Here is a 72,089-nt window from a genome sequence, read left to right on the forward strand (position 1 = left end):
CCTCTAAAACTTGTCCAAGAAACCTTGGGCATCCTCTGGCTCTGTACCACTGAAAGATGGAGGCTGGAATGTAACGACTCGGCCAGTCGTTTTGAGTGTATTAGCCCCGATATCCTATTTTTTGTTTCCCCTATACCTTTTTCTCTTTATATGACTTGCCAGGAGGTCTTGTTTTTGGTTTCGGAGTGTTTTGGGACACTTAGTCCCTAAAACGGAAGCTTAAGTCTTAAATTTTTTTACCATAGTCGAAAATATGTGAAGATGACTCCGGAATGGAGTTTTGTCAGTTCCATTAGCTCCATTGGGTGATTTTGGACTTAAGAGCGTGTCTGAATTGTGTTTTGGAACTTCGTAGCTTATTTAGGCTTGAAATGGCGAAAGTTAAATTTTTAGAGATTTGGACCAGTAGTGGAAATTTTGATATCTGGGTCGGATTTCGATTCTAAAATTGGAGTAGGTCCATAATGTTAATTATGACTTGTGTGCAAAATTGGAGGTCAATCGGACGTGATTTGATAGGTTTCGGTGTTGTTTGTAGAATTTGAAAATTTCAAAGTTCTTTAGGCTTGAAACCAGGTATAATCGGTGTTTTGATGATATTTGAGGTAGTTTGAGGATTCGAATAAGTTCGTATCGGGGTGATTTCGAGTGGTTAGCGGCTTGATTGGAGTTAGGAATTTGCAGCTGAGGTGCTGCTGCTTCTGGTGTAACCGCACCTGCAGAGTGGGAACCGCAGGTGCGAGCCCGCAGAAGCGAAGGATGAGCCGAAGATGCGGCCAAGAAGAAGTTGGGCAGGAACTGCAGGTGCGAAGACTTTTCCGCACATGCGAGAGTCATAGATGCGGGCAACTGGGCGCAGGTGCGAGGGGGAGCTGCAGGTGCGATGCATTTCTGCACCTGCGATAGTCGCAGATGCGGTCGCATAGCCGCAGGAGCGGAGCCTGGGATTCTAAGCGGAATCAGCACCTGCAATGGTATTTTCACAGGTGCGGCATCGCAGGTGTGGTATCGCAGATGCGACAGAGAGTCTGCAGGTGCGAGATTTCTGGACTCGAGGTAAGTGGCTTGCCTAACCTTGTGTGGGGTAACTCCCATTAGGATTTGGTACTGCTTTTGATATACGAGCGTCGTGTACGTGAGGTGACGAGTGCGTACATAGGCTATTGTTGCAAAAACTCCATTTTCATTAAGTAAAATACTTGTCTTCCTTTAACTGAGCTACACTAGCATATGAATTTAGCATGTTTAGTCTAGAACAACATGTTTACATGTCTTAATTGATTATGTGAACTATGTGCAGCATGCTTAGTGAATTTCCTGCTTCTTCCTTGACTAATACTTAGTCTAAATCGTAAGATTTCATGATGTAGTTATATTTCTATTGTTTGTGCTGCATATTTACTTTGGGACTACAGAACGGTATTCTGGTAGATTCCCCTGCTCTGCATATTTACTTTGGGACTACGGAACGGTATTCCGATAGGTCCCCTGTTGTTATTTCTGTGTACTGAGCTGTTGACTTGCTATGATTTCATTCTTGTTAAATTTCAGTACTTATTTTTACTGCAATATTTCATTTTGTCTTAGTTTATTATATATATATATACCAGTAGGGCCTTGACCTGATCTCGTCATTACTCGACCGAGGTTAGGTTTGGCACTTACTGGGTACCGATTGTGGTGTACTCATGCTACTCTTCTGCACATATTTTTCGTGTGCAAATTCAGGTTCTCCTTATCAGACGCACTATCAGTGAGCCGGGATATCTTTGGAGACTTTAAGGTAGATCTTTCATGTCCGCAGACCTCGAAGTCCCCTTCTACTCTTCCCCATGTCCATTATCTTCTGTATTTTCTTTTGATAGACTCTGATGTATAGAGACACTAGATTTTCCTTCTGTGGTTTGTGACTTACGATATTCCAAGTATTGGGAGAGTTATGTACATTTCGAGAGTGATTGTGGTATATGCCGAGCGGCATCTTAATTTCTTATTTAGAATTTACCTGTAAATTGCTAGTTTTAATGTTTTCATTCCATTTCCGCAAAAATGTTAGGCTTACTTAGTCGTAGAGACTAGGTGTTGTCACGACGGTTCAAGGAGGGAGAACTTGGGTCATGACAAGTTGGTATCATAGCTCTAGGTTCATAGGAGTCGTGAGTCACAAGCCGGTTTATTAGAGTCTCACGGATCGGTACAGAGACGTCTATACTTATCTTCGGGAGGCTATGAAATTGTTAGGAAAGTTAAGTTTCTTTTATTCCTATCGTGTGAGCTTATTGATCTCGGAGTTTGAACTTTTATCATTCCATTCTCTCGCAGATGGTGAGGATATGAACTGTAGTTATCGATGACGCTGCTCCCGAAGCAGGTGTCGCTAAAGGCAGAGACAGAGGCATGGACCGACGAGTAGCGCGCATCGTAGCTAGAGCACCTGCCAGAGCAGCAGTTGAGGGGCCGCCAGTAGCTCCAGTTGAGGGGCAGGTACCAGAGGCGCCTGTTGTTACCTCCGGACTTCAGGAGACCTCAGCTCAGTTCCTGAGCATGTTTGGTATATTGGTTCGGGCGGGATTGATTCAGGTTGTATCAGCTACTTCACATATCGGGAGGGACCCAGACTCTCGCCGCCCACACTCTAGAGCATCGAGTTCACGTTGGTCAGGTTCCAGGTATCATGGCGACACAGCCTGTGGTCCTATTTCAGCAGGTGTAGGGATCGCTTGCCGGGTAGAGAACAGGTGGGTCCAGGTGAGAGAGGACAGACGAGGTCAGGAGAGAGAGTACAGGGAGGCGAGGAGACCTCGTAGACTGGAAAGATCCATTGGTCCTTATTTTGGAGACAGGGTACGGCATGGTAGAAGTTTTGTGGGTCGGTCAGTTAAGTTTGCGTTTCAAGCTTCGCATGGTGTTTCATATGTTTTTGGGTCTCGGGGTACCCGTACCGCACAGTTCCCATAGCTACGTAATCAGCTAGGTTGTTTTGAGAGTGGCGACACTCGCCATGTGGTGAGGATTTGCCCCAGACTTAGGAGGGGTGCACCTCCACAGACTTCTCATCCACAGCGTGCTCCTCCACCTGGTCCTCAGGCTATGATTACAGCACCAGATGCCATCCTACCTGCCCAGCCAGCTCGAGGTGGAGGTCGGGGAGGTAGAGGACGCCCTAGAGGGGGAGGCCAGGCCAGATATTATGCCATTCTTGCTCGTACAGAGGCAGTTACTTCTAATTCTATCATTTCAGGTATTTTTCCGGTCTGTCATAGAGATGCGTCGGTATTATTTGACCCAGGCTCTACATATTCTTATGTGTCCTCTTATTTTGCCCCATATTTGGGCATATCTCGGGATTCTTTGAGTTCCCCTATTTATGTGTCTACTCCTGTGGGAGATTCTCTTATTGTGGACCACGTGTAACGATCGTGTTTGATTGCTCTTAGTGGTTTTGAGACCAGAGCCGATATATTATTGCTCAGCATGGTGGACTTTGATATTATTTTGGGCATGGGATGGTTGTCGCCCCATTATGCTATTCCTGATTGTCATGGTAAGACCGTGACACTGGCTATGACAGGATTTCCGCTATTAGAGTGGATAGGTACCTTAGAGTATACTCCCAGTAGAGTTAATTCATTTCTTAACGAATAGTTGAGAGGGCTGTGACGCGTATCTAGCTTATGTGAGAGATGTCAGTATTGATACCCCTACAGTTGAGTCAGTTCCAGTAGTGAGGGACTTTCAAGATGTGTTTCCAGTTGATCTTCTGGGCACGCCGCCCGACAGATTTGATAGGTTTCGGCGTCGTTTGTAGAATTTAAAAATTTCAAAGTTCTTTAGGCTTGAAACCGGGTGTAATCGATGTTTTTGATGATATTTGAGGTAGTTTGAGGATTCGAATAAGTTCGTATCGGGGTGATTTCGAGTGGTTAGCGGCTTGATTGGAGTTAGGAATTTGCAGCTGAGGTGCTACTGCTTCTGGTGTAACTGCACCTGTGGAGTGGGAACCGCAGGTGCGAGCCTGCAGAAGCGAAGAAGGAGCCGTAGATGCGGCCAAGAAGGAGCTGGGCAGGAACCGCAGGTGCGAAGACTTTTCCGCACCTGCGAGAGTCACAGATGCGGGCAGCTGGGCGCAGGTGCGAGGAGGAGTCACAGGTGCTTTGAATTTTTGCACCAGCGATAGTGGGATTCTAAGAGGAATCCGCACCTGCGATGGTATTTTCGCAGGTGCAGCATCGCAGGTGCAGCATCGCAGATGCGATAGAGAGTCCGCAGGTGCGAGATTTCTAGACAGAACACTTAAATGCAAAGGTTCACGATTTTTACTCATTTTTAACATTTTGAGCTCGGGTTTGGCCATTTTTTTAGAGCATTTTTGAGGGGTTTCTTGAGGTAAGTCCCTTGTGCTTATTTTTTATCAATAATATTGCTTCCCCATTTAATTTTTCAACTAGTTAGTGTGTATTTAAGGTGGAATTTGGGTGTTTGAGATTAGGGGTTTGGAAAGTTTGATTTGTGGATTTGAAGGACCATTTGGTGTCGGATTTTAGTAAATTTGATATGGTTAGACTCATGAGTGAATGGGTGTTCTATACCAGGAGAAGTCTAATGCAATATCTAAGGAATAAGAACTGAAATGCGATAAAGATAATGAAGGAGAGCCAAGGCCTGCGAACGCCATGCAGCTACCTTGATAGTCTCCGGGATCAGCTGCTCAAATATCAACACCCTCTATGATCGGGAACACCCGGATCTGCACACGAAGTGCAGGGTGTAGCGTGAGTACAACCAACTCAGTAAGTAACAATAATAAATAAGGAACTGAAAGATAGTGACGAGCTATGCATTTATAGTTCATTTTCAGTAATCTCAACAAGAAAGTAGACATGCTTCCAAATCCGGCAATTTAAGTCAAATCAGTTTATACATTACCAAGTACAAGTAAAACCAGATTCAATATCTTCCAAGAGTTTCAAATAGTGACATATAGCAGCTAAGAGCAACAACAAATGAAAGAAAGTACAGCCTCTTAGGGGAACAATCACTCAACCTTTCTCAACAGCTCAATCACTCGGCTCTCATCTCTCAACACTCACACCCAATAGGTACCTGCGCTCACTGGGGGTGTACAGACTCCGGAGGGGCTCCTTCAGCCCAAGCGCTATGTCGCTTCGGCGTGCAGCCTGATCCTATATAAATAGCCATAAGGCTCGTTACGGCGTGCAACCCGATCCATATGCATATATAGCCCTGAGGCTCGTTGTGGTGTGCAACCCGATCCATATATACAGCCCTAAGGCTCGTTGCGGCGTGCAACCCGATTTATATACACAACCCTAAGGCTCGTTGCGGCGTACAACCCGATCCATGTACATACATATAGCTCACAGCTCGGCACTCAGGCCCTTACTCAGTCACAAACCTCTCCAGTCTCTCGGGCTCTCAGAAATCATAAAAAAATCATCCCAAACAAAGATAATATAATATATCAGCAAGAAACAAAAAGAGACTGAGATATGATACACAAGAAAATCGTGACTGAGTACAAAACAGCAATTTAGCTATTAATTCAACGAGTACACGACCTCTGCAGGCCCCAACAGTGTAATCACATAGCCTAAGCATGACTCCTAACATGATTTGTAGTCAAATTTCTATAACATAGGGAGAGCATATAGCTAACAACAAGTTATTCAACTTTAAAGTTCCACGAAATGGACCAAGTCACAATTCTTACGGTGCACACCCACACGCCCGTCACCTAGCATGTTCGTCACCACCCAACAATCATATAACAACAAAATCTGGGGTTTCATACCCTCATGACCATATTTAAAATTGTTACTTACCTCAATCCGAGCCAAAACTCTACTCCAAAATGCCCTTGCCTCGTGAATCGGCTTCCAAACATCGCGAATCTAGCCACAAGCAATACAATACAATCAATACGGCTAAAGGAATTAATTCAATAAGAAAATACGAATTATAAGCCAAAAATCCAAAATTGACTAAAACCCGCCCCCGGGCCCACATCTCGAAATCTGACGAAAATCACAAAACCCGAAAGCCCATTCACTCACGAGTCTAACCATACCAAACTTACTCAAATCCGATCACAAAATGCCATTAAAAACCTCAAAAGCCCAAGAACTCTTCCTTATTTTCCCCAATTTTCCACCCCAAATCACAAATTTAATCGTAAAATTAAAGGTATAATCATGGAAATTAACCAAAACTAGATGGAAATCACTTACCCCAAACACCCACGTAAAACTCCCTCAAACAATCGCCTTTTACCGAGCTCCCAAATCAATTTTGTGATATGAACTCGAAACCCTTGATTTTGAATCTTTTATTCTACCCAGGTACGCCTCCTTCGCGAACGCGGAAGCACCCTCGCGTTTGCGAAGCACAAGTTGCCTCTGACCAAAAATCCCTTCTACGCGAACTCGATCAACCACTTATGAATGCGAACCTTCACTGACCCCTCTCATCGCAAACGCGGCCTCACCTTCGCGAACGCGTAGACCAAAAGCACGGGGTCCCCAACTGCCTCTTTTCTTCTTCGCGAATGCGTACCCAATCTCGCGTTCGCGTTTGCGTTGCACTCTCAGTCCAAACCTTCGCGAACGTGTCCTCTTATTCACGAACGCGAAGGATAAATCTTCCTCAGCTACCAGATGCCCTTCGCGAACGTGAGACCACTCTCGCGAACGCATAAGAGGAAACTAGAACAATTACACCAGCAGCCTTCAGCCATCAAGATAAGTCCAAAAATGATCTGCCAACCATCCAAAACTCACCCGAGGCCCCCGGGACCTCACCCCAAACATACCATCAAGTCTCAAAACACCATACGAACTTAGTCGAACCCTCAAATCACCTCAAACAACATCAAAAACATGAATTGCACATGGATTCAAGCCTAATGAACTTTGAAATTTTTAAATTCTACAAACGACGTCAAAACCTATCAAATCTACTCCGATTGACCTCAAATTTTGCATACCAGTCACAAATGACACCGCGAACCTACTCCAAACTTTCCAAAATTTCAACTTTCATCATTTCAAGCCTAATTCTACTACGGACCTCCAAATCACAATCTGGACGCGCCCCTAATTCCAAAATCACCTAACAGAGCTAACGGAACCATCAAAATTCAAATCCGAGGTCGTTTACACATAAGTCAACATCCGGCAACTTTTCCAACTTAAGCTTTCCATTTTGAGACTAAGTGTCTCAATTCATTCCGAAATCTCTCCGGACCCGAATCAACTACTCGATAAGTCATATAACAGCTATAAAGCACAAATGGAGCAGTAAATGAGGGAACGTGGCTTCAACTCTCGAAATGACCGGTCGGGTCGTTACAATATCATATTGTCGTGTTGGACAATGTGAACGATCTCGTCTTCCTGGTGGTTCCTTTATTAAGTAGTCGAATGTTTTTTATAAACAACAGTTATTTGGGATATAAAGTCATCAAATTCTGATTGAATGTATACTCTTACAGCACTTTGAAACATGTTTATTACAGTGTTTCTCACTTTTCTTTGCTTTAGATTTTTTTCTAAATGATATATGCAAATACCATGGTAGCACTCAGGGAAAACTTTTGGAACTGCCTTGTGTCGATCTTATAAAAATATTAAATCTTTACGAATGCCAATTGCTTTTCTTAATTCTCTGATGTACCATTCGTATGACTCGTTATTCTCTGAATCCGTTACCCCAAATGCTATAGGGAAAATCTCGTTACTTGCATCCTTTGTAACTGCCACTAATAGAACACCTCTATATTTATTTTTTAGAAATGTTCCATCAATAGCAATAAATGGTCCATAATACTTCCACCCAGAAATTGATGCCTCATACATAAAAAACATGTAAAGAAACATGTTACATTGAAAAGTAAATAGAATTTAGTTTTGTGGTATGACAAGCTGAATACTAAAGGATATTAGCATATGTGTGTTTATACTACGAATTAAACATAGTAGCAGAATAATAGGCTTGAGATTTTGTGATGACCCGATAGGTCATCTTAGATTTCAGAACCTAATTCTATGTTTCGAGGCCTCAAAAACCTCATTTTAGCCTTTCTCGATTTATGTGCACAGTTCAGGTGTTCTTCCGGAAGGCTTATATGTTAAAAACTGATAAAAATAATAATTTTGCCTTAAAAAACTTATTTGAGTTGACTTCGATCAACGTTTTGAGCAAACGGACCCGAATCCATATTTTGACGGTCTCGGTAGGTCCGTATCGTAATTTGGGACCTGGGCGTATGCCCCGAATCAAATTCGTAGGTCCCTAGCTCGAGTTATTGATTTTTGTTGAAAATTAAAAGTTTGAAAGTTTTATATTTTTTAAGAATTGACTGATATTTGGTCTTGTTGATACCGAGTCCGTATTTTGGTTCTGGAGCCCGGTACATGTCCACTATTATATTTATGACTTGTCTGTCAAAAGAAAGTACCGTAAAACTAACGCAGCTCGGGGAAATATAAACACATAGGTTATTGCGGCGCGCAACCCGATCTCACCGTACATCACATAATCCTCCCTTATTTTCTCGTAACAACATTAACAACAATGAGTATATATATATATATATATATATATATATATATATATATATATATATATATATATATATATGTGTGTGTGTGTGTGTGTGTGTGTGTGTGTGTGTGTGTGTGTGTGTGTGTGTGTGTGTGTGTGTGTGTGTGTGTGTGTGTGTGTGTGATAATCCACCCTTATTCCACCAAAACAATCTACCCTTATTATACTTGTTGCAGCGTGCAACCCGATCCCACCGTACAGTATATATTCACCCTTATTCCACCACATCAATCCACCCTTATTACACATGTTGCGGCATGTAACCCGATCTAACTATATCAATACCAAGTACTCAAGGTGCACAATAAAATTTACAATTCAAATCACGGAAAGACTTTACAATCCATAAATACCAAACTAAACCAAATAGGAAACCTGGTACAACATGAGGATCTACATAAGTAATACTACACATCGAGACTAGGCTAGAAGTTTACAACTAGGAAGTGCAAATAAACCAACTTGAGCAAATAGCAGGAGATTATGAAACTATGAAAAGATCTAATATCATAAACAAGAGAAGACATTGATTAACAGGTAGCAATTAGGCATGGAAATACATTTAGAGCATATAACAATTAAGGCAGGGAAAGAGATAATTAAAGAAAAGCGGGGAAAACAGGGAAACAGTTAATTCGGCGGCGCATAAGCACTCGTCATCTCGCATATACACCGCTCACATGAAATTCATATAATACATAATCTGAGGGTTCCTAATTCCCTCAAGTCAAGGTTAGACACAATACTTACCTCGCTCCAAAGGCCACTCAATGCTCAATAACAAATTTTCCTCTGGAATTCGCCTCCAGCACACTCGTATCTAACCACAATTGACACAATAATATCAAATATTTCTAAAGAAATCAATTAAAATGCATAAATTTGGATTTCCCAAACTTTCTCCCAAAAGTAAAAAAAATTGACCCCGGGCCTGCTTGGTAAAAAATCGAGGTTCGGACCAAAATCTATTTACCCATTCACCCCCGAGCCCGATTATGTAACTAGTTTCAAAATCCGACCCCAAATTAATGTCTAAATCCTCAATTTGCAACCCTCCCCCCCAATTTTTCCTAAATCCCTAGTTTTCTACCATGAAAGAACAAAGATTAGGGCTAGGAATTAATGGGTGATGTTAGAAATGGAAGAAAATGAGTTAAAGAGTACAAACCTATGAATTGATGTTGAGTTTTCTCTGCAAAATCGCTCCTAGGCCGAGTTCTAATGGAAGGTTTATGAAATTTTGGGAAAATCCTGTTACTGTTCCGTTTAAGTCACAGGCGTTAGGCCTTCTTCGCGTTCGCGAAGTGCCTGCCACGTTCGCGATGAGCAGCAGCCCGAGTGGCTTTCGCATTCACGAGTCCTCCGTCACGTTCGCAAAGGCTGCCCTCCTGGCCTTCGTGTTCGCGAGCCAATGCTCGCGCTCGCGTAGAAGAATAACTGACCCCTCCCCTAGGTCCCTAAAGCTTCGCGTTCGTGAAGGGTAAGTCACCCATTGCTTCGCGTTCGCGACCCAGCTACCGCGTTCATGATTAAGAAAATCACCCTGCCCCAGTTCACTCTTTGCGTTCGCGAGAGTACCTTCACGAACGCGAAGAAGAAGACACTAGATAACATCTGAAGCACAAAAAACCAGATTTTTAAGTTTCAAACCACCCGTTGCCTATCTGAAACTCACCCAAGCCCTCGGTGCTCTAAGACAATTATGCACACAAGTCAAAAAATCTCATACGAACTCGCTTAGGCGAACATGAACAAAACACCAAAATAATGCCTAGAACAACAAATCAGACACCAAATCAAATGAAATTATCAAAAAAACTTTAAAACTTCTATTTTCACAACTGAACGTCCAAATCATGCCAAACCTACTCCGTTTCTTACCCTATCACATTGAGAGAGGAGTATCATCGTCAGTTCGAGCATCTCCAATAGGGCAATATGATTGTTACTCAGTATGAGACCCGTTTTATGGATTTGGCCCGTCATGCTCTTCTTCTACTTCCTAGCGAGAGAGAGAGGGTGAGGAGGTTAATTGAGGGACTTGCTCAGCCTATCAGGTTGCAGATGGCTAAGGAGACTGGGGGTGAGATTTCTTTTCAGGCGGCTGCCAATGTCGCCAGGCAAGTCGAGATGGTTCTTGCACAGGGAGGTCAGGGGTCTAATAAGAGACCTCGTCATTCCGATGGGTTCCATGGTGCCTCATCTAGAGGCAGGGGTACTTTTGGTAAAGGCCATCCTCCTAGGCCGTTTCATTCAGCACTTCAGGCATCCCACAGTGTTTCAGGGAGTCGTGGTCCTTATGTGCCTCATTCCGGATAACCAGCCTACAGTGCACTACCATCTCCTATCAGTACACCTCCTATTTAGAGTTATTACCTTGGTTATCCGGCCCATTCGGGTCAATCTCAGTTTTCGCAGCCACAACACCAGGATGGATGTTTCGAGTGTGGTGGTTATGGGCATATCAGGAGGACCTGTCCGAGATTATTGGGCGTCATGCCACAGCATCAGGGTTCTCGTGCCATGGTCCCGGCACCAGTTGTTGCACTGTCTGCTCAGCCAGCCAGAGGCAGGGGTCAGGCAATCAGAGGTAGAGGAAAGACTGTTAAAGGTGAAGGTCAGGCCATTAGAAGTGGAGGCCAGCCAGCTAGAGGCCGTCCCAGGGACGTGGTTCAGAGTGGTGGGGCTCAGCCCCGATGTTATGCTTTTCCAGCCAGGCCTGAGGCTGAGTCATATGACGATATTATCACATGTACTATTTCAGTTTGCAGTAGATATGCTTCAGTTCTATTTGAACCGGGTTCTATTTATTCATACATGTCATCCTATTTTGCTTTATATTTGGTTGTAGCTTATGATGCTTTGAGTGCTCCTATTTATGTGTCCACACCTGTGGAAGATGCTATTCTGTACATATACAATCAAATACATTGTATTTTTGTAGAAGTAAATTATTTTTTTGCATGTATTTATGTATTCTGAAGGTCTGTATTTTTTTAATACAACCGAAAATCATTGTGTTTTGTGATTTTTTGTTGTTTGAATACAACCGAATTGAATATGGTGAATTGAATACAATGTATAATAGTGAATAATGAATATATGTGAATTGAATTCAATGTATACAGTCGAATTGAATAGAACGGTATATACCCTATTTCTTGATTACCTCACTGTATTTTATAAATACAGTCGCGCGAATACATGGAATACAACACAATAGCAGCGAATTTTTACGTTAAATTAATTTTGTTGAGTTAAATTAGGAGTGATACACGCTAATTGATCCTCTTTCTGTTATTAAACAGTCGGATTCTCCTATTTTTAAGCGAATTCTGCTACTGTATTCATGAATACAGTAGTGCGAATACAACGAATATAGTTGCACAACTGGACTCTCCTATTCTTTAGACGAATTCTGCTACTGTATTCATGAATACAATAGCGCGAATACAACGAATAGAGTCGCGTAACAACTAAATAGTAGCTATAAGAAGTAATTATGTATATGGTAGCTATAAGAAGTTAATAGCCACTAAACAATAGTAGTTTCTGAAAATTTCTCTATTTAAAATGAACTGAAAAATCTCGTGGATGTTATATACCAACAATATTTACAATTGGTAGGCAATATTTATTTTTATACACTGACTGTGAATAATATATACTTTTTTCGGATATTTTTTGAACGGGTGACTAAATTAATTTCTCAAAAATACCATAGTCTAACCGCACTCAACTAACCGACTGGGTTGGGTCGGGTCTGGCATCAAGTAAGAAAATCGAAAAAATGAACTGTATAGCCACGCTCAAAATAATAGTCGAAAATAATTTTTTTTGTATATATATATATTTTTTGTATATATATTTTCCGAATGTTATTACAAAAAATATACAAAAGTTCTTATATTTTTGTAATTACCGAATGTAAATAGTTTCGGGGAGCTAAAAGTAATTTTTGCCCAAAAAGGAAAACTTAGTGTTTTAGTAGTGGGCTTGGGCCAAGTCAATGGTATACACGATAATAAAGAGGCGGCGAACAATGGATGGGCCTAAGCCCGCGAAACCGTTTCAGAGTCTGAAACAATGCGGTGAAAGTTTAGAAATAGAAGCGAGAAAGTTTCTCCAGTATATATCCATTCCACAATCTCAAACCCTAGTCCTCTCTTTCGACCGGAAACCTAAAATCCTAGTCGCGTATTCTCCGATTTCCTCCCGGTCCCTGCAATTGTTTCATCGGAGACTCGAAAACTCGTTCTGGATTTTAGATATTCTGGATGGGAACAGAGCGGAAGAGGAAAGTAAGCTTGTTTGATGTGGTGGATGACATGCCAGCGAAGAAAGTGAATGTTGGAAGCTTAAACGGTAGCATGACGCCTTCGATTAATAAGTGGAACGGGAAGCCTTACTCACAGAGATTCTATGAGATATTGGAGAAAAGGAAGACTCTTCCGGTTTGGCATCAAAAGGAGGAGTTTTTACAGGCTTTAAAATCTAATCAAACCCTAATTTTGGTTGGTGAAACCGGTAGTGGTAAAACCACTCAGGTTAGTAATTCTAGTGTCCTAACCTCGTTTTTTATTTGCTAATAGTTCTTTGCACTTTGATTGATAACTAGTTGGAATTGAGGCATACTTACACTCTGTTTGGATCATTGTTATCCATTGTATTTGTATCGTATTGTTTTATGAATATAACGTTTGGATAGATTGTATTGTTTGCGGTTGTTAAATAACATTTTGCTGTTTGGTTTGACTGGATCGTACTGTACTTAATTGATAAGTTTACTAAAATATCCCTAATTATTTTAAATATCAAATTTATCAAGAATTACGCATAAAAATAATTTAAGAAAATCATTTTCTACTAAAGTCAAAAGATTTACTATCATTAGAACAAAAAATAATAAAGGACGATGATAGAGAAACAAGCTAACACCGTGCAGTTGGCATAGCAAAGGAACAAAAATAAATAACTAACATTTTGCACACTTGAAAATAACCAATAGTATACAACTAATTAGAGATTAAAGTAATTAGAATTGGAGTTAAAATCAAAGTAGGAGAAAAACGAAACAAAAAGAAGGCAAAACCTATTCTTACTACCTTTGACATTGGAGTTGGGAACAGTAAGCGGCGGAAGAAAAAAAAGAACGAAGACAAAGTAGGTTAAATGTTGTAGATTTGGAGTGTAAAAAAAGGTAAAGGGTAAAATATAATTCTAAAGTAATAAGTGAGGGCATAATTGGAAAGAAAAATAGGAAACAATCCCACCACACCAAATCGGTTGTTTCAAAAAATGGGACTTTTCATTGTTCCGAAACAATGGATTTAACAATACAATACAACCAATTTTAACTAAACAATCAAAACAAACATTGTTTTAGAATAATAATACAATACAATACAATGGGTAACAACCATCCAATCAAGGTGTTAACATTTAGGTGTGTTTGGTATGAAGCGAAAGAAGTAAGTTATTCTCTAGCAACCTAACACCAAAAAATATGTTCTTTGAATTATATTTTCCATTAAAAGGGGAAAAGTGACTTTTTTTGCTTATGTGGTTCTGCTAAAGTCCATTTGAGATAGTTTCTAAAGTTTTGAGATGGTAGGTAGTGAGATAAAGTTTCTTCTGAAAAGTATATTCATTCAAAACAAACACACCTGTATTTTGCTTTAGAACATAAATTATTTACAAGGAGTTATATGGTCTCAAATGTTTAGAAGATTCATATTCCCGGGCTAAACTAATTTGGGATTCTGGCTGAGTTGATTGCTTGGCTATTCTGGACCTGAAAATTAGACGTGACAGTTCATTTTTCTAGTAATATGTTACACGGAGTTCGATACTGTTTGGATTTACTCAGTGTGATAGAATGATATATTCTAGCAATGTTGCTCTGTATTCGATTCCCTGACTCTTTATAGAGTTTCTTTCGTTGTTTTTTGGTGGTACAAGAAATATAGGAATGAAATGGGTGCAAATAGAGTATTATGAATATAGAGTATGTACATAGCCAACCCTAACTAGTTCAGGATTGAGGTGTAGCTGATTGATTTATTGAGTGGTTGAGTGCGTGATGCAAGAAGCTTATTATGATATAGGTTTGTGCAAAACTTGGTATTAGGTCTAACTATCCAATTAACATAAAACAATCTACGTCCCTAAGAAAGTTGGTTCTGCTATAGTCAATCTTTATAGGATTTGATAATTGACTTTTTTGCCTAGCTGTCAACCTGGCTATAATTTTCCATCCCCGCATAACTAGGTTCTCTTGACAACAAAGATGAAAAAAAAGTAATAAAAGCTGGCAACTTTTTAATAAGAAATTAGCTCTGTCTCATTCTCCAGTAATCTGTTACCAGGATTAGATACTATTTGGGTTCTATTGGGGTTTTTCTTTATAACTCAGGCATCCATCGTTTCCAACTTTGAAACCCAGTGGATTATTGTGAGTTTAGTTGCCTTGCTCTTTTTGAGTCCTTGAAGCAAGAAACTTGTGATGCTGTGTGTTTTTGCAAAATTAACCCCTTATTAGTCCGTGTGTTCTTCTATACTCAGTGTGCTTCATCAATTGCTTGTTCATGTTTATGTTCTCACTTCTCAGTTACCCATGATAAAGCCCCCTCTTTGGCAAGAGAGTAAGTTGTTTTTTCTCGAGCTGCTTCTAAAGTATTTGCTTTTGTATATACAGATTCCGCAGTTTGTTTTAGATGCTGTTGAAGTTGAGACGGCTGATAAGCGCCGGAAGTATATGATTGGTTGCACTCAACCTCGGAGGGTGGCTGCAATGTCCGTGTCTCGTCGAGTTGCTGAAGAGATGGATGTTGCAATTGGGGAAGAAGTTGGATATAGCATCCGTTTTGAAGACTGCAGTAGTGCTAGAACTGTTTTAAAGTAAGTAGGTTAACATGATAAACCTTTTTTGAGATACTTTAATAATGTAGCTTGTAAATATTTATCCGTTTGCATATATCATCTAGCCGTATCAAAAAATGTTTTCTTGCCTTCTCAAGTTGCTGAGTGATTAGTAATTTATTTCTCTGTGTGTGGCAGATACTTAACAGATGGTATGCTTTTAAGAGAAGCAATGGCAGATCCTCTATTGGAACGCTACAAAGTAATCATTCTGGATGAAGCCCATGAAAGAACTTTGGCAACAGATGTCCTGTTTGGGCTTCTTAAAGAGGTGTTGAAAAATAGACCAGACCTAAAGCTTGTTGTTATGAGTGCCACACTTGAGGCAGAGAAGTTTCAGGGTTACTTCTTTGGTGCGCCTCTCATGAAAGTGCCTGGAAGGCTTCATCCTGTGGAAATTTTCTACACTCAGGAGCCTGAGAGAGATTATCTCGAGGCTGCCATTCGGACTGTGGTGCAGATACACACGTGTGAACCTCCTGGTGACATACTTGTTTTCCTTACCGGAGAGGAGGAGATTGAAGATGCTTGTCGCAAAATCAATAAGGAGGTTAGTAATTTGGGTGATCAAGTGGGCCCGGTTAAAGCGGTGCCTCTTTATTCTACACTTCCCCCAGCTATGCAGCAAAAGATATTTGAATCAGCCCCACCCCCGGTGGTGGAGGGTGGTCCTGCTGGCAGGAAGATCGTTGTGTCAACCAACATTGCAGAGACATCTTTGACAATTGATGGCATTGTTTATGTCATAGATCCGGGATTTGCTAAACAAAAAGTTTATAACCCAAGGGTGCGTGTTGAATCTTTGTTGGTGTCTCCTATTTCGAAGGCCAGCGCCCACCAGAGATCAGGACGTGCTGGAAGAACGCAGCCAGGGAAATGCTTTAGACTTTACACAGAGAAAAGTTTCCATAACGACCTTCAACCACAGACCTATCCAGAAATACTTCGGTCAAATTTGGCCAATACAGTTCTAACTTTGAAGAAGTTAGGTATTGATGACCTGGTTCATTTTGATTTTATGGATCCTCCTGCCCCAGAGACATTGATGAGAGCACTGGAGGTTTTGAATTACTTGGGAGCATTGGATGATGAGGGGAACTTGACTAGGTTGGGTGAGATTATGAGTGAATTTCCTCTTGATCCTCAGATGGCAAAAATGCTTGTTGTCAGCTCAGAATTCAACTGCTCCAATGAAATCCTCTCAATATCTGCCATGCTATCAGGTACGGTTTCTTTCCAGTTTACTTCCTTTTTGGTGGTCGTCGTGTCTTGTCTTTGTTCTATGTCAGAGTTTGGTCAGGCATGGGAATGTCGGTCCGCTTCACCATGCCTTGTTCATGTGCATAAACATTTGTCTATGCATATGATATCATGTGTGTAACTGCAAAACATGTGCACACAGGTGCATGTGTGTGGGGGTTACTTACATGTGTCTTCTTAGGTTGTCATCAGCAACTGTCTTGTCTGGGTTCTATGCCCCCGGTTGGCATGTGCCATAGATTTCTAAGTAAGTGCTGATGGAGGTAGTTGCAGTTTCTCAGTATTCTCTCATGAAGAAAATGGTGTCGTCTCGCCTCTATGCATCTGCTGACCTACAGTGGGCCTCCGCTGTGATAACCAATTTTTTCTCTAGTACCCAATTGCTTTGTCCGGCCTAGGGAGGCTCAGAAAGCTGCAGATGAAGCAAAGAATCGGTTCGGTCACATAGATGGGGATCATTTGACGTTGCTGAATGTGTATCATGCCTACAAGCAGAACAGTAAGTATCTGTATTCAGTCTCTGTAGACATTATATGTCCTTAACAAACAAATTCAGATTTAGAATACCCTTATAACCCTGATAATGACTTTGATGGTAATGGTACAGCGGAAGATCCTCAATGGTGCTACGAGAATTTCATCAATCAGAGGGCTCTCAAATCAGCTGACAATGTGAGGCAACAGCTTTCTCGCATAATGGCCAGGTTCAACCTCAAGTTATGCAGCACAGACTTCAACAGTCGCGACTACTACATAAACATAAGAAAGGCTATGTTAGCTGGATATTTCATGCAGGTTGCTCACCTAGAGCGTACTGGGCACTATCTGACTGTTAAAGACAATCAAGTAAGTATCTACACTAGTTCTGGAAGCAACTCATATTAAGAGCTTCAATGGGCCATAATGCTATTGATTTCTCACTATTATGTCATTTTTATCTGTGTTGTTACAGGTGGTTCACTTGCATCCGTCAAATTGTCTGGATCATAAGCCAGAATGGGTTATCTATAATGAATATGTCTTGACAAGCAGGAATTTCATCCGTACTGTGACTGATATTCGTGGTGAATGGTAATTATCATTTGTTTTATCTTTTGATTCTTGATGCTTTAGTAAGTACTTGCCCTCTCTTTCCTTTTATATTAGGACTGAGAACATCTCTCCTGCCCGTTGACCGTCCTGTAAAGAAAAAAGATAATTATTTTTGTCTAAGTAGTGGTGCCTACTAGTCTGAGGATACTTCAAGCACTCCAGCAGAAATCAACCTTTTATGCCCTGAACCTTTTTTGAGTCGCAACTTTCTAGAACTTCTTACCTTTGTTTGGAAATTGAATTTTTGTCAGCAAGACGTTCTCGAATTAATCATGATAGTAATGAATCTACTTGAGTACTGTTAATTGGCTGAAACTAGCACATTCTTTCCAACAGACCTTTTGTTCAAATGGACAAATGTATTGTTTGAACTAATGGTTTGATCATATAGCCTACGGTTGACTAATTTTGCCTTGTTAATCTCTTATTTCTTTTTTGATATTTTCTTCAGGTTGGTTGATATTGCACCACATTACTATGACCTTGCTAACTTTCCGCAATGTGAGGCAAAACGAGTTCTTGAGCGGTTATACAAGAAGCGAGAGCGAGAAAAAGATGAAAGCAAGAGCAAAAGATGAATGCATTCTTCATAATTTCAGTTCCCCTCAGCATGCACGCTTCAGGGGAGTTCTGGGGTCAAAATTAGTCAGATAGGCTAAAGACTGATGTACTATCTACTATGTACTGTAATTGTTTGTACGGTTCTCGTCTGAACGATTTAGTACCTGTTTCTTGTTGCTGGAGTAATCTGTTTCTTGTTCCTTGCCTCCAATGTCCTGATATATCAGACCAATTCTTTTAGCTCTTTCCTCCTCTATTGAAGCAAATGTACGTAGTCTTCCACTGCATAAACTGAGCTAAGAGCAACCCATTTTATACAGGATGCTCCTGCATAACACACCTCGAAGGATTTCCTCTAGGGTTGGTCAAGCTCTTCAACAATTCTTTTTCCAAAGCAAGTTCTTGAGTGATAGACTGCGTTGAAAATTTGATATTTGGCATTGATTTCTTGAAAGTGAATATCCACGACAATAAAAAACCTCCCACATGTGAAAAACTAGAATTGATTCATGAAAAGCTTGCATGCTCGTCAGGAAATGAGCCAAATCCTCGCTTGTGCTATTTGTTGAAACGATAAGGTTCCTTTATTGCTTAGCATCTCTTAGATGATTCATGATCTTCTCATTCTCTGTCCTCTTTTCGGTTGAATGAAGTGCAAAACGAGGGAGCAGTTAAATTGTACGGTCAAACAATTTAGTGTCGGTTCCATAAATCAAAATTCGTGGTAGTTGCTTGCTGCAAAGATGATGTCGAAAAATCTATCGAAATTTCTTTTTGAACTTCTGCACAGAGATTTACCATGTAACATATGGGTTCACGCAAACCCAGTAGCTTTTGCTCAGTCGGTGTATATTTATTGTTAGGATCGGGAACCCGGGTAGTGCGGAATTTAGCCAAACAACGGTATAATGACAATAACAAAGACAATGGAAGTTGATAATAACGGCAATTAAAGAATATAAAGAAGACACAAATTTAACGTGGTTCGGTCAAGGTGACCTACGTCCACAAGCGGAGAGGAGCAATTTCACTGTACAAACAAGAGTACAAAAGAGAGTACAAAATTAGAGTAAATACTCTAATTAGTCCCAAATACCCCAAGAGAATAACCTTACAAGATCACTCCAAAGAAAGGGTTCACACAAGTGTTTCCCAACGCTTACTCTCTTACAAAATACTCTATAATGAAATAAAGGAGAGAAAGAAAGACAAGAGTGAAAAGCTCTTGAATTGGTGTGTTTGCAAATGAGGAGAAGCTCCTTTATTTATAGCAAGAAATTCTTGGCCTAATAATGGATATTATGTCATGACAAATGTCATGATCCACAAATTTTGTTATAATGGATATTATGTCATGACAAATGTCATGAAAATTTGGCCATATTACAAATCTCCACCTTGGCCTAATTTCGGCTTATATATAATAAATTTGCTCCACCTTCTTCGCAAAAACCCCAATGGGCAAAATCATTCTTCGTAAATGCCAATCAGGTTCAGACAAAGCTTGAACTTGGATACTGGAAGAGGTTTTGTGAACATATCTGCGGGATTGTCTCTAGTGTTGATCTTCTGAACATAGACTTTTTCTTCAGTAATGATTTCTCAGATGAAATGATACTTTATATCAATGTGCTTCGTCCTCTCATGATACATTTGATCTTTAGTCAAGTGAATGGCACTTTGACTATCACAGAAAATGTTAATACCACCTTGGTGTAAACTGAGTTCCGCAAATAGACCCTTCAACCATAAAGCTTCTTTGATCGCCTCGGTCACTGCCATATATTCTGCTTCGGTAGTAGATAAAGCTACTACATGTTGTAATATAGCTTTCCAACTAATAGCGCAACCACCGATGCAAAATACATAGCCCGTCAATGATTTTCTTTTGTCAAGATCACCTGCATAATCTGAGTCTACAAAACCAACCAAAGTGTTAGTATTTCTCCCAAACTCCAAACATGTGTTTGAAGTACCTCGCAAGTATCTGAGAATCCATTTCACAGCATGCCAATGTGCTTTACCAGGGCAAGCCATATACCGGCTTACCACGCTCACTGTTTGTGAAATGTCTGGACGTGTACAAACCATTGCATACATAATACTGCCGACTGCACTGGAATAAGGAACTTGTGCCATATACCTCTCTTCTTCCTCTGACTGCGGGGACTGAGCAGTTGATAACTTAAAATGAGCAGCAAGAGGGGTACTAACTGGTTTAGCATCTTTTATGCCAAACCTCTCCAATACTTTCTCCAAGTACTTCTTCTGGGTCAGAAATAGCCTGTTAGCTTTTCGATCTCTTTTGGTCTCCATGCCAAGGATTTTCTTAGCTGCTCCCAAATCTTTCATCTCAAATTCACTTTTCAACTGACTTTTCAAGTTGTGAATTTCTGTTAAATCCTTAGCAGCAATGAGCATGTTATCAACATATAATAATAGGTACACAAATGAACCATCATTTAACTTTCAGAAATAAACACAACTATCATATATGCTCCTCGAATAACCATGACCCAACATAAAGGAATCAAACCTTTTATACCATTGTCTTGGAAACTGTTTTAATCCGTACAAGGATTTCTTCAACAAGCAAACATGATCTTCTTTTCCTTCAATTTCAAATCCTTCGGGTTGATGCATGTATATTTGTTCCTCAAGTTCGCCATGTAAGAAAGTTGTCTTAACATCAAGTTGTTTTAATTCCAAATCATACATAGCAACGAAGGCAAGCAAGACACGAATAGAGCTATGTTTAATAACATGTGAGAAAATATCATTAAAATCAACTCCTTGTACCTGACTATAGCCCTTTGCAACTAATCGTGCCTTATACCTCGCATCTTCAACCCTTGGAATGCCATCTTTTTTTCTTGAAGACCCATTTGCAACCAACAATTCTTTTTCCTGATGACGGCTTCACAAGAGACCAAGTACCATTCTTGTGGAGAGACTCAATTTCTTCATTCATTTCAATCAGTCACTTGGCTGAGTCAGCACCAGAAACTGCTTTTGAATATTTTGATGGTTCTCCAATTTCTTCAGTTTCCTGTGCAACTGAAAAAATAAATGCAACATAATCTCCAAACCTTAATGGTTGTTTACCTTCTCTTCTTGGTCTATGTTTGGCTATAGAATACTCCTCTTCTTTTGGTTCAACTTCAGGAGTCTCAACTTCAGGAATTTCAGCTTTTGTCTCAACTTTAGGAGTTTCAACTGAATTTTGCTCCAAAGTTGATGAGCTTGGCTCAGAAGGAATGCCAATCTCAATCTTCACCTGGTTCTGTGTACTCTTTCCTTTATCTGTATTACAAGAACTAGAAGACTCTTTTCTAGAATGTAACATAGAGGATTTATCAAAGGTTATATTTCTGCTAATTAAAAATTTTGGTGTCGTAGGATCAGGATACCATAGTCGGTATCCTTTCACCCCAGATGCATACCCAAGGAAAATGTATTTTTTAGCCTTTTGGCTCTAATTTTTCATCATTTACATGCATGCATGCAGGGCAACCAAATATCTTTAAATCAGAATAATTAGCAGGAGTACCTGACCACATTTTCTCTGGAGTCTTAAAGTTCAAAGGTGCAGAAGGAGCTCGGTTGACAATATAACAAGATGTAGAGATAGCTTCTGCCCAAAAGGCGTTTGTCAACCCAGCATTTGAAATCATGCAACGAGCCCTTTACAAAAGAGTTCTATTCATCCTTTCTGCCACACCATTTTGCCGAGGTGTCATTCTCACAGTACGATGTCGAACAATTCCTTCATTCTTGCAAAATTTGTTGAATTCATCATTACAAAATTCCAAGCCATTATCTGTTCTAAGCCGCTTAACCTGTTTTCTTGTTTGTTTCTCAATCAAAACTTTCTATTGTTTGAAATTTAAGAAAACATCACTTTTATTTTTCAGAAAATAAACCCAAACTTTCCTTGAATAATCATCAACAAAAATTAACATATACTTGGCACCACCTTTTGATGGGGTACGTGAAGGACCCCAAAGATCTGAATGAATGTAATCTAAAGTACCTTTTGTTCTATGAATTGCTGGAGATTTGAAGCTGACTCTTTTCTGCTTCCCGAACACACAATATTCACAGAACTCTATATTTTCGGTACTTTGGCCACATAAGAGACCTCTTTTGCTGAGGATGGAAGATCTTTTTCACTCAAATGCCCCAATCGCATATGCCACAATTTGGTGATGTCAGAACCTGATTTATCTGATATTGAAACTGCAGCAGCACCTGTAATAGTAGATCCCAAAAGAGTATACAACGTACCAGATCTGCGTACTTTCATGATCACAAGAGCACCATGAGAAATTTTCAGAACGCTACCTTCACCTGTGTACTTGCATCCAAGAGATTCTAGAGTGCCCAAAGAGATGAGATTTTTCTTCAAGTCAGGAACATGCTAATATCGGTGAGAGTTCTCACCACACCATCGTGCATTTTGATTCGGACTGTACCTTTTCCAATAACTTTGCAGGCAGCATTGTTGGCCATTAAGACAACTCCACCTCCAATAGATTCATATGTGGTAAATTAATCCCGACTGGGACACATATGATAAGAATAACCCGAATCTAAAATCTACTCATTGTTAGATTTGAAACTATTATTAGTTGCTAAAAAATAGTTCTCTCAGTCTCATCAGCAGCTACACTTGCTTCGGCAGTGTCAGTATTTTTGTGCTCATTTTTCTTTTCTGTATGCTTTTCTTTGTTTTTCAATTTAAAGCATTCAGAAATAATGTGACCTTTCTTATGACAATATTTGCACATGACATTTCTGTATCTGGATTTTGACCTTGATTTAGGTTTCTCACTACTTGAATCTTTCTTATTGGATCTACCTCTTATGAATAAGCCTTCCCCTTGGTTCCCACTAGTTTCCCCAGTAATATCTCTATCTATTTGTTCTTTTGATTTCAAAATAGATTTGATATCTTTATAAGAGATATTATCCTTTCCATAAAGTATAATATTTCTTATATGTTTAAACGACTGGGTAAGGAAACAAGCAATAACATAGCTTGATCTTCATCTTTGATTTCAGCATCTATGTTACTTAGATCCATAAGAAGAGAATCAAAAGTATCAAGATGTGTAAGTATAGAGGTACCTTCAGCCATACGAAAAGTGCAGAGTTTTTGCTTTAGGTAAAGCATGTTTTCTAGTGTTCTTTTCATATATAGGGTTTTAGATTTTCTCATATACCTTTGGTTGAGCTTTCTGCTGCAACTTCACGCAAAACCTCATTTGAAAGATTTAAAAAAATACCCGTTTTTGCCTTTTTGTCTATGATGGAAAACTTCTCGTCCGTCATTTTATCCGGCATCTTTTCCCTTCCTTGCAGTGCCAAATCTAAGCCATCCTGAATTAGGATAGCTTCCATCTTTAATTGCCACATTCTGAAGTTTACACTTCGGTCAAATTTCTCAACATAAGACTTTGTTAAAGTCATTTTGGCTATTTAAACTAACTCGGTTAGATCTGGCTCTGATACCAATTTGTTAGGATCGGGAACCTGGGTAGTGCGGAATTTAGCCAAACAACGGTATAATAAAAATAACAAAGACAATGAAAGTTGATAATAACAGCAATTAAATAATATAAAGAAGACATAAATTTAACGTGGTTAGGCTAAGGTGACCTATGTCCACAAATGGAGAGGAGCAATTTCACTATACCAACAAGAGTACAAAATTAGAGTAGATACTCTAATTAGTCCCAAATACCCCAAGAGAATAACCTTATAAGATCACTCCAAAGAAAGGGTTCACACAAGTGTTTCCCAACACTCACTCTCTTACAAAATACTCTATAATAAAATAAAGGAGGAGAAAGAAAGACAAGAGTGAAAAGCTCTTGAATTTGTGTGTTTGCAAATGAGGAGAAGCTCCTCTATTTATAGCAATAAATCATTGGCCTAATAATGGATATTATGTCATGGCAAATGTCATGATCCACAAATTTTGTTATAATGGCTATTATGTCATGGCAAATGTCATGAAAATTTGGCCATATTACACGACGGGTCCATCATCCATGATGAACTGATAAACTCCTTATTTTTGCTTTTTCTGCCAGTGGCAGCGCTAAACAACTTGAAATTGATGTAGAGTAAGAACTGCCTGATGTAGAACCAGAAGTTGGAACTAATTCTGAGGAGTCCACATTAAAGTGATAATTTTATTATTTACCAGAGTTAAACAGTCATAATTTTGATCTGAATGAAGTAGGGGATGATTAAGATATGCACAAACTAACCTTCACGAGGTGAATCTATTCGCACTCAGTGTTTTTTTTTCTTCTGAAAAACAAAACAAAACAAAAGAAACTAAGAGGTATTTCTGAATGTGGAACAAGGTGGGTCTTACTTCTTTCTCCTACCATAGTAGCATTAGTGCACATAGAAAGGTCAGAGGTCTTCCTTTCTTCCATTCAAATGCAAAGAAAAGACTTACACTTTATGTTTGGTTGGAGAATAGAGAAACTTGGGCACTAGAAGGGTTTTGGTAAGTAAATGGCCTTTCACTTTTTAGCCCCTACGCACACTAAAATCCTGAATTCTCATTGTCTCATATGTAAAATGCTTACCACCAGGGGGTGTTGAAACCAAACCGGAAAATCACACCAAATCGAAAAGTCAAACCAAACCGATTAAAAAACCCGACTAGATTTGATATTGAGTAAAAAAATCCGAATCAAACTGACATATAAATATATAATTTTTATATATACATTTGAGACTTTATATTGAATTTTCTTTAAAAAATAAAGAAATATTTGGGATCCTCTCATGTGATATAATATTTAATAGAAGTACAAAGTAGTGAATTCACTTTTATTTACTTTAAATAATGGGTTATATTATTTTCTTATCAAGTGTTATTGAAATACGTCAATCATCTCTTTGTTCTTCCACATTCATGTATCAAGATTTCTTATATCTTTTTCGAATTTCAAATGGTATTTTGATAATTTAAATTTAAATAGAACATATCATTATTTAGGTATCATGTTGATTTTTATCTTTAATTATTAAATTCGGTTAACCTTGAAAGAGTACATTCATGAAAAATTATTGTTAGACGGCTAAGAAAATAACTATCATGTGATCACGTGTTACTAAAAAATTCTCTCATTAGAATATTTTAATAGATCATATGTTTGTCAATTTTTTCAACTTTTACTAAACATATATTCGCTTATCAAAATTTTATCTATAACTTAAACAAAGTAAGAGTGAAATAATATTCACGTAACAAAAAAAACCCGAAAAAATCAAAAAACCAGATAAAACCAAACCAATCCAAACCGATATAGTTGGTTTAGTTTGATTTTCATAAAAACTGAACCAACCCGGTCCATGTATACTCCCTACTTACCACCCTTCACATATTCAACTCCCTAATATATCAACATCATTAACCTCCTTATGTTTTGTGTTACGAGTAGGTTTCTTATACTTCATTGTTAGAAACTAAGAGTCCACTAAACTATATAGAGAATCGGGTTCTTTATCAGTTCCCACAGTCAGCAACAAACTATAAAACCAAACAGTATATGGAACCAGGTTCTCTATCTGTTCCCATATTAAATTGGCAGTAAATAAAGAACATACGATATTTACATGGAAAACTCCTTGCTCAAGGGATTAAAAACTACGACCTACCCTAGTAGGATTTCAACTCCACTAAACCGAGCAAATTTCAGATTACAACCTATTGCAATCTAGGAATTAAACTCTTAATCTCTCACCCCTTACAATAACTCTATTGTAAGCCTTTTGCAATAACTCTATTACAAAGTAACAAAACTTGACTAACTCTAGTCAAGAAACTAAACCAAACAATGATTTAAATCTGCCCTACAAAGACACTTCTTGAAAGTAGTGCAGGATTAAAATTGAAGAACAAAATAATAAAGACTCAACAAACCTAAGGACTTAAGATATCTTCAATCTTTGGATCTGGTCCTTGAGGTTGCAACAGCTTTGTTCTTAAGAGAGGAGGTGGCTAACACTTGAGAGAATATGATTTTTGGATTTTCAAGTGTTAGACAAATGAAATCTCTTGCCTCATGTTGATAATATGTGTGCGTGAGGTCATCAAGGATGATGCAATAAAGTGTCCTTTAGGATTGGCCTTAGCAAGCTACAACTATGTTGCTATACTGCTGCCAGACAGTACAGTGCAGCAGTCTGCCAGACGGTACAGTGCAATAGCTTTTATAGTTGTAGAGTTGAGTGCACGACAACCAGGAAAACTGATCCCTAACTGTTCCCTTATCTGATTTCATTAAGAATTGAACCAGCTATCTGACTAGTTACTCTGAATGCAAGGGAACTAATTGTATCAAGTTCCTTATCTGGATCTCTTATGAAGTTTGTCAAATCATCAAAACAAAAAATGCATAACTTATCAATTTTCCCCTTTTTGATGATGACAAGCTTAGAATTGATATTCCCCCTGAGAACTAGATCTCCACATTGTTCCCCCTACGAATTAGCCATATTCTCCATGAGAACCAGACCAAAGGAACTGATCACAACTGGTTCCTCGAGACTATTTGGCAAATCATCAAAACACAAAATAGCATAACTTATCAATTTCTCCCCTTTTGATGATGACAAACTCATAATTGATATTCCCACTGAGAATCAGATTCCTTACAAGTACTGATCACATCTGGTCCCTACCTGGTTCCTCGAGAATCGTTTGGCAAATCATCAAAACTTGAAATAACGTAACTTAGAGTAATTTTCCCCTTTTTGATGATGACAAACCCAAAATTGATGTTCCCCCTAAGAACTAGATTCCTCATATGTTCCCCTGCGAATCAGACCTATAATAACCATGTTATCAGCAATGTTCCCCCTGCGAAGCAGAGCTATCTTTCATGCACAATACAACATATCAATTTGATTTTGTTCCTCCCCCATGTTGACACCTATGTAACTTTCCCCTTTTGGCATCATTGAAAAGAATAACAGAAGAAGCACAACCAAAAAGAAGTTCAGCAACAGTAACTCATACCACTTGGGCAACACAACATAAACAATAACAAGAACAACAAGTGAATGTCATTGCACAAAATAAAGTGATTTTCCATAGTAGAGTAATTATAACAAAAGTACAATAGTTTCAACAATACAGAATATGATAATTTAAACAACTAAAGTACCAATGTCATCAAACATAGGGATCAAAAGAAGATAGGAATTCAAGGGAATTTGGAAGGCGTGAAAGACATAAATCACTGGGCTGGAATAAAAGTAAGGGTCTAAGGCCTTGATGAGCATGTCCATTCATTCATTCACAATCCTTTGATCAATGATAATTTGCTCTAAGATCCTCCACTTGTTTCCTCAATCATTTATTCTCACCCTTCAATTGAGCATTCTATTCTGCCAAGGGTCCACAGGGACCTAGTTCTCTACCCATCTGAGTAGGCTAAATCATCAATCAGATCATCAAGAATCTCCCCAAGCTTTCTCCTTATCAAGAACAAACTCAGTCCCAATTTTTACTCCTTCTTCATAAACGTTGGGACTTGGAGGAACAATGAGGTGATTCTATTTTTGGAACTCAACAATGTCAAGAAGTTTCTTCATTTTTCAGCAATATCATAGTCAACACTCTGCCTAATAGCACTTTTTGAGACTTCAGAGTCTTCTACCTCTCCAAACCGGATAACTCGATCTTTTGCTTCTGTAAGGAACCAAGTTCCTCACTCACACTACCCTTTCTTTTTCCTGAGCGACCATGTCTCCCTCTTCTTCCTCTCAATATGTTCACCCTTATCATCTGTTGCATCCTTCTCAACCGACTTTCTTTTCTCCATTTTGATCCTTTTTGAATTCTTTCTCACACGTGAAGATTTTTCGGCTTCATTATCTCTTCTAAATTCACCACATCACGCCACTTCATCATCAATCAACCTACTTTTCATCAATCCTTTTTACTGGATCAGAAGTTCGTTTAAACACAGAACTCAAAAAGAAAAAGATCATCATTAGAATTAACATCCTGAGAAGGACTTAAGGGATCATGTCCCTCATTTAGTTTCCCCTTTTTCAGCACATTCACCAATTCCTCCATCCTTCAAGACTTCTACAAACCCAGCAACAATTTCAGCCTCACGCTCTAGAATATTAGATCTACCCCATTCCCTTTCAGTTAAACTCCCATCAAAATCTACCAAAGACTTCTTGGGGTTTTGATTCATATGGAGTTAGGATTTTTGAAGGTGATAGAGTTGGGCTCACTTCTGGTATATTTGGAGAGAAGGATTCTTTTTGATAAAAGGTTGATTTTGGTTTTGAAGAAAAGAATCGATTTTAGTTGGGTGTAAGAGAAGGAAGTGGTTTTTTGGGGCAATACGTCAGTTCAGAAAAGGTTTAACATTTTGGACTTCAAAAATTAGGAGAGAGGCGGGAATAGATTAATGACATGACACTTTAGCAATTTAAAAAGACATATAAGTATTGGAGAGACTACTAACCTGAGTCGTAGGAACCAGGTTCCTTGACGGTTTTTGAAAATCTGAGCAAAGACTTCTAGAAGTACAATGTCACTCTTACTTGTTTTGTCCTAAAATTGCCATGTGTGTATACCTGTAACAATATAGATTTGAGTTAGATGTCACCGAAAAACACTTTTTAGCATTGTACCTTTCCTTCTAAACATAGCCAATTATCGAGGGACCAGGTCCTTAGTTGAGCTTAATCAACCCCAACTCCATACGGTTTCTTTAAAAATGTTCCCTGCTCAGCACCTTGGTGAAGATGTATTCTAACCGGTTCTCCGTCTTCCTAAACTTCATACAAATAAGACCCTTTTCAACATTATCCCTCAAAAAGTGATATCGCACATCAATGCGCTTTGTCCTCTTGGGTTGTACCGGGTTCAAGTCAGCTTTACCAGTAGAAAGAGCCTCAAAGTTTGTTTCTTTGTACCCCATGAGATCAAGCATGACCCCAAAAAATATTTCATTCCAGATGTGCTATTTCTATCCACCAGATATTCAACACAATCAGCATCAGCATATCCAACCAAGTCAAAATTATCTCCTAAAATAGACAAGGACCAAGTCCTGCGTTCCCTTAGGATACTTCAAAATTCCTTTGGCAGCCTTCAAGTGAGATTCTTTTGGGCCAGGTTCTAATCAGTGTTCTATCTGAAATCCTAGGGATCAAGTGCCACACTTTATTCTTCTCAAACTGATGGAGTTCTTCTTGCATATCAGCTATCCAGTTAGCATTTTTCTATGTTTCTTTGATGTTTTTAGGCTCGATTTAAGACAAGAAGGCTGAGAGGGCAAACATGTTCCTTGACTTAAATCTAGGTTAAATACATAGTCTATGGGTGTGATTACAGTTTGAAGGGATGTGAACTCTTTTGCTTCCAGTTGGATACTTTAACTTCAGAATTTGAAGGACCGGGTTCCTCCATATTTTAAACATCATTGGCATCAACAAAATTATAACTTTCACTCCTTTGTTCTGTATCAAGAGTACCTAATGCAGCATCAGCAACCCTATGTTCAGCTTCAGTCGAGGTAATAGAGGGACCAACTGTGCCTTTTGGAGATTCTGCTGCATCTCCTTCATCGCTCTGCTTGACTTGACTCATCAAAACAGTCTTTCTATTTGCAATATCTATAGGTTCACCATGAGCATTTGTAAATTCTCCATCTTCATCTTCTTTGTTATGTGACCCTTTGCCACTATTATTGAGAACAAAACATTTTGCATCCAAAGTCTCTTGGGTAAGTCAGCTTGGGTTTTCTCCCATTGAGCAGTTCATAGAGAGACTTCTCGAGAAGGAACCTGATCATGCACTTGTTAATCAAGTAGCAGGTAGTGTTGACTGCTTCAGCCCATGAACCAGGTCCGTTATAACCAACTTGTTCAGCAAATAAAAACTCGCATGCCCTAGTCGTTTGCGCCATAACTCAGCATCATCATTAATGGCACTTAGGCATGTTAGATCACCATTATTCAGTGAATCAAAGTCTACAACATAGATGTTCTTGAACCTTTTGGCTATCAACACCACTTTACCAGTTTTGAGATTGGTGACAGTGCAAAACAGGAACTTCACTTCATTTTCCCTTATCAAATATTTGAGACACACTCAACAAGCTATATTTCAAACCATTCACATGGTACACATTTTCAATTGCATGGGAGAGTGTTTTGCCAATTTTGCCAACACCAATAATATAGCCCTTATTGCCATTTTCAAAGGACACACTCCCGCCTTGGAAGGCCTAGAGTGAAGAAATCATCCATTCTTCCAGTCATATGCTTAGAGCAACCGCTATCCATGTACCATTTTTTGACTGCTACCTCTCACTCCAGCCTGCACATGAAATCACTGATTAGACTTAGGAACCCAAGCCAGCTTGGGTCCCTTATAAAGTAGAACGGGCGGATCAAACTTCTTTTCGCCCATGCAGGCAACATATATTTTCCTCTTAGAGGACCAGGTTCCTCAACAGTATGCTTCTTTTCAACAAAAACTTTATTTTTCTATAGAGACTGGATTTTAACTTTACAAGAGTCCTTGTAATGGCCAGTTTGACCGCAGTGAGTACACAACCAATTATCATCCACAGTTACATACTTGCTATGAGGATTATAAGAGGTTTTAGCCTTTTGGAACCCGATTCCTTGCCTGTTTCCACCATTACTCTTGTACATAGACGTTATTACATCAGAGGACCGAGTCCATTTAAGTGACTTATCAAGATCATTTTAAACCTTTTTCAGTTCCTCCTGAAGTTGTCTATTCTTTTCAAGCTCAACAACAAGACTTGTTTTAACTTTCTTAAGCTCACTCTCAAGTTCAAGTTGAGCCTCACTAGCCACTTCTTTACCCTTAGGGATGTCCATCCATTTTTTCGTTTGGTTTTTCAACAAGGTATTTTCTCTAGTTACTTCTTCCACTTGTTCCTTTAAATCTACAATGAAAACTACCATATCATCCCTCTCTTGTTCTATGTTACCAACTTCTTCAATTAAAGCATTTTTCTCATTAATGAGGCTATGATAGGCATCAATCAATACATTTTTTAAGGACATTAATTTTTTCTTAGAGTAAGTTTTCAAATTTCTTTGAACATCAAGAAAACTTACCTCATCTTCCTCCTTGTCCTCCTCCTCATCAGATTTGGCCATAAGTGCAAAGATTGACTCATATTCTGAAGATTCATTGTCAACAACCATCATAGATGTATCTCCTTGATCATCTTCACCTTCAGATTCACCGGAGGAATCTCTATGGTCAGCCAGGGGTTGCTTCACCATGTTGTCAGCAACATCTCTTCTTTTCAACTTTCTGTCATGGACCTGGTTCATCTTAGCAACCTTTTCAGTGTGGTTTTGTAATGATCCTGCTTATAAAGAGGGCAGTCTTTAATGAAGTGTCACGACTTTCCACACTTATGACAACAATCATTTCCTTTGAAAGTCCTGCTGGAACTTCCTTTATTTGGGATTCCACCATTTTACGAATCATCTTTTGAAATTTTCGAGTGAGATACGTCGTGTCAGATTCATCACTACTAAAGTCGATGTGGGCAGCTTTGAGAACCAAGTTCTTCTCCTTCTTGGGCTCTCTTCTTTCAAGATCTTTCTTTCTCTTCATCTCATAGGTCTTGAGATTTCCAATGAGTTTATCAATGGTTAGCTTTTGCAGATCCTTGGCTTCGGTGATAGCATTCACTTTACTTTACCAGGAACCTGATAAAACACTGAGTATTTTTCGGACCAACTTGTTTCTTGGGATGACTTCTCCAAGGGAGTGAATCTCATTGATAATGGAGGTGAAACGTGTGTGCATATCTTGAATAGACTCATCCTTCTTCATCTTGAAAAGCTCATACTTAGTAGTAAGCATATCAATTTTGGACTGCTTAACCTGAGTAGTTCCCTCATAGGCAGTTTGAAGAGCTTCCCAGATCTCCTTAGCAGACTAATAAGCTGAGATACTGTTGTATTCATCTGGTCTGATGCCACAAACAAGAATCTTCTTTACCCTAAAATTTTTCTCAATAGCCTTTTTATCAGCATCGTTGTACTCCTTTCTTATTTTTGGGACTGTAATTGTTCCCTCACCAACAGTTATCATGGAAACAAAAGGGCCATCACAAATTAGATCCCACAACTCTGAGTCCTCAGCCATGATGAAGTCATGCATTCTTGTTTTCCACCAACCATAGTATTGGCCGTTGAATCGTGGTGATCTGTACGTTGATTGTCCTTCCTCAAAATTTGGTAGAGCAGCCATGTAGATCCTTTCTAGGTGTTAACCCTTTAGAAAGAACCTGCTCTGATACCAATTGTTAGAAACTACGAGTCCACTAAATTATATAGAGAACCAGGTTCTCTATCAGTTCCCAAGTAAGCAATAGACTGTAAAACCAAATAGTATAGGGAACCAGATTTTCTATCTGTTCCCACAGTAAATAAAGAATACGCGATATTTACTTTGAAAAACTCCTTGCTCAATGGATTAAAAACCACAACCTACCCTAGTAGGATTTCAGCTCCACTAAACCGAGCAAACTTCTGATTACAACCTATTGCAATCTAAGAATTAAACTCTTAATCCCTCACCCCTTACAATAACTCTATTGTAAGCCCTTTGTAATAACTCTATTACAAATCAACAAAACTTGACTAACTCTAGTCAAGAAACTAAACCAAACGGTGGTTTAAATCTGTCCTGCAAAGACACTTCTTGAAAGTAGTGTAAGATTATAAATGAAGAACAAAATAACAAAAACTCAACAAACCTAAGGACTTAAGATATATTCAATCTTTGGATCTGGTCCTTGAGGTTGCAACAGCTTTGTTCTTAAGAGATGAGGTGGCTAGCACTATAATATGAGTTTTGGATTTGCAAGTGTTACACAAATGAAATCCCTTGTCTCATGTTGATAATATGTGTGTGTGAAGTCATCAAGGATGATGCAATAAAGTGTCCTTTAGGTTGGACTTAGCAAGCTACAGTTGTGTTGTTGTACTGCTGACAGACGGTACAATGCAACAACTTTTACAATTATAGAGTTGACTACATGACAACCAGGGGAACTGGTCCCTATATGTTCCCTCTTTTGTTCTCTTATCTGATTTTATTGAGAATTGAACCAGACATCTGACTAGTTACTCTGAACGCAAGGGAACTAATTGTATCAGGTTTCTTATCTGGTTCTCTTATGAAGTTTGTCAAATCATCAAAACAAAAGACGCATAACTTATCAATTTTCCCATTTTTTTATGATGACAGACTTAGAACTGATATTCTCCCTGAGAACCAGATCTCCACATTGTCCCCCCTACAAATTAGCCATATTCCCCATGAGAACCAAACCAAAGGAACTGATCACAACTGGTTCCTCGAGAATCGTTTGACAAATCATCAAAACATGAAATAACGTAACTTAGAGCAATTTACCTCATAATTGAAGAACAACAAATTCCCGAAGTGGTTGTACATAGGTATTGAGAAATTTTTGTTATGGATTTTAAAAAAAATATGCAAGCAGCAAGAAGGTTGAAAATAAGATTGAAAAACTATCTCTAAAATTTTATTAATTACAGGGCTTTAAATAGACAAATAAATAAAGTAGTAGACTCTTCCTACAACTAAATTACTAAACTCTTACTATAATTAAAATTCTGAATTTTCTAGCAGACTCCTCCTAAAACTAAACAACTAATTATTCTAGAAAACAGTAGCAGTAACAGATGCAAAATCCAACACACCTCCTTGCTTCTGTCTAAAGAAGGACATCCTCAATTCCTTCTTCTGCTATTAGTGCTTGTGCATGAGCATCTTTGAACTTGCACACTTTTGTAACATGACTTTTTTGTTTGTAATTTCCACATAATGCATCAGGTCTCCACCAATAAAAATTTTCTAAGTGTGTTTTCTTTTTGCAATATTTGCAATAAGGATAATCGACTTTTTCTTTTTGGTGTTTCGCATAAAAAATACCCTCAGTAACTTTGTCTTGTCTGAAGGCCCTTCTTTGCTCTTGTGCTTGAAGAGCACTTATTAATTCTGCAACAGAGATGGTAGAGAGATCTTTAGACTCTTCCAGAGAGGAAATTTTGGATTCAAATCTCTCGAAAATTGTCACAAGAATTTTTTCAACTATCCTGTCATCTTTGAAATCCTCGCCAAGTAACCTGATTTTATTGACAATTAAAGAAATTCGATCAGAATACTTAGCGATGGTCTCATCATCTTGCATTCTAAGAGATTCAAAATCTCTTTTCAAATTTAAAATCTGATTTTGTCTGCCTCGTTCACTTCCTTGATACTCCTGTTTGAGTGTTTCCCAAGCCTCTTTTGCTGTCTCACATGCAATAATTTTAGAGAAGATTGAATCTGCAACTGAATTTTGAATTATAGTTTTGGCTTTGTATTTTTTGGTTTTCTCATCTGAATGAGCTTTGATTTGGGCAAGGGTAGGATTTGCAGGAAGTGGTTGTATAAGTTTGTCTTCCATTACAACTTCCCATAGATCATAAGCTTCAAGATAAGATTTCATCTTCACTGACAAAATCTGATAGTTTTCACGAGTGAAAGTTTGTGAGGTATTCAAAGAGAGACCGCTGCTTGCCATTGTTAAAAATTTGGTTAAAAATCGGTATGGATAAAAATGCGTATGGTTTAAAAGTGGTTGAAATTGGTTGTTTTTCAGCGAATTCAGAGATCCGTCAAGATCAATGGAGGCTCTGATACCACTGTTATGGATTTTAGAAAAATATGCAAGTAGCAAGAAGGTTGAAAATATGATTGAAAAATTATCTCTAAAATTTTATTAATCATAGGGTTTTAAATAGCCAAATAAATAAAGTAGTAGACTCCTCCTACAACTAAATTACTAAACTCTTACTATAATTAAAATTCTGAATCTTCTAGCAGACTCCTCCTAAAACTAAACAACTAATTATTCTAGAAAACAGTAGCAGTAACAGATGCAAAATCCAACAATTTTCTTATGACAAATCCGTCAAGTGCTATAATTCAGTGTTATGCATATGAACCAAATTATGTGGCATAAATATAATCGAGTCTGGCTAGTCTTATGCAAAAAGATTTCATAGAGGTGCTTAATTCAGAAATTATGACTGCAGTAATACAGATCATTCGTACAAAAACACTGTTATATCAAACATTAACTCAATATATGTATAAGATCAAATTTTTACAGCACAAAACTCCACAGATTTCTCAGTAGATCGAGAGTTGCACTGCCTCAGCAATCGAAAATGTTATTAGCGTTTAGGTACTGCATTAAGCCTTTGGTAGAGATTATCAATTTCCACCTGCAAAAGAGTATGAAATTTGGTTATTGTCCAATTATTTCTCATTCTAAAGAACTGAATAAATGGACCAACTGGTTAAGAAGAGTGTGCCGAAAACTCATCACCTTGTAATGCTTAAGCAATCTCTCCCTTCTTTTTTTCATTGTTGCTGTTACCAAGTCCTGGTTAAACTCAAAGGGTTGAGGTTCTAGAATCACGCCTTTGATGTACTCGAAACCTCTTAGCTGTTTTTTATAGAAGTTAGATAAATCAAACCGCTATTACAGTACTACTCCAACAAGACTTAAAGATTGTATATTCCTCACCTTGTTCCTTTCTGCAGCAGTTTTCAGCTCAAGGAAGATATATTGATTTAGCTCTTGGAGAGAACAAAGTTCAGGAATTGAACCCTTGTGTCCATTTTGATCGGCCCATTTTTTGGCGTTTCCTTCGTGTGGCACCACAACTGCCACCAACATGGACTTGAAGCTGTCCCCATATACCCATATCTGTAAGTACACAAATTAAATTTACATGCATTGCTCTCAAGAACATAATAATTCAAATTTGATAAGCTTTTCATGAACTCGAATATGATATGGTTCTCACATCTTCAATGATGGGCGCAATACCATAAACCTTTTCCAGATATTCCATTGCAACATATTCTCCTTGAGATAGCTTTATAACATTTTTCTTTCTATCAATGATTTTTACAACTCCATTAGGCAACATTTCTCCGATGTCACCTGGATACGCTCAAAGGATAAAGTAAATAACGTAAAGATCTGTTTCATATATAGTGAAACAACATTCTTAGCATATATCAAATATAAACTGATCAACCTGTATGAAACCACCCGTCTTTGATGACCTCTCTTGTCAATTCTGGATTCTTGTAGTATCCAGTAAAAGCGGTCCTCCCTCTCACGCATATCTCTCCCCGAGAAGGATCTCCTAGGGGATCATAGCCCATTTCTGGAACTTCCTCCAAACGCACTTCTGTGAAGACAAATGGTGGACCAACCGTTCCAAGCATGGACATTTCATCTGGATGCCCAATGGTGGCCAAACCACAAGTCTCCGTCAAACCTATACATAGAACATACTTTGGATTATAAAAAGAGTGTTTAAAGTTCAAAGTGGAAATGACAACTCACATAAGTTAATGAAGCAAACCACTTATAGTGTTTCAATTGGTAGAAAACTTAAAGTGTTAATTTTTCATTTCCAGAAAAATAAGCTAGATTTACCATAGCCTTGGAGGACGAAGCCACAGGAGGTAACACGCAAGAATTCTTCCACCTCAGTGCCTAAGGGAGCACCACCAGAGACTATTAGGCGAATCCGGCCACCTAACCTATTCTTTACCTACACAAAAAGACCAAATAAATGTGTCAGGAGACATGTATCTGTTCTTTCCTTGTCCATAATTGAATATACTTTCTCAAAATTGTAAGATCAATGCAGAAAATGGGAATACATTTTTTTTTCCGGGTAGTTGAAGTTCCTATGATTAAAGCAGGCAGCCCCGTGAAACATATGAATATGCTACTGCTACTTAAGAAGTTCTAAAGAATGCTTATATGCTGGTGTCCACATTAAGAGTAGAAAGATGGTAGCTGCAACTTAAAAGTGAAGTTTCACTCAGGGCACAAAATAAGCATACATTATTTCATGAAATGTTACAAGAAAGTGAGAACATAATTAGGAAAAGAATACAACCTTCCTAAAAGCTAGCAGATCAGCCAATGGTGAAGCATACTTCTGTTTGTACCCAAGCTTCATCCATTTGAGTTTGCTGATTTTTTTTAGATAGAATTAGAAAGGATTAGCAAACAACAGAATATAAAAATTTGAATAGAACAAACAAAATCAGAATATTACTAGTTATATAGAATGTGGAACATGCTCCTCCTAAAGGGATTGAGTTCTCCAAGTGCTTTCAAAACACCTGATAATCATAATTTGAGACTTGATTACCATCATTCGAATTGTTAATAGGTAGCATCTATATAATTCAGGAAAAACTAAGATTTCATGCCTTCGTGAATCTTTTCATAAACCCGAGGTACTCCAGCCAAAAAAGTTGGCTTCAACTCCATCAGGTCTTCTTGTATCTCATTGATATTCTTCAACACAACAACGACAAGAAGAATCAGTCTCGCTAATCATTAAATTAAAAATTTGTTCGACACATTTAGTTCAAACACCTTACCCCATGGTAGTAGCCAACAGAAGCACCCCTATGAAAGAAGAATTCTTCAATCATCCGATCAAGTATATGAGCAAGTGGTAGGAAAGATATGTACACATCATCCGGCGTCATCTATTCAGAGATCAAAGATTAGTTGGAGAACAATAAAATTTTGCCACTTCTGATATGAGGATTTGTCTAAATAAAAAACAAAAGAATCATAAGGCCTAAGAGATTGCCAGCACAAATTATAAAGAGCGATGAAAGTCAATTACGAAGAGAACTTAGAAATGGAAATCATGATAAGTTACATGTTTATATACTAAGAAAGAGATGGCCTGAAATTTTAGGAAAAGGATCAGTTCTTACCTTGTCTTCAAATTCTTCCATAAAATGATCAACTCCTGTTACAGATGCTGTCATATTTTCATGAGTCAATATTACACCTTTAGGTTCTCCGCTTGTTCCACTAGTATACATGATTGTACATATGTTTAATGGCTGCGGCGGTGAAGGCTCCAATGGATTCTCTTTGCCCTGGGAAAAACAAAGGATATGGAAAATATTCTTTAAGATGAACAGACACCTGAAAAAATAAGTACACTAAGGGCTTTATCAATAGTGTTTAGGCCATCGGTGCAATACTGCTAATGGCTTTTAGTAAATTACCATATTGAGGAATTCATTCCAAGAGTATGGCTTAATACCCATAGAAACTGCCTTATCCTTCTCTTCCTGCTGCAGTGAAGTGAAACACACAAGCACTGCAACCAAAAACAAACTCGATAAAATGATATGCAAGCATACTGGGCCCAAATGTTCATATTACCTGTCAAAGTAGTTAAAATGATAAGAGGCATACTGCAGAAGTTATGTGTGATCAGGAGGTAATGTAATCACAAAGAAGGCTTTGTTGGCTTTGGGACAGAGTATGTCTACCTAAAGCAGCTGGAGGCTACAACATCACCAATATACAAGTGTGGAATAAAGCAGCAATAGCAAAGACATTTTGGGATGTGGCACATAAGGCAGATAAAATGTGGATAAGATGGATTCATCTATATTACATCAAAAGGCAAAACATCTTTGAAATGAACATACCAAACCAGGCAAGCTGGATGGTGAAGAAGATATTGGGGACAAGGGATGCTGTCAAGCAGCTGCAAAGAGCTACTGTACAGAAGAAAACTATCATCAGATGCATCTACAATCAGCTACTGGGGAATCATCCTAAAGTTGAATGGAGGAAGTTGATTTACCATAATAGAGCCAGACCTAAAGCTGTATTTACTCTATGGTTGCACTGTCATGGGAAGCTAGCTACCACAGACAGACTTCTCAAATGGGGTATCAATGTACAATCACTATGTTTACTGTGCCAGGTATCAGATGAAAGCAGGGATCGCCTCTTTGGGGAATGCAGTTTTTCAAGGGGATTGTGGAGCAGATTATTACAGTGGCTGCAAATGCAAATTCAAATAGGACAGACATGGACTCTACTCTTCAGGTGGATAATGCACAAAGCTAAAGGGAGAACAACCGCAGCAAAGACTATTAAAATGACATTATGCAGAATTCATACATGCAATATGGAAGCAAAGAAACAACAGAATTTTCAAAGGAGAAGCTATAGATCAAGAAAGTATAGCCAGGGAGATAGCATGTGTATGTAACATTAGAGGCACGAGCGACATGAGGACCCAGCTACAGAAGTTGATCTTTTAAATTTGCAATCCATAACCCAGCTTTACATGTATAGGCTTAGACTGCTGGATAGTAGAACACAATAGGAGGTTGATTGTCTTTTGTTTACTCAGAGTAGCTAGCTGAGCAGAGCTATGCTTGTTTTGTAATGTTTCTACTGGTGATTAATATAATATTTTAATTACCAAAAAAAAAACTCGATAAAAAAATGCCAATCTGGCAGCTGCAACCAATATAATAGAGAGGCAGACTTACATTTCAGGCGTTTAGCATGTGTGCACTCTGAATTTAAAAGCTGCAAAGATAACATTTAAAAGAGATCATCATATAGCTCAGATATCCAAATCAAGTAAAGGTCAATAGCAACAAAACACAAGAAACATTTAAACTGTGCTTTAGATGATACTCACTTCTTTCACTTTCTTATCTTGAACAAAAACGATATCAATCTCGGCATGTTCAATAATAAAATCTACAGCGCCCGGTCCTACATCAGCACAAAGGAATGGAAGTTAGAGAGAAACAAAATTCTCAGGTAACAAATGACAAAACTTAAATGTATAATTTTGATATTAACAGCATAATTTAGTTGCTTTTTTAATATGTGGAAAGATTATTTACCAAGTGTATCATAGAGAGGGACACATATTAAGCTGTGTGCACTGCAAGCCTGCAAACAAATTAAATAGTCTTATCAAATTATGCGAATGAGCAACTCTTTTGGCAAAATTAAACGCATTATGTTTACACATGACCGAGAACTTAGGCAAACCTGCATTGCTACTATCCACTGAGGACAATTGGATCCATAAATTCCAATTCGAGCACCCTGTTACACATGCAAATATTACGTATTGTATTTGACTTATGTGACATTCTTAAGAAGCTAAAATTGATAACAAATGCTAAGTTGAGCAACTATTCCTTACAGGTTCAATACCGTGAGCCCGTAATGCAGAACCAGTCTGCAAAATCTCTACATAAGCTTCTTTGTATGTTTTCCAGAGATAAGGACCCCACTATTTTTAAAAAGTTAAAAAGAAAGAAGATGGTGAGTAAATTCAGAAAAATAGTACTATAATAAAGGATGACAGAAAACCAGATAACGTTGGACTCCACCTTTCCATCCTTAAAATCACGCCATCCCAGCATCTTATTCCCTGGATATTTTTCAACAGCTGCTCTGTTGATCAAAAGAATATATTTTTCTTTCAATTCACGTAAATAAAGTAAGTTACAGCAAACTATTTCTTTTTTAGTCCGTTCCAAAAAGAATGAACATTTCTAAATTTGGAAACAATTTAGCTTAAACTTCCAATTATATGAGAAGCTTTTATAGCCACACAAATACTCTGCAGCCACACAAATACTCTTGACCTCTTTTTGACTTGTTTAGGACCACAAATTCCAAAAGTCTTATTTTTTCTTAAAATCCGAACCCAGTCAAACAGGTTCACATAAACTGGAACCGAGGGAGCAGTAAAGATCTATGCTTCACTTTGACACTATACTAACTTTGGATACAGAAATAATGGAGAAAGGGCAGCCCGGTGCACGAAGCAACCCGCGTTTACGCAGGGTCCGGGAAGGGCCGCACCCCAAGTCAGAGGCGAACCTATGCTATACTGAGAGGGATCACCGGCACCTGTACAGTTCAGTAAAAATTCCACGTATTCATGTATGTCTTTGGAAAATAGTGATATATTAGTACCGCTATATGCAAATCAAATTTTGGTGGAATCCAGAAATGCACCGCGGACCTTTAAATCCTAGGTCTGCCTCAGTCTACCCTTATGCAAGCACCAGTGGCTTGATTACACGGCTCGAACCCATGAACTACAGGTAACGCGGAGACAACTTTACGGATGATCTAAAGCTCCCCTTCAAATAATGGAGAAAGTAACCAAGAAAATCTAAAATGGACTTGGTTTCTCCTGCTCCTGCTTTCTTGTTTTCGTTGAAGACATAACTAAGAAAATAGAAATGTGCACTCTCAACAGATTAAGCTTTTAAATGAAACGTTCACACAAAATCAGGATTAAGCTGAAGGGAAAATGTTACCTAAAAAGTTGCCAAGCTGTAGACAAATCAGGATCAGTTGGAGGAAAACCATTTTTAGCTATTGGATTTCGATAAACAGGACCAACTGATGGCTGTCCATTTTGGCCTTCTTTTCCCTCCTCCACTTTCAAACCAAACATGCTCATGCTCATTTTTCCAATTCTTCCGACTCAGCCCAAAAAAAACTCAACTCAAGTATGGATATCACAAACTCCAGCTTAGTTGGTCCAAACAGAGCTGCATAAGAGGAGTAATGACCCTAATTAATGTTGCAGCTAACTAGTTTCGTACATGAACAGAATAATATTGATTATTCTTATCAAGAAATAAAAAACAATTGCCTAGAATTCAACAGTGTGACTAAAACAGAAGCTTAGCAGATGGTTTAAATTAAACTTTTGTAAGGAATATAAATAAAGTGGGAATTTTGATATTTGAGTATTTTACAAGATAGGCATAAGTACATGGTTTTTGCTGTTGATGCTTTGTTTGTACTTTTTTTTTTAGTAGGGGTAGTTGGTGGTTGGCGGTAGGGAGAGGGAACTAAAAGAATGCAGCAAAATGATGTGAGATGAGAATTTATGGATCACATAGATAACACGAGAGCCGTTAGAAACGCACCAAAAAACTCTTTTTTTTTTCCTTTCCCTACATTAAGCTGTGCAGTGACAATAAAGAAACCAACGCATGTGAAGTTACCATTTCCATACCCCGGTCCCCTACAAATAGAGAAACCAAATTCGCGCCGCGTAACCCCATTTAAGGGCATTTCCTATCATAAATTTCTTCATTTTCAGGACTCAGAACCGTAGAATTCTGGTTAAGTAGGGAAGAATCCCATCAATCTTATCACATCTCTAGTGGTTCATTTACTCGTTGACATTAATGCAAAGCAATTTGATGGAGTGTAAAGACGAATTCAACTGATTTCAAAATGAGTGATCTTATTGTATTTATATGTTTTAAATGTATTTTTGTATATAAATAATTCAAGCGGAGAATAATGAGTTCAATTGAATTCGGGAAGCTGCCCTAAATTAAATTCGTCCCTAGTGGCGTGACCTGACTTGCACCGACTATGTCAATTAATTGACTTTGGCATAGGAAGGTGGTGGAGAAGGATGCAACAGCCAAGATTTTTGAGACGCCTTAAATATACAGCTATCTTTCTTTCTTGACTTGACTAATATGTAAAGAGTACATAGATGGATGATCTCAAGAGGCTATGTATTAATGAATAATATGTTAAAAGTACTCAGTTGGAAAAGCCAAATATATTAATGAAGGGTCGGCTGAAAACAGATAGGTAGTTGAAACCGGTAAAATATTACTGATACTATTGCTGCTTTAGTGCTATGTTGCTAATTAGTAATTACTGGTATTTTCTACTCTATTTAAAAATAAATTAGATATTTTTAAATACATTTAACTTTAAACTTTTCATTTTAGTTGTAAATGTATACCTACCAAAAATCTTGTCTTTCTTGTTTGAACGGTGTGCCTAGTCAAACACGCAGGAACAATTCGAGTTTTTTTTTTTTTTTGGTTGGCGGAATTAAATAGTAATACTAGCTATTAGCTGTATGATATATATACTATGATGGATCTAGACTTTGGTCCAAACTTTTGTATTTTATAAAAGAGCCTACCATTTATTATTTTGTAACGATGTTGCTTCGTCTTCTCGGTCATCTGATAGTATATCATGTAGTTCATTATAAAAATGATAATTTTGTATCAAATTTATTTATGTTCAGGACTATGATTTGCGATAATATAATGAATGTTATTGATAATTGTACTGTTGGGTATTTATAATAGTTTTTAGAACTTGTGGGTATAAGTCATGTTTCATGTTTTTCCAAACCAAACTTCACCCAAAATAGATGTCCAAACACATTTTCATCTTCAAACCAAACTTCACCCAAAATCAGATTTTTCAGAATAAATTTAAGAATCTATGGCCAAACGCTAGCTTAGTGTTTTTGAAATGACCTAGTAAGATACTTCTTCTTTTTTTAAATAGAGCAACTATATATCGTACGTTTTCTATCAAGTAACGGAGCCATTCTTGCACGATATTAGCTACTCCCTCCGTTTCAATTTATGTGAACATATTTTTTTTTTAGTCCGTACCAAAAAGAATGACATTTTTCTTTATTTGGAAACAATTTAGCTTTATGCGATGATTTATAGCCACACAAAATATATGTGCCTCATTTTACACCACAAGTTCAAAAGTCTTCTCACTTTTTTTAAATTCCGTGTCCAGTCAAATGAGTCCACATAAATTAAAAGGGAGGGAGTATTTAAAAATGTTGACATCTTTGATTATTTCAACTTGCAACAGGAGACATGTTACTCTATTTGGAAAGTCATAATGGCATTTAAGAAAAGATGGCAACAGTAGCTGTAGCAGTATAAATGAGTAGTACGACATGCAGTTGAAATCTTTAGCTATCTATTTATTGTCATCATAATAAGTGTCCGAAACCAAAATGTATGGGGAAAAAAATAGTGACCAAAATATATATAACGCCCTTTAAAAGGAGCGCTATACCTTAACGGCCGTTTGCCCGTTAAGGTATAGCGCCCTTTTAAAAGGCGCTATAGTTGAACCTGAAAATACCGCGTTATACATATTATGTGGGTCCACCAATAATTATTTTGGGCTTAACTGACATAACAATAATTCAATTGAGTATAGCGCCCGTATTTAAAGTGCTATACCTAAAAGAATTGTATCCCCGGATTAGTTTTTGCCTTATTTAAAGAGGTTAAGGATTTTCTAAAAATCTATTCACAAATATTCTAAGTCTTCTCAAATATTTCTTCGTTAAGTTGTTTTGCATTTTGTCATAATATCTGAAGAGCGAAGAATAAGGATTTCATTATATTGGGGGTGAGGTTGTGATGGCGAATAACTCAGTAACATATAGTTTATCTCCACAGTGTCAGGTTAAGTTGCCACTTACAATGGAGTGCGATACATTGGTATCGTTGTTATGTAAAAAAATGAGTGTGAGCAAATGTTCGGTGAACTTTAAAGTAACCGGAAGATATCCGTATTCTGTCACTCCGCAAGGGATTGTTTGTTATGCTGAGTTTAACATCGAAGACGATGAAACTCTGAGAGATTTTTTGAGGATTACGAATGAATACCGGGAATTTCTTGTGATAAAAATATTGGAAATGTATGTCAAGGTTGAAGATGTTGAAGACGTTCGCAATAATGAGTATGGATATCCCTCAGTCATCGGGTAGTTATTTTAGAGCAGTTTTAGCCGAACAGGTTCCGGCTGAAAGAGTTTGGCCTGATCTAAACTTATCTCCACGAGCGACTGAGGAGCGAAGAAATAATTTCTCTCCTAGTTTACATAATCCACAAGACGAGTGGTAAACTTCAATTTTTCTTTGTGTTACGATGTTTATTTTTGCTGTATTGAATTTGTATTAACACTCATATATTCCACATGGGATACTAGCCAGATATGAATTTTACAAGTTATAAACCAACGCCCAGTTAAAATATGCCTAGTTTTGGTGTGTTGGATCATGGTGATCCATCCGTGAGTCATCACCAACAGGATAATGTCCATCATGGGATGTCAACATATTACGATTTGTAAGTGAAGTGATATAGCTATATGTAAAGTATTTATCAATTTGAGTAACTCATTATTTTGTTGGTTGTGCAGTGAAAACGAGCATCCTGAAAGTCTTGTCCTTACTCAATTGCCCGAAGACAACATATTTAATCGGGATCTGGCAGATGCACAGAGTCAGGAAGAGAATAGTGATTATGACAACAATGCCGATGAGTCTAGAGATGACACACCCTTCCCTGACGAGGGTGATGATGATGAGGAAGAGAATATTGGACCTGATTTAACGAGGGAGCATGCTCCATCTCCTGTTAGACCAAGAGTGTACGAGTCTCACGTGCCGTTTCATTCAAGGGAGATTCCCTACCTTGATCATTTGCCAAGTATTCCGGATGTGGATGCCCTCACAAAGGATATTGACGAAATTCGGACAGCAATGTGGGATGAATCTAGAGCAACGGTGCTGTCAAAGGGCATATTTTTTCCCGATAAAGCGTGCCTAACCAGGGCGGTGCTAATATACAGTATAAAAGAGTATCGTGAGATCACGGTAAGCGAGTCATCTCCAGATATATACAAGGTAGTCTGTCGTAGATGGTTTACGGGTTATAATTGGATGCTGCATGCGAGGAAGAAGAAAACAAATATGTGGGTTATGGGTAAATACATTGGCACCCACAATTGTAAAATGGACACATTCAGTGAGAATTATTTTAACTTAAATGTTGACTTGATTTCTCTTGTCTTGATTCCACACATTGAAGCATCCATAAGGTACAAGATCAAAGAGTGTATAACATCTGTCCACTAGGAATATGGGTGCACCATTACCAAAAGAAAGGTATTTCTCGGGTGCAAACGTGCGTTTGAAATTGTTTATGGTAACTGGGATAAGTCATTTGCATCTCTACCCAGGTACATGGCTGCATTGCAATACTTTAACCCCGGGACTGTTGTTGAATGAAAGCTTGAGCAAAGTCCGGGAATACTAGAACATATATTCAAATATGTGTTCTGGACATTTAAACCAGCAATTGATGATTTTCTGCATTGTCGGACGGTAATATCCATAGACGGCACTCATGTCTATGGAAAGTATGATATTAAGTTATTGATCGTCATTGCAGTAGATGCTAATGGAAGTATATTTCCCTTAGCTTTTGCTATTTGTTCCAATGAAAGCCAAGAGACGTAGACGCTATTTTTGAACCATTTGAAGGAGAACGTTGTCAGACAATGTTCATGTATTTATCTAATATCTGATCGGCATAGCGGTATTTTAAGTTCTGTACAGAATTTTCCTGCATGGCAGGAACCGTATGCCTACCACCGTTACTGTGTGAGGAACCTGAAGGCTAATTTCTAGAAGGCATATCCCAACAAGGACTTGCATGATTTAATGTGGATGGCTACAACAGATCACCAAGAATGTAAATTCAGGAGGCGCATGGAATCGATCAGGCAGGAAGACGAAGGAGCCTATCGTTGGTTGATGAGACATGAGCTTGACAAGTGGACATTGCATGCGGATGGTGGCAGACGGTGGGGAATTCTGACTACAAATATGTCAGAGTCTTTTAACGGGTTATTGAAGTCTGCACGTGGATTGCCTCTCACTGCCATGATGCGGATGTCATTCAAGCAGACGGCGGAGAGGTTTGTTAAAAGGACTAGAGGTGCATCATCATTGATGGAAAATGGGTGTTGAATTTATGCCAATACCAATGAAAAGATTTGAGAAATACAGGAAGAGAGCACATTGGCATTCATTTTTGTAGTATTGCAACGAGCGAAATATTTTTGAAGTTCGCACCGCTATCCATCACAACCGAAAAAATAATACACACATCGTAAATGAAGCCAAAAGGTTATGTTCTTGTCAGAAATGGTCCATCTACCACATGTCGTGCTCACATGCCATCAAGTGCTTTCAACATACAGGTTTAGGGGCAACCAATTACGTTGATAAAGAATATAGTATTGTTGCATACTTAAACACCTATAGTGGGCACTTGCAAACAGTGGGTGCTGAGCATTATTGGTCGCCGGAACCATTTAAAATGGTGTGTAACAAGGACTATGTACATCAACGACAAGTGCAAAAAAGAACGTGTATACATAACCAAATGGATGTTGGTGATACCGTTTATGCGCGCAAATATGGCATATGCTCGCAAACAGGACACGACCGTCGTAAATGTCCTTCAGCTAGTTTGGGTGGCGGTGGTAATTCAGCTCCTGGTGGAAGTTCATCTAATGTGCCCAACTATCAAGGTTACACGTAGTGTTTTGTTTCCGTAATGTAGTTGTAATAAATGTATGTACCTGTTTATCATGTAGAATGTATAAAATAAAATTATGTTTCCATTGTTGTTAAATCTTATTGATATTTAACATTAATACTTCATTACAACAATCTAACATAAATCCATTTTTTTTAAAAATAATTGTCTTATCGACCTAAAAAGTTGCTCGCCTGCAAAAGCTATCTTCTGGAAAAGTTGTATTGTAACCGAAAGAATCTTTAACACGCGAAGCATAGCGCAGTGAAATACTACGTTATGTGTGTTGTCTTGTCGACCTGAAAAGCTGCTCGCCTGCAAAAGCTAACTTCTGAAAAAATGGTATTGTACCCGAAAGAATCTTTAACACGTGAAGCATAGCGCGGTGAAATACTATGCTATATGTGTTGTCTTGTCGACCTAAAAAGTTACTCGTCTGCAAAAGCGATCTTCTGGAAAAGTTATTTTGTACCTGAAAGAATCTTTAACACGTGAAGCATAGCGCAGTGAAATATTACGTTATGTGTGTTGTCTTGCCTATAAAAAACTAGCGCATTTTAGTTATTATTTGTGCTTAACCAAAACAAATAGCAAAACATTCCATAAATTTTTTATTTTTCTTGCATTAATAAATGTCTGGATGCAATGACCAACCAATGTGCTATTGTGGCAAACGTGCGATTTTGAAGGCATGTTGGTCAGATGGTAATGTTGGGCGCAGATACTGGATATGTCAACAATCGTTTGGACGCAATGACGAAAATTAATGTATGTGTGAGGAATGGTATGATGAACTCATTAACCAGGAATACTACAAATCATGTTTGCAGTATGTTTGGAATATGAACGGTAAATACCAACGCCAGATCTCTGGAATGCAACGAGAAATTACGGCAGTGCAGGAGAAACTAAAAGAGGCGGAAGAAGAAAAAAATATGCTGGAAGAGAAATTTAAGTGGTTGGAGCAGAGAATAATAGGCGGTAATGACTAAACAAACACATATATGTGTTGAGTGTAGTATTTTATCTTTATGTTTTCCGTGTCATGTATTTTCATTAGTTGTACTGAATTTAAATTATGTTAAGTTGTTATGTTTGTATTTGTGTTGTAGTATTAAAATAATGAAGAACCGGAGAAATAAAAATATAATAATCATATAATATAAACAATAAAAATTGTTGCTATTATTTACTGAATATCATATGTACATAAAATAAAATAAAAAATCAATGTGTCCCACATCCCGTATGCTTTAAAACAGTTGTTGGCATGAGGCGCATCCCATCCCGCCCAGCTACACTATCAGGATCATCCTCATCACGTCGCCTCTTTATCGGAGAATGCATTGTAGCATGATCGTCAATAGAGCTGGCAGGCTCGGTAGAAGGGGTCGTCGGTCCAGCAGTAACCTACAGAATAATAAGATATTTTAGTATATGAAATATGTATTAGTAATGTGCGTGTTAAGTCACATAAATTTAAATTGTCTTACCATGGTCTCGTCAGGCTCCTGAATATAATCATTCATCGCAGCCATGTCAGTATCGCACAAGGTGGCCTCCGTGACGGGCGAGGATGAAGCCTTAAAAAAAATATTTACATAGTTATGACTAATCAATGAGATAAAAACAAATATAAATAATAGTAATACAAACAAACCTGCGCCTGTGAAAGATCCTCAGCATCCCTCGATGATGAGCCATAACTCAGCCGGCACTCACTATCCACATCTCGTGTCGGATGATCATCAGCAACGGTCGATGGGTCAGGAAAATACTGACCCACTCCTGTCGTGTAATAATCGTGCCCGCGATCAATAATGGAGCTGACGGGGTCACCTGCGAAATCCCTGGAATAAGCTGAAGGCTGAATGATGGCATATCTCTAGGAGCATGGTCTGACTCATGGTGGTCACTCGGCTGATCAACTCCAACATCCTCAACAGGTGCCTCAACGGCCCCTTGCTGGGGACCACCTCCTCGCCGACCCCCATAACCTCGTGGGACATCCCTACCTCTCTGGGCACGCCTGCCACGTCGACCATGTTCCGGCTCCATTGGTGGCCCACGATGGTACTGCTCTGGCACCACATACTCAGCCTCGTATCCTAAGCGCTCATCATCTCAGGCTCGTCTCAATGGTCGGGAAGCCAGATCGGTAACCTACCGGCCATACTCGTGCAAGGCGACTGTTCCCTCGCCGGTCTGCTGCTGCATCTGCAGTCCCAACTGGTGGAACAGATGTAGGCCAATAACTTGCACAACATGTAAAATATAAATTACGGAACGCTAGGTTAACGTTATAAGTAAGTATACCAAATAACATACCAGCCCATATGGAACGTACCGACCGCCAGCGCGATAAACGGGATTCCCGACGAAAAGTCGGGTAACGCTGTGGTACTAGCCTATATACTCATGCTCACCATCTGTACGGTCAGGTGGAGGGGGTGGCGGACTCAGGTCATGCCGCTGGTCCCAAATATCGATCTGCACCTCTAGCCATGCCACATATGTCTGGTCAACCCTGTAACGATCATCCCGCTGGTAATGTGTCATATGCCAAGCGGGCAGTGGCGGTACAAACTGCGGGGCGACCAAATTGGCGAAGTACTCACTCGGTGGCATGATGCTCGACAATATCGAAACACATCAATGGGACGGAAGAGCTCCACATAATTCGGTCGGTCGAGCAATAGTCGGGCAAACCAGCTATTAGCTCGTTATTGTATGGCCTCCAAATGAACTATTAAGTAAAAACAGGAAACGTGAGTACACACAACACATATAAAGCCAGGCCAAGTAAACTTAGGTATACATTTACCTGTGCGCCCTCAATCAAATCCAACAAATCCCTGCAATAGGGGAGATTATGTCGATCCTCGTACTCCCGTCCATATCCTCGCCTATCAACCCACCTCCTAGCTAAAGGGAGAAACGGAGGTGGTGCATCCGGAGCTAAGGGTGGTAGAGGTAGTTGCAACTGCAGGAACCGCTCCCAAACCCAAACCTAATATACAACGTGGACATAAAATTTAAGGTATATTTTTACTAGGTATATTATAATGAAGAGAGTATTCGACTATGTTTTCACCTGCAGCAGCGGCAAAAATCCGGCAACGTCTCGCTGGGTGCCCATGCTCGCCCGGCACATCTGCCGGTACAAGTAACCGAGAACAGCAACACCCCAGCTGTAATGATATAAATCATCTAGCCGCTCAAGGTGATGAAGAAATCTCAAGCTAACTAGGTTTCCCGAAGTGTTCGGGAACAAAACCCCTCCAAACATAAGCAGCAGCAGCAACCTCGTGTATCGGTGAATATGAAGCTCTGGTGTATCATCTGTGATGTCAGCGTGCATCGCCTCAAAATGCTGCCGGACGGGCGTCAACTGCAGACGACTAGCCCCAATCAATGCAGTCTCATTCGGTGGCTAGAAACCGGTGAGTCGTTGCAGCATCTCCAGGTACTGCGAACTCTATACTCTATGATGGCATTCGGCAAAGCAACAGGGTGTCCATCAACGGGCAACCCAACAGGACCTCCACGTCCCGAAGCGTGATAGTGGCATCGCCAATGAAGAAATGGAATGTGTGCATCTCCGGTCGCCACCGCTCTATCAGGGTCGTGATCAACGACTAATCCAGCTGCATCCGGCCGATCTCCACAATCCTATAAAAACCCGTATCCTAGAGACGTCTGACTATACGGGGATGGAGAGGGGGGCCCTAAGAAAGTCCCACATATTGTCTACTCTCCTGGCGCGGAACGTCTGGGCCAGTAACTGTCCCTCCCATATATAGGACAACATATGCTCGCCCTGTAGCAACAGTAGCTCTAGTGTGGCAGGTCCGGGATGCAAAGGCGGAACTTCCATGTCAGCTACTGTAAATTGAACAATATTAATTACATTATTTTACTTTAATATGTTAGTTTATTATTTTACATGTTAGTTTTATTATTTTATATATTTATTTGTTACTCACTTATTTTTAACTATAATAAAATTAAATAATTAATTTTTATAATTATACAAGATTTAATTATTAAATATTCACATATGGGTTCCGGACTCGATATTTGAGGCCTAGTAGTACCAAGGTATCCTGAATTCTTGTGTTCATGATGAGAAATTTTTTTCGATTTATCACTCAATAGGTCTGTTATTTTAAATGTTAGTTTATTATTTATATGGTAGTTTAATATTGTATATGTTAATTTTATTAATTTATATGTTAGATTTATTATTTTATATGTTAGTTTTATTATTATATATTTTTGTTTATGACTCACTTATTTTTTACTATAATAAAATTAAATAATTAATTTTTATAATTATACAAGATTTAATTATTAAATATTCATATATGGGTTTCGGGCTCGATATTTGAGGCCTAGTAGCACCAAGATATCTTGAATTCTTGTGTTCGTGATGAAAAAATTCTCCCGATTTATCACTCAATAGGTCTGTTATTTTAAATGTTAGTTTATTATTTATATGGTAGTTTAATATTGTATATGTTAGTTTTATTAATTTACATGTTAGTTTTATTATTTTATATGTTAGTTTTATTATTATATATTTTTGTTTATGACTCACTTAGTTTTTATTATAATAAAATTAAATAATTAATTTTCATAATTATACAATATTTAATTATTAAATATTCACATATGGGTTCCGGGCTCGATATTTGAGGCCCAGTAGCACCAAGGTATCGTGAATTCTTGTGTTCATGATGTTTAAATGTTAGTTTATTATTTATATGTTAGTTTAATATTGTATATGTTAGTTTTATTAATTTATATGTTAGTTTTATTATTTTATATGTTAGTTTTATTATTATATATTTTTGTTTATGACTCACTTATTTTTTACTATAATAAAATTAAATAATTAATTTTTATAATTATACAAGATTTAATTATTAAATATTCACATATGGGTTTCGGGCTCGATATTTGAGGCCCAGTAGCACCAAGGTATCCTGAATTCTTGTGTTCATGATGAGAAATTTTTTTCGATTTATCACTCAATAGGTCTGTTATTTTAAATGTTAGTTTATTATTTATATGGTAGTTTAATATTGTATATGTTAGTTTTATTAATTTACATGTTAGTTTTATTATTTTATATGTTAGTTTTATTATTATATATTTTTGTTTATGACTCACTTAGTTTTCATAATTAAACAAGATTTAATTATTAAATATTCATATAACAATACTTAGTCCGGGAAATATTGTTGTTTTATCAACTTTTTTGGCGTATTTTTGGGTATAAGAGATACATAAATGATTAATTTCAATAACTACAAGGATATTACGCTAAAGGGCACTATATTTTACTACGCTAAAGGGCACTACATTACAAATGCGAACACTACATTAGGCAACAAGATACCACTACAGGGAACTAAACTAACAATTTATCTATTTTACTAGTCTTTTAATAAATAAATAATCTAAAGCGGATAACAATAATAAATTAATTTAATAAAAAAAATCACGAAAATACATATACCACAGTAAAAAGTAACTAATTGATATTTTTTTAACAACTAATAACAATTTCTCTATTTTACTAATTTTTTTAGCACACTAATACTATAGTCCGGATAAAAAATAACAAATTAGTTAAATCGCAAAACAATCACAAAATAACATAGAGCACATTAAAAACAACTAATATGTATTTTTTATACGAGTTTTAACAAAAACTAAGTCGGAATACCTCGATTTAAGGTTTTTGAAAAGTTGAAGATTTGGTGATTTGGAGCCGAAACGAGCAACTCACTACGAGATAACGGCTTAGCTAGGATGTGGGACCGAGAATCTATACTTTTTGTGGGACCGGTGGGCTCCACTTGAGCTTTTTTTCGTTGACAATGGGGGGGACTGTTTTTTTTTTTTTGTTTGAAGGGGAGGGGAAATCTCTAGTTTGGTGGGGAAGGGAAGGGGACGGATTTTTATGTGGGTATAGCACTTTTTATTAAGACGCTATATTATAGCGTCTTAATAAAAGACGCTATACCTTCCCGCTCTTTTCAGGTTCAACTATAGCGCCTTTTAAAAGGGCGTTATATATATTTTGGTCACTATTTTTTTCCCCACATATTTTAGTTCTTTGAGTCCAAAAGAACCATATTTTGGTTCCGGACACATAATAATAATAATGTGTCTAATGGTAAAGAAGAAACGACGTCTCGCTTAATTGTGAGCAACGAAGAAAGAGACAAACCAAATTGATGATAACGGAAGCCTTTCACCTAATTAGAGTACAAAGCAGATTTTGAAAGAAAGGGATCTAGAGAGAGAACAGAGTTAAGAAGAGTTAGTTAAGTGGCAGTTGTCGTGCAACGTGATGGGTCCATCCCATGTGTAAGGAAGACATCTTCCTTTTGACTTTGAAATGTCAAATCAACTAAAGGAATAGTAAGGAATTTTATGGCAAATATTTTTTTGGTTTCACGTTAAATATTTGACTCTTGCCAAACTCATGAGATCATTGATGACATCAATGAAACAATCTTAAACACTATAAATAGGTGTCTTGCTCTCATTGTAAAATACACACCAACAAAGAGAGAAAGAACGAGTGAGGTTTCACACGCAAGATATAAGAAAATAGTCTGTGAGAAAAATAGAGAGTGAGCGATATTATAGTGAGGTGAGAATATCAAAAGAGGGTTATTTCTTTTGAGTGTTGTAGTGGTCTTTGGAGTATTTTACTCGGACCTACAAAGTGTAAAATTTCTTACTATAGTGATATCAGTTGCTCGTCTCGGGGCCGTGGTTTTTTCCCTTATTCAAAGGATTTTTACGTAAAAATCTTGGTGTCGTTGTCACTCTTTTTCTTGCTAATTACCGTATTTCGGTGCGACGTGATTATTCCGCTTTTATTACTGTGAATATTATTTTTATAGGGGGTTTATTCCCAATAATTGATATCAGAGCACAGGTTATGCTCGTTCACAAGAATGCTACTCACAGTCGGTAGTACTATACTCGGTAAAAAGTAAAAATGTCCGGAGTAAAATACGAGGTAGCAAAATTTAACGGAGATAGTGGTTTCTCAACATGGCAAAGAAGGATGAGAGATTTGTTTATCCAACAAGGATTACACAAAGTACTAGATGATGATGCCAAAATGCCTGATACCATGAAAGTTGAGAATTGTGCTGACTTAGATGAAAGGGTTGCTAGTGCAATCAGGTTACACTTATCAGATGATGTGGTAAATAACATCATTGATGAAGACACCGCACGTGGCATTTGGGCAAGATTGGAAAGCCTATACATGTCCAAAACGCTAACAAATAAATTATACCTGAAGAAGCAGCTATACGACCTACACATGGGTGAAGGTACGAATTTCTTGTCACATTTAAATGTGTTTAACGGACTAATCACACAGCTTTGTTCTATGCTCCTTTGCTGTTGAACTCTGCTGCTTAACTTAGGTTATCTTTTTCTTTAGTGCTTAGTTATGTAATTAATACTTAGCTATACTTATTTTAGCATGATTTATATAGTATTTTATGATTATGTTAGTTTTCATTATAGCTTATTAATTAGCAATATCTGTTTTATACAATTTTATTATCTTTGTTATTCAATATTTTAATATAATGCTACTCCATGACTTATCTCATATTATTGTGATATTTTCTTGAAAAATATATTATATAGTTGTATTTTACTAGAACTAACGAAATATTTGAAACACAAGTTACATATTTTGTGCTATGAAAAAAAACAAAAAACCCATAAAAACCCGAAATTAAAATATGTGACTTTGTTGGTTTAATTTATATATTTAAAAACCCGACACCATTAATTTGGTATTGTAATTGAAAAATTCAAACCATTAGTTTGGTATGGTAATTGAATGTACACCCCTAATTTCATTCTTGACACCCCCATTTGGATTAATCTCAAGAATATATACTAACAGAATAGATATTAATTTTGAAGGCTAACAAGAAAATAATAAATTAACAAAGACACAATCAACTACAACGTCAGATTCATCACATAACTATTTCCTCCGGGCAGAGGAAACCCATGGTTAAAACCAGCTTCCAAATTCATTTTGAACCTTAAGGCAAATTAGTGTTGGCAGGGGCTAAATTTAGCCATTCAAAAACATGTCTTACTTCAGACAGAGCAAGTTATCGACAGGACATATACAACATTCGGCATGAACCCCAAATGGTTGACAACACCAACCCCAACTACGAAACTAGTGACTAATATTGTTCATGCAATAACAGCAAACTATTTTTCAAGATTAACCCACAACAGCGACAACGGTAGCAGCTACAGATCAAATTCATTACGTGCATTTCTTCAGGTCTGCTTGAATATCCTCCAACTGAGACCTCAAACCATCAATTTCACGATCCATAACCTCCTTCCTTGAAATAGCCACGGAATTTTTATACTGTAATTCTGCTATTTGTTTGTTGTTCTCTTCAATCTCTCGTTCAATTTTTTCTCTGTCTGTATTATGGGCGATAATCTGATTACCGATATCTGCAGCCTGTGCTTCAAGCTTTTCCTTCTTATCTTTCATCAACAACACCACAGTTAAATGATCTCTTACAGGCTGCACTTCAAATCCATGCTTTTCCAAGTCGCTGAGAGTCTCCAGTTTTTCTTCAATGGCGCTTCTGGGGTCGTCAAAGTGCAATCTACAAGTCTTCTCTGCAATGCTTGAAAAAGTTACCATACAACCTATAGCTAGTCCTTCGCGTTTACTCTCTTTGCAGAGTTCCAATGGACGGAAATGTGGCTTCTGAGGAAATTTCTGGAAAATAGCCATGGTTTCAAATATTGACCAAACATCTGAATCCTTTATAAAAGGCAAGCTCTGTGTTTCAGTTTGGGTGGTTGGGATCCCGCTGACAGGAGTTTGGATGGGCATGTCTTGTTTCTCCCTCATCTCAGCACATTGCATCGTATCACATGCAGGTGCAACTCCTGGAGGAGAAAAATTATCATCAAACAACAGCCAGAATAGTTAGTGCCAAATGAAAGGTTAGTAGCTTACTTGATCCATCAACAGAAGTTGGAGACTGCATTTCTTCAAACCACTTTGCGAGGGGTTGATCATCTAATTTGTTGTATTCAGCAAGAACTTCATCACCATCGCTTGCAATCCTGTTTGATTCAGCAGTTTTCACTCCAGAAGTGTCAACAGAACCTACAGAAGGCCAAAAGGAAGTTTTGAAAATGAGATAAGGATTGAGAGGCTCAACAAAGAGGAGCTGTTCCTCTTTGTTGCATCATACAAGCTGTTATCTTAAACAATCGCATATAGGCTATAGCATTCAAAATTCAAGAGATCCACAAAGTGCTCAAAAACCATGTATCACTTGCCAACATCATCCCCCAAATTGCAATTACTAAAGCAGAAGCCATTACTCACCTTGAGCTTGAGATTCAATATTTACACTTTCTGTCTGTCGCTTTCCACGCTTTATATAATGCTTCTCATGCTGCTGGAACAAAGACTGACCTGTTTTCTCATTTGACAATTTTGTTACGGGCATCTTCCTTGTCCTGCCTCTTTTTCGAGTGTGCCCCATTTGAACCTCTAGTTGCTCCTTACCATCTTCATTTACCATAATTGCTAGCTCGACAGGACATGCGCTCTCATCTTTTGAAGGATCTCCATTTGGTCCCATATCTAAAAGAAAACAGAGCAGATCACCTTCAGGAGAACACTGAAAATAATTTCCACACTCAAATTATAAGCCCAAGGAATTTATGATATACCTGTTGGGGTTGAAATTGGTTTCCTCGCTGGCCTTCCCCTTTTTTTCTTCTGACTGCTGTCACCTGATTGTTTGGTCTCCTACAGAAACAAAAAATAAGAATCTCCTACAGAAATGAAAAATCAGAACTACAAAGCGATTTAACCAGCCAGTAAAATCAGAATCAAGAGGTCTTCAATTTAAGGAGCTGGACTTTTAACAAAATCTTACAAGTAGCCGAAAAGAATCCAGTATAAACAACATGGTATTAGTCATAAAGTAAGAACTCTCAAAGCATGCAGCAAGTATCAAAATAGCTTGTGGAGTGAAATTATTTTAGCCCTTGAATCTCTGTTTACCTGTCTACTGTCTATGGCAGCATCAATCTGCTTCAGATCCCCAATAGGCTCCAAAGATTCATTATCAATCTGACGAGATCTTTTTGTCCTAGAGCTCCTGACTTTAGTACACTCCAGCCCCATGATGATAGGAACATCAGTTTCTTTGCGTTTAGAGCGTTTTTGAGTAATTTCAGCAGCATTTTCTATTGCAATTCCCTTGCTACCTGTTAAACAGATCTTAAATTGTACTTAGATTTCAGCAAGTACAAATAACCTACCAAGCAAACAAATAATTCCTCTTTTGGGAAATATTGCACCTTGCAACTTCTCAACTGTCCCACCCTTTTCTTCACCAGGTTCCTGGCAGTTCTTCCTCTGCAAATATTTGGAAGAGCACTGAGCATTTTATTTATTTTTCTTTTTGGATAAGTTAGATGAATGAACTAATCATGAACTCTTATTGACACATTTATAGTTGGAAGAAAGAGCATGCTGCAAATGGAGAATTTTCCTAGACCTTTCACCACCCAATTAGGGGTAAACAAGCCAAGCCAAGCCAACTTTGAAATGCACACCTTGGCTCGTAGATGAAGCGCTTTGGCTCCCCCAAAATGAGTAAGTAGCACAGGGCGAGATGTTCGAAGAGAGAGCGCCATAACTAAGGCAAGAACCTAAGAGATAACTTCTGAAAAGGGAGCCATATCGGAATCAGCAAAAAGAACCAAAAGAATTCATTGCAATTACTCATTTGCCAACAATATTCTTGTAAAGGATGAACAAACGAGAATATGGGAAAGATGAAACAGTAGCTTCAACTCAGACCACATTCATTGGAGTAGTCCCTCAGCTGAGAGAAAAGAGCAAATTCATATCAATCACCTCCCAGAAGACCACTTCTGCTAGACAGATGGAGATGGACACTGTCGTTCTTTAAGTTTCCTTCAAATGGATGGTGGATAGGAGAAGAGATCGAGAAAAAGATTTGAAGATAATTAAGTATAAGAAACAAAAACAAAGCAGCTCAACTTTCATCAATGACGGAAAAAAAGGAAACCGAAAGCCGAAGATGACTTATTAGGTGGATTTTAAGAAGATGATGAGCAAGGTTGGCTTTTAGGCTGGTCGCTGATTGATTAGTTTAGATAGTTAATGGAAGAATAGTAAACTCCTTTAAACTCGCATATTAAAAAAATCAAATGCAGTGGAAATTTAAAGTTAAACCAGCATATGTTTTTGAGAAAGGTAACAGTGGTACTATAAATCTCCAGCATAAAAACTGAATTGGGATTAAACCAGCATACTAATATAGTCAATATAAGTATGAAAAAGCAAAAAATACGTAAGTTTAGCATATTGAACATTTAGGTGCCACAGATTGGCTCATTTGGTCAACTGGGCAAGCTCTAGCTTGAACAGTTATAAGCTAAGACAGGCTTAATCAGCTCACAAGCTGGTTTGACTCACTCACAGCCTTGCTTCCAATAGCAAAAGGGTGATCTATTGGCACAAACTGGACGGTTGAGGCAAAATTCAGCAACTCTTACGCTACTTATAGAGCGTCATATTAATTAACTTCAAAGCTGAAGTAACTTCTAAGACAAACTTTTTAACAAACAACGGACATTCATTTAACATAATATTACAAGCGATGACATTCATTTAACATAATATTACAAGCGAAGACATCGCGCACAACTAGCTTGTACTTTGTCGTTCTAGCAAGCCACACCTCCCATTCCTTTCTTTATTAATTTCAATACACTCAAACCAGAAAGGTGGCAAATGGAGCAACAGATTCCTCCTATTGACACCATGCATTTTAATTGATCTAACACCCCCACCCCCCACCCCCGAAAAAAAATCAAATATGCAAGAAATATTGGCAGTGAGAAATGACTTACAGTTCTTTTCTTCCAAGAGTGATTACCAGGCTGGTCATCTCCAGCTACAGGTGCTAAAATCTTCATTTCAGTATATTCATAATTTGGGCTGGGATAATCAGAGGGACTCTTTGTACAGGTTGTTTCAGAAGGCTTAGCACTAAGTTTACATGCTTTAAGTGACGTTTTTGGAGTTTCAGTTCCCTCTTTGGGAAGCTCTTGGGCCGGCAAAGAAGCAGCATTACAACTGGAAAGGACCTTCGGCGATGACTTCTCCAGTGAAATATCATCAGTTGAAGGTTTCTCATTAGGATCCTCTATAGACTTAACAGAATGTCGAGTTCTTTCCCCAGAGATATCATTCATAGTGGTTGATTTTCCAAGTGGAACATTTTTTTGTAAAATACAAGTGTCATTGCAGTTATTGCTCCCCTTGGTCTGAGAATCTGAAGGAATTGAAACTTCCTGAAAGTATATTCTGGTAAGCTTTAGCAATACTGAAGGACATTCGCCTTATCAAAAAAAATAGTGAAGTAGATATTACTGGAGGGCTTGCAGAACAGCACTTTACAACATTTATAATGTACGGCAAAGGTCTTGAATCACAACGTCAACATAAACCTCACTGCTTAATCTTGGGCTTAATTAAGCACCATGTACTTTGCTTAGACAGTGTACAAAATCCAATCAATTGAGAGCATTATCGAGTTAGCAATTCTTTGCTAGAGTCATATTAACAATAGGATATGCAACTAAGAAAGTCAAAAGAAGCACCAACTAAAGAACGAGCTAGAAAAGGAAAAGACATAACTTATATAGCAAATGCTAACACATAATGAGCTTTAGAGTAACACCCAAGGTCAGCCAAAGAAAATTAATGTGTTTTTTGTTATACATACATCTTTTCACAGATAAAATCAAGCTAAATGTATATCTTTCTCAAATACAAATCAACTGATGTCCACACCCTGATACTGGTGATATCTCGATAGACACAAGATGCCAACTCATTATGTAACAACAAAGAAAAGATTACCTTTTCACAACTTAGGAATAGAAAAGCATCTCGTTCGAGTGTCTTCGAGTGTCATCCATCTAATAGAGATGCATTCATATTTCAACTTAAATAAACAGATTTCACTCACATTGGGTTGGTTTGTTGGGGAGCGGGGGAGGGGCAGCTGCAACATAAAACTGGGGCATTGCTATTTACAACTTACAGCAGTAGATGGATTATACAAGCTACCAATAGAACTACTACCCACCATTATGACCACTCGGAAAGAAAGAATATAATAGCAGACTGATTCAATAAAAGCAACAACAGGACCTGAAAACCAAAGGAATTCAAATGGACCATACCCGAGCGTTAGTAAACCATTGACCATCTTTCCAATCCATGTGAGGTCTCAAATCCGAGTCGTTCAACTCCATCTCCTTGTTTGTGTGCTTAAAAAAGACAATATACCTACTATCATCAAGCTCCCGTGTGATGACGCCACTCCACCAGCCATAATCATAAAGGGCATCCACTTTTTCCAGCAAGCTGAATTTGTTTACAATAAGCGGTGGAATAGGCCGGATATGGAATGAATCAACTATTACTTTCTCAACAATCGCCTTCTTGTCGGAGGCTCGCCGATAGATCTCCACCAAAAAAGAGTTATTTCCACAATGTTCAAGGACAGTTGAAGGAAACCAAGCATCACGGCGATCATCACTATCAAATGATACTTCCACATTCTCTCCCACACTAAACATCAATGAGCCTGTTCTCTTTCGACAATTAGACATGACAGGGTAAGAGGACAATTATAGAAATCAAGAATAGAAGTGGATAACAACCTTGGACAAGAAGAATACAACCTTTAAGTAGAATTTAAAACAACGCAGCATAGAATATGAAACAAATGGTGTTTTTTGGTTGACTTGAATTTTTGATATGATGAAAAATGTATTCCTCTATGAAATCATTTCTCAATGTTTGATTCCCTTGAAATGTGAAAGCATCTTTCCTCTAATGAAGATATTTTCACCAAAAAGGGGAAAAGGACTTTAATGCTCAAAAATGTTTTTTTATGACGCTGCTGGTGTCTGGGCTAGCTTGTGTGCAACTCAACTCAACTATTCCACTGAGTAGTTGCTACCTCCCAAGTACTGGGTAACTCTAAGGCAACTCAACCCACCAAGGCGTTCACTTTTGACTATGTCTATTTGAACCTGAGACCTCATAGTTCTCATCAAACACTAGAAGTCTAGAACACACAATAATACCCGATTTTTATACCCCCAACACCCAAAAAAGGTATCTGAAAGTTAAACATTTCCCCCAAAAACACATGCAAGAACATTTTCCTACGTACCTATAGCATCCAAGCACATCCTTAGCTAAGAAACTGCTGAGCCCTAGTAACAGAAAGATACTGAACTGAAGAAAATTACCTGCTTGCCGGGTCGGACCCATTTCCCTTTGACCCATTTCTCGTGAAATCTCAACTCAGAAACCCCAAATTCAAGTTCGTCAGGCGGGTTATCGAAAGTCACTTGGTATCTAGAATCTTCCAGAACACGTGTCACGACACCAGTCCACCACCCATCCTTATGAAAGGCATCTACGACGTCGTACAGCTCAAACCTCTCAATTTTTTCAACCGGAGGCACCGGCCTAATAAAAGACACATGCAAAACCTCCTTTAAAGGTTCCGAACCGTTTTCTTCAGCAACAATACTTTTGTATTCGACCCAAACCTCTTTACTCTTCGAACCGGGCGAAGAGGCACCTAGCACTGTGGCTTCGAACCACACACCCTTAAACCCTTCTTCGTCGGAGGTTACTTCTACAGTGGCTCCTTTTGTGAGGTGAGAATATTTTTGGTGTCTACCTCCGCGCATATTGTCTTTGCCCTCTTTGTATTGTAGGGTTTTTGTTCCAGTAAATTCAAACCCTAGGATGCTTATTTTCTATTTCTATTTCCGCTTTTGTTTTCGTTTTTTGACGTCATATTTGACGCTTTTTGGATTTTTAATATTTGGCGCCAGGGCGGGAAGATTCACTACTGCTCTGTCGATATTACCTATACAAATAGAATTATTATTATAGTCTACATATTAAAATATAAAATAACAAGCTAATTATCTTTTTTTTAATTAAGTTACCAGGGCACATTTATCATAAATATTTTCTTCTAATAACCTAATAGATGATTAGATTGTTTTAATGATTTTTACATTGATAGTACATAAAACTTAAAATTAAAATATAAAAAAGTTAAAAAGCTAACGAAAATGATGTACCGATTCCTCTTGATATTTCTTTCCATGAAATCCACAGCTTTTTCTTCTTCTGATTTAGAAATGAACAACAAAATCTGAAACAAGAGTTTCAAGGGATAAGAGATTTTAGAACTCAAGAAAACACTTTAAAGCAAGTTGAAGAAGAAGCATATAGTAGGAACTAGGAAGTAACTTATTTATTGAACTGATCGCAAGAGCTAGAAGATGGAGTGTAAACGTTGATTTTGTATGTGTCATTGACTCATTGGTCCTAAAAATGTCTTTCCCGAGGGACCTATTAGTAGAAAAAGATCTCCGTTACTAGTTGTCTTGTACATAGGTAAAATAAAATTAATTGTGCCGAGTTATTAAATCTAAAGACCAAACTAACCAATAAAATTCAGGTTTTTTAATCTCAGACTTTTCGATTTTTCGGGCTATTTCGATTTTTTTTCCATAAAGTTTTCATAGTACAAAATATAAAATTTGTGCTCCAAATATTTTTTGATCCTAGTAAGACACTATATAAGGTATTTTTCAAAAAAATAATATAAAATATGAGATGAGCTATGACATTGTACTATAATATTCAACAATAAAAATAATAAAAATCGCATAAAATAAATATTATTAATAAGTCATAATGAAAATAAACATAATCAAAAATTACTAAGTTGCTAAAATAAATACAACTAACAAGTACTATTTTTACATGACTAGATACTATAAAAAAATATAAGTTGTGCATTTTATCTAAATCATGGAAAACTAAAAAACAAATATACAACATTATTGTCATACCTAATACAATTTAATTGAATGTCTTTTATTAGCATTAATATTGACTATAAAACTTATTGTAGCATTCAAAAATTATAAGTTCAAGTTTAAATAATACGTTAAAAGATAAAATTATAAAAGTGTTTAAGAAATATTTATAAAATATACTGCAATAAATATTTTTATGTATTAAATATATTTAAAACTTATATACATGTAATTTCGGGTTGGTTTGATTTCAGTTTGACTTTTTTTTAGTTAAAACTAAACCAAACCAATTATGGTCGGGTTTTTTTCCAACACCAAACCAAATCATAGTCGAATTTTTTTTCTCGGTTTGATTCTGATTATCAGTTTGATGCGGTTTGTCGGTTTTCTTTGTACATCTCTAGTTGATGTTGCGCTCAACATTTACACGTACGCGATTTTTATATCAAACTAAGCAATTTAAGTAATCTGGGGTAATATAAAAGACACGATATATCTTATATTTATTGATTTGATGTAAGCACCAGATTATTTAATTCAACCTTGTGCTTTCGATATTGAGCAGAAATACATATAAAAAAACACATAAGTGTAAAAAGAATTAAATTTATAATTTTAACAGTATAATGGGTTAATTCTTGAAGAATGCATGGTCAGTCTCATATTATCCTTACAATATTAGGATAAATTAATATTGTAAGGATAATATGGGGCTGGCCATGTATTGTTGTGTCGAGTGTCTACCGGAAACAACTTCTCTATTCCTCCGGAGTAGGGTTAGTCTGCGTACATACTTCCCTCCCCAAACTCCACTTATGGGATCTCACTGGATTGTTGTTGTTGTTGTTGTATTAGAATAAATTAATGCAATAGGTTTCAGAGTAATATAACTTATTTTTCAAAATCAACGGATCAACTTGCTCATCAATAACACTCCTCTTGTCCAAAATCAGCCTTCTAAGTTGATTTTAACAGTTAAAACTGTAATGTTTGACTATCAATTGCTCTTGACGTCTTTAATTAACTCGTCCAAACATTATAGATGACTCGGTGATGCAGAAGTTAGAAATTAAATAATAGTACGCGTGTATTGTAAATTGTAATAGGGAAAATATTAATATTAGGGTTACAAAAAAATGGAAGTAGCCAATCCAGGGGTTAAAAATATATACGGACGAAATTTTACACACTAGTTATCGTATAATTACTTTAAGAACATACAAGTAACTCAATAATGAGGATTTTATAAATAAACATTAGTAAAAAATAACTGCGAGTACAAATCTAGCATGGATTTCTAATTAAATCACTTGTACAAACTCTCAAAACTTGAACTTATTTTAGTTTCAATGAAACCCTTACATTGTTTCTTGAACTCAAATAGGCTCTTTGCTTTCATTTATATATATGTTTTTAGTTTTCAGGCCATTCCATTATTTAGCTCGCTAACAACTCGCAAATAGTAGATATCGAGTGCTATCAAATTGAAATTTAAAAAGTAAAGAGTGTCTTGGATAAATATGCTTATGAGTTTTGCAGTCATTGGGTTATGTTAAAGGATCTTTACATTACTTTTGGAGATACGTTTTGATTTTTTCAAGGTGCTCATTTTCAAGAACCAATAGATTCCACTCTTCTCATTTTACAATGAGTTGCTTTTGTCTCGGAACTATAATATTATTACTCATTTAGATGATAAACACACTTTTCCATGTAGATGAGTGGTCATATCATGCAAAGCACGAGGCGTTAGCTAGTTATATACTCCTGACCTCCCATCTTTCTCATGCACACTGTATCACCCAAAAAATAGATTTAGGTTTTTTATATAATTAGATTTGTTGGATTAATCATAATCAATATTAATATTTAATAATAGATCTAACACTTTAAGTCGAGTATTTAATGAATAATGTTAAAGAAAACAATCTTGGGATAGTAGTGAAGCAATAAAGACCTAAAAAAATAAAATAGAACAATAAATGATAATAAATGACTTTCAAATAGTAAATGAGACAAAGATAACCCGATAAAGATGAGATACTCAGATATACTTTCTGACAATGATGAATGATGACAAGTAATCATGTATTTCAATCCTTCTTGTATCGCGAGAGAGGAATTAAAGGAGGAAATAAAGTCAAGTTTTATTTTTATTCAATAAAGTTAGAATCTTATACAAAAAATATTGATGAATTTCTTTACAAAAGGTCTCATTCCCTTTCTGATTTTTATCTCTTCCTATTTATAAAACCACATGAACAACAAAATTCTAGATAGTACAACAGATATTTTCTAGGAAATTTAAATACTAAGACTGATCACCACTTAAGATGAATGCTCGTCTTCGTCTTCTACTGAGCCATTTCAATCTCGATATTGCTTTATCTTTCACATCTTACCTCGGCCTTTTGGAATCATGTCGACGTGTCATAGCCACTGTCGACTAAGTTAAACACACATATAATGAAGTTTTCCCTCGTACACACACTTCTTAAAAGAATATACTACCAATTAAAAGGAAATGTCTAACTAAATTTTCCTTATTTATTTCTTCATGACAATTGTAACAATCATGACAAAAGAGGGGTCAAAGAAAAGAACTAACAGTACGTGGAACCAAAGCAGACAACCGATTGTGATATCAATTTATCACTAGTACTTGCTTTCACGACATTAATCTCTCTCCATATTTATTAGAGCAAGGGTAATAAATATTTTTTTTTAAATTCCCTCTTGTATTTTCTAAAATAATAAATATTTTTAAAATAATTATTTTTGGTAAACGTGACAAGTGAAACGGAATGGAAGGAGTGTAATTTAATAAAGATATATGTATACGGTCAAAATCGGGTTTGCCTTTCGTATGACTGATCGAGACTAGAACATGATAGGGCAAGGTTCAAATTCGTATTATATTGAATCATGGTGCGAAGTTAGATTGTCGAGCTCGTGACCCAGAGATCGATCAAGATCGAGACCGGCCAAGATCGAGATCGAACGAGAACAAAGAAAGGGAAGCCTACCGAGCCAAATAACGGAAAGCCGAAATATCCGTAATCGGGCGAGGATCGCAGCTGAAATTCCGGCACGTATCAAGAAGAGGCCGATTAATTAGCCTAACATGGGGTTCCTTACTGTATTTTGAATTGTATCAAAAGTAGGACCCCCCCTACTATATAAAGGGGGTCTGATCATTTGGAGCAAGTCATACTAATCGAACATCTGCCCGAACGAAAGGTATACCTGAGCACGGGGTTAACTCCCGAGCTCAGAAAAAAATTTATTCAATTTCTTATAGCTAACATGGATTGTTTCGCTTGGTCCCATCTCGACATGACAGGGATTCCACCGGAAATCACCACCCATAAACTAAGCTTGGACCCGAAGTTCCATCCGGTGAAGTAGAAAAAAAGACTTCAGTCCGAGATCAAGCATGCCTTCATCAAAGATGAGGTAACCAAACTTCTTAAAATAGGGTCCATTCGGTAAGTAAAATACCATGAATGGTTAGAAAACGTAGTGGTAGTCCCTAAAAAGGAAACAAACTTAGAATGTGTGTAGATTACAGAGATCTAAATAAACATGCCCTAATGATTCTTTTCCTTTGCCTAATATCGATCGCATGATCGATGCCATGGCCGACCACGAGATCCTCAGTTTTCTCGATGCCTGTTTCGGGTACAACCAAATACAAATGAACCTGTATGATCAGGAGAAGACCTCGTTCATCACTAAATACGGAACCTATTGTTATAACGTAATGCCATTTGGATTAAAAAATGATAGTGTCACTTACCAACGCCTAGTAAACAGGATGTTCTAAGAACAAATAGGAAAATCTATGGAAGTGTACATTGATGATATGCCTGCGAGCAGAGGACCATTTGAAGCATTTGCAGGAAATCTTTAGTATATTGAGGAAATACAACATGATACTGAACCCGAAAAAATGCGTGTTTGGGGTCGGGTCAGGCAAGTTTCTCGGATTCATGGTATCCAACCGAGGAATCAAAATCAACCCCGACAAGATTAAAGTTATCGAGGACATCACGGTAGTAGACAACGTAAAGGCCGTGCAGAGGTTAACCGGGAGCATAGCCGCCCTGAGGCGATTCATCTCAAGGTCCTCCGATAAGAGCCATTGATTTTTCTCATTGCTGAAGAAGAAAAATAACTTCACATGGACCCCGGAATGCCAACAGGCCTTGGAAGAACTTAAACGTTACGTATCGAGCTCGCCGCTGCTTCACACGCCGAGGAAAGACGAACAATTTAACTTATATTTGGCAGTATCAGAGATAGCGATAAGTGGAGTCCTAGTCCGGAAAGAACAAGGTACACAATTTCTACTTCATTACATTAGCAGGACCTTAGATGAGGCCGAAACTAAGTATCCTGTCACGACCCAAACCGCAGGGCCGCGACGGGCACTCAGTGCCTTACACAACCGATTACAAACATAACATATCTTTCTTATCATACCGTCATGGGTAAGTGGCCAAGAAGGGTCGTTACGAGATAACGAGAATAAAACATAAGGGAATACTAGACATAGGACGACCCTACATGATATAAAAACTTAAACATGTGAATACGGGCCTATAAGGCCGACATGATCATTTGTATACTCAAAACATAGACCGATAAGGCCATACAAGTATCCATATACGTGATATTTGTCTACAAGCCTTTAAGAATACATAAACCTCATAAAGGTCGGGACAGGTCCCCGCCATACCAATCAATACATATTCAAATTATACTGACCAAATAGGCAACTCTGGAACAAGTGGAGTGCACAAACACCTTCCGCTGAGCTGATAGCCTGCTAGGAGAACTCTCAACCTGTCTATCGGGACCTGCAGGCATAAAACGCAGCGTCCCAGGCAAATGGGACGTCAGTACAAATAAAGTACCGAGTATGTAGGACATGAAAGAATATGGAGTAAGAAACTCAACTTGTAAGTCTGAATAGCTCTGTGAATCATGAAAAATTTATAATGTCATGCATGTGCATATAAATGTCATATGATGCATAGGTATATGCATACATAACATCATCAAGCCTCTGAGGGCATCTCATCATATCATCTCAGTCATTGTGGGCGAAATCATCAACGTATACCAGCTGATCAGGTGGTGATGCGTATATAACGACATAACCTTTTCCCATACCCCATATACATATAATATATGCGTACATAATGTCATCTGGTCATGGGTCAATGTACAGGTATAAATGGATGCAATGTATAATGAAGTAAGTCAATAAGATCTCTTGGAATATCATAAGACCCATGAACAGACGATATGATAGTAGGACATATGAGGAATCAATAACATAGGCAACCCTAGTACTTCTAGGAATAGAATTATTTGTGAAAGTTGTGTACTTGCTCATTTTTTGCATCATATGGATCATGCCAAAAAGGAAAGAAGTGATAGCCTTAACATACCTCATCACAATCTTTCCAATCACCAAGTTGAACTCTCATCTTCGTACCTTAATCTACAACAATAATAATAATACTATCATTAAGTTACGAAAGGTACAACTATCGCACAACGAACGACAAGCTTATTTTGTATTAAAACGGGCAGCATCTCCCCTATAATCCTTACTTCCTTCAAATTCAAGATAACACCAAACATAACAATATCAACATGTATACATTATTTTCCAACCTTATATACACCACAAAAATACTACAAAACATCCCAACACACCCCAATCTCTTCATACATAAAACGACCACCGTAGTAGTATCAAACGGCTCAAAAATATTACGACGAACGACCAGCCCACCACCCTGCATTTATGTGGTGTTTCTCCAAAACCGTATTCCTCCAAAACTCCACAAAATAGTAGTAAAACACGCGGCCTAACAGCAACACAAAACAATCCACAAAACAGTCCACTACAAGTGAATAACTCAAACTCACGGCTTCCGATCACCGTCCCGTGAGTTCTATCTATTAGGAAAGGAATTTATCAACCTTCCTTAATATTTAAAAACTTAAATACAGAAATTACACATTTTCTTAACTATTAAGTACCCGCCAAAACTCAAACTACAAAGAAAAAGAGAGGCGATATAACGATACTTACGTTGTAGGGATCGTTTTAATATTATCGTTTCTTGATTCCATGTCCGGGATGATAATCTTGTTTGAAGCTCTTGCAGAGAGCATAAGAGTAAAGTTAGGGGTCTTATTTGGTTGTATGTTCTGTAAAATTGAAGAAAGAAACGAGATAAGGATATAAATATCCATTTTGTTTGAAAAGTCAAAAGGTGCTACTTGGCACCCTAGCATTAGTCCTTCTTCCAATGCTTATAACCTTTTATACGGGTGTCGTATGAATAAAAGGTTAAGAGAGTTGGAAACTAAATTTCAAGACCTTCAATTTGGTATATAATATGTCCCAAAAAGACCTCATATAGCACACGAAATATATTTCTCAAAAAGCTCTGATACAAGGCAAATCCTTAGTCGGTTTTTCCACAACTTTAATCCGATTTTTCCCAAACTTCATATTTTCTATCCAAACATCATATATAGACATATTATGACTTTAAAATTATTTAAATCATGATTAACAAGTCGCATATTCATTACGTCACCTTGGGACGCACATGGTGTAATAATCGTTCCCCCCCTAGAAACATTCATCCTCGAATGTTAAACTCCTAGAAATCTATAGAAATTTTGGCTCCTCTGTAACAGTACTACTACCAACTTGTCACACAGCAAACCCAACAATACAAAGCCACGCAGGGCCACAATCATTAATAACACCAATGGCATCACACGACCAATAACAATAACTAACATAAGAATTAAGCACCATATACGTACCTAAAGGCTGTGATGTCTCAGTCTGATCCTCCACTGGAAGTGAAAACAAGTGAGGATACCTAGTCTTCATTTCTTTTTCAGCTTCCCAAGTCATATCCTCTACATTATTGTTAATCCAAAGTACTTTAACTGAAGTTACATCATTAGTTCTTAATCGCTGAACTTGTCCATCTAGTATAGTAATGGGATCTTCCTCATATGATAGCTGATCTGTAACTTGAACATCGTCAACTGGAATGACTTTAGAGGGATCTCCAATACACATACGGAGCACAGACACATGAAATACTGGATGTACAGACTCCAATTTGAAAGGCAAGTCTAACTCATATGCTACTTGGCCTACTCCGCGTATAATCTTATAAGGTCCAATGTACCGAGGGCTAAGCTTTCCTTTCTCATCAAATCTCATAATGCCTTTCATCGGTGATACCTTTAGGAATACCCAGTCATCTGCCTGAAACTCCAAGTCTCGTTGTCGATTATCTGCATAGGACTTGTGATGACTCTGAGCTGCTAATAGCCTTTCCCGTATAAGCTTAATTTTCTTAACTGCATGTTGTACCAACTCTGGTCCTACTAACTTAGTTTCTCCAACCTCGAACCATCCGATAGGTGACCTACACTTTCGTCCATAAAGAGCTTCGTATGGAGCCATCTGAATGCTGGAATGATAACTATTATTATATGCGAACTCAATAAGTAGAAGATGATCATCCCAGCTACCCTGAAGTCCATCACTCAAGCTTGTAGCATATCCTCCAGTGTTTGAATAGTACACTCAGCCTGACCGTATGTCTGGGGATGAAATGTTGTACTAAGACTTACCTGAGTCCCCAATCCTTTTTGGAAGGACCTCTAGAAATTAGCTATAAACTGAGCACCTCTATCCGAGATAATAGATATAGGGATACCATGAAGTCGTACTATCTCCCTAATGTAAAGTCTTGCATAATTCTCTGTTGAATAAGTAGTCCTGACAGGCAGAAAATGGGCTGATTTTGTAAGTCTATCGACAATAACCCATATAGAATTGAAACTTGCGTTGGGTACGAGGTAAGCCTATGATGAAATCCATATTAATCACTTCCCATTTCCAAGTCGGGATCTCTATAACCTGTAATAATCCACCAGGTTTCTGATGATCAATCTTAACATGCTGACAATTAGGGCACTGAGCAACAAACTCTGTTATATCCTTCTTCATTCTGTCCCGCTAGTATATTCCTCCGATATCATGATACATCTTTGTCGTTCCTAGATGAATAGAATAACGAGAATATTGAGCTTCTCCCATAATCTGCTGGCGCAGCCCTGCAACATTAGGGACACATAATCGTCTTCGATACCTAAGGACCCCGTCTTCTGTAATCTCAAATGTTGTCTTCTCCTTCTGAGGGGTCGTATCCCTATAATGAGCTAACACAGGATCCTCGTACTGACACTCCTTCACTTCAGTTACTAAAGAGGATGTTGTCGTGTCCTGAATACTAACTCCGGTATCACCTGAGTCCAGTAATCGAACTCCAAGACTAGCTAGCTGATGAATCTCATGGGCTA

At 37.8% G+C, this 72,089-nt stretch overlaps 4 protein-coding genes across 14 annotated transcripts; 1 reads left to right on the forward strand and 3 right to left on the reverse strand.

The window, feature by feature from the left end:
* Positions 1-12,659: 12,659 nt before the first annotated feature.
* LOC107817775 (putative pre-mRNA-splicing factor ATP-dependent RNA helicase DEAH2) lies at positions 12,660-18,696 on the forward strand. The gene is made up of 7 exons (XM_075237904.1): positions 12,660-13,169; positions 15,320-15,522; positions 15,682-16,766; positions 17,177-17,302; positions 17,411-17,649; positions 17,756-17,874; positions 18,347-18,696. Exons 1-7 carry the CDS (start codon positions 12,900-12,902, stop codon positions 18,471-18,473), a joined length of 2,169 nt encoding a protein of 722 aa, XP_075094005.1. The 5' UTR covers positions 12,660-12,899; the 3' UTR covers positions 18,474-18,696.
* A 15,563-nt stretch (positions 18,697-34,259) lies between these two features.
* LOC107817769 (uncharacterized) lies at positions 34,260-35,111 on the reverse strand. Its single transcript, XM_016643633.2, has one exon. It carries the CDS (start codon positions 35,109-35,111, stop codon positions 34,260-34,262), a length of 852 nt encoding a protein of 283 aa, XP_016499119.2.
* A 463-nt stretch (positions 35,112-35,574) lies between these two features.
* Positions 35,575-42,713, reverse strand: LOC107817773 (long chain acyl-CoA synthetase 1). Of its 6 annotated transcripts, none has more exons than XM_016643643.2 (20): positions 42,458-42,713; positions 41,759-41,995; positions 40,817-40,880; positions 40,627-40,716; positions 40,470-40,526; positions 40,319-40,367; positions 40,108-40,184; positions 39,953-39,992; positions 38,663-38,757; positions 38,363-38,530; positions 38,015-38,125; positions 37,841-37,928; positions 37,684-37,750; positions 37,522-37,597; positions 37,050-37,167; positions 36,643-36,888; positions 36,406-36,545; positions 36,123-36,305; positions 35,922-36,041; positions 35,575-35,817 (listed from the first exon to the last, which is right to left on the reverse strand). In XM_016643643.2, the coding sequence occupies exons 2-20, from the start codon at positions 41,908-41,910 to the stop codon at positions 35,767-35,769; spliced, it is 1,992 nt and encodes a 663-aa protein (XP_016499129.1). In that variant the 5' UTR covers positions 41,911-41,995; positions 42,458-42,713; the 3' UTR covers positions 35,575-35,766. The 6 variants fall into 6 exon arrangements, with proteins under 6 accessions (XP_016499129.1, XP_075094008.1, XP_016499128.1 ...); XM_075237907.1 differs by having other exon boundaries at positions 42,469-42,636; XM_016643642.2 differs by having other exon boundaries at positions 42,380-42,502.
* A 12,901-nt stretch (positions 42,714-55,614) lies between these two features.
* On the reverse strand, positions 55,615-63,063 carry LOC107817772 (DUF724 domain-containing protein 3). Of its 6 annotated transcripts, none has more exons than XM_016643639.2 (9): positions 62,922-63,063; positions 60,990-61,396; positions 59,649-60,092; positions 58,065-58,122; positions 57,766-57,971; positions 57,429-57,507; positions 57,079-57,339; positions 56,701-56,853; positions 55,615-56,630 (listed from the first exon to the last, which is right to left on the reverse strand). In XM_016643639.2, the coding sequence occupies exons 2-9, from the start codon at positions 61,386-61,388 to the stop codon at positions 55,984-55,986; spliced, it is 2,247 nt and encodes a 748-aa protein (XP_016499125.1). In that variant the 5' UTR covers positions 61,389-61,396; positions 62,922-63,063; the 3' UTR covers positions 55,615-55,983. The 6 variants fall into 6 exon arrangements, with proteins under 6 accessions (XP_016499125.1, XP_075094010.1, XP_075094011.1 ...); XM_075237909.1 differs by having other exon boundaries at positions 60,990-61,403; positions 62,922-63,062; XM_075237910.1 differs by lacking the exon at positions 62,922-63,063 and adding an exon at positions 62,070-62,693 and having other exon boundaries at positions 57,169-57,339.
* Between the last annotated feature and the right edge of the window lie 9,026 nt (positions 63,064-72,089).

This window comes from Nicotiana tabacum, chromosome 19, assembly GCF_000715075.1.
Source record: "Nicotiana tabacum cultivar K326 chromosome 19, ASM71507v2, whole genome shotgun sequence".
NCBI classification, from domain to species: Eukaryota; Viridiplantae; Streptophyta; class Magnoliopsida; order Solanales; family Solanaceae; genus Nicotiana; species Nicotiana tabacum.

Coding starts and splice junctions, on each gene's coding strand:
- LOC107817775 (XM_075237904.1), top strand. CDS start 12,900: ATGGGAACAGAGCGGAAGAGGAAAGTAAGCTTGTTTGATGTGGTGGAT. Junction 17,650..17,755: donor TGACTGTTAAAGACAATCAA/GTAAGTATCTAC, acceptor GTGTTGTTACAG/GTGGTTCACTTGCATCCGTC. Junction 17,875..18,346: donor ACTGATATTCGTGGTGAATG/GTAATTATCATT, acceptor TATTTTCTTCAG/GTTGGTTGATATTGCACCAC.
- LOC107817769 (XM_016643633.2), bottom strand. CDS start 35,111: ATGGCAAGCAGCGGTCTCTCTTTGAATACCTCACAAACTTTCACTCGT.
- LOC107817773 (XM_016643643.2), bottom strand. CDS start 41,910: ATGAGCATGAGCATGTTTGGTTTGAAAGTGGAGGAGGGAAAAGAAGGC. Junction 36,306..36,405: donor TTGCGCCCATCATTGAAGAT/GTGAGAACCATA, acceptor GTGTACTTACAG/ATATGGGTATATGGGGACAG. Junction 36,042..36,122: donor CTGCTGCAGAAAGGAACAAG/GTGAGGAATATA, acceptor TATAAAAAACAG/CTAAGAGGTTTCGAGTACAT.
- LOC107817772 (XM_075237908.1), bottom strand. CDS start 62,519: ATGCGCGGAGGTAGACACCAAAAATATTCTCACCTCACAAAAGGAGCC. Junction 58,123..59,648: donor ACTCTTGGAAGAAAAGAACT/GTAAGTCATTTC, acceptor AAATATTTGCAG/AGGAAGAACTGCCAGGAACC. Junction 56,854..57,078: donor TATTGAATCTCAAGCTCAAG/GTGAGTAATGGC, acceptor GGCCTTCTGTAG/GTTCTGTTGACACTTCTGGA.